The 72,089-nt window shown below is 36.2% G+C and overlaps 4 protein-coding genes, 1 long non-coding RNA gene and 2 pseudogenes across 6 annotated transcripts in view; 5 read left to right on the forward strand and 2 right to left on the reverse strand.

Annotated features, from left to right (window-relative positions):
• The first annotated feature begins 369 nt into the window (after nucleotides 1–369).
• LOC137709331 (transcription factor MYB4-like) lies at nucleotides 370–2,216 on the forward strand. Its single transcript, XM_068448415.1, has 3 exons — nucleotides 370–574; nucleotides 712–841; nucleotides 1,242–2,216. The coding sequence occupies exons 1-3, from the start codon at nucleotides 442–444 to the stop codon at nucleotides 1,753–1,755; spliced, it is 777 nt and encodes a 258-aa protein (XP_068304516.1). The 5' UTR covers nucleotides 370–441; the 3' UTR covers nucleotides 1,756–2,216.
• A 13,732-nt stretch (nucleotides 2,217–15,948) lies between these two features.
• Nucleotides 15,949–17,278, forward strand: LOC137749455 (transcription factor MYB4-like; annotated as a pseudogene).
• A 10,317-nt stretch (nucleotides 17,279–27,595) lies between these two features.
• On the forward strand, nucleotides 27,596–31,286 carry LOC137709317 (uncharacterized). 2 transcript variants are annotated; one of them, XR_011064849.1, is made up of 5 exons: nucleotides 27,596–27,771; nucleotides 28,203–28,282; nucleotides 28,580–28,707; nucleotides 28,903–29,755; nucleotides 30,351–31,286. It is a non-coding gene; the product is annotated as an uncharacterized lncRNA (long non-coding RNA). The 2 variants fall into 2 exon arrangements; XR_011064848.1 differs by lacking the exon at nucleotides 30,351–31,286 and adding an exon at nucleotides 29,839–30,008.
• A 16,116-nt stretch (nucleotides 31,287–47,402) lies between these two features.
• LOC137709534 (putative cyclin-D6-1) lies at nucleotides 47,403–49,735 on the reverse strand (annotated as a pseudogene).
• Nucleotides 49,736–60,917: 11,182 nt separating this feature from the next.
• LOC137708790 (cytochrome b6-f complex iron-sulfur subunit, chloroplastic-like) lies at nucleotides 60,918–63,465 on the forward strand. Its single transcript, XM_068447941.1, has 5 exons — nucleotides 60,918–61,067; nucleotides 61,232–61,473; nucleotides 62,269–62,386; nucleotides 62,618–62,800; nucleotides 63,098–63,465. The coding sequence occupies exons 1-5, from the start codon at nucleotides 61,029–61,031 to the stop codon at nucleotides 63,197–63,199; spliced, it is 684 nt and encodes a 227-aa protein (XP_068304042.1). The 5' UTR covers nucleotides 60,918–61,028; the 3' UTR covers nucleotides 63,200–63,465.
• Nucleotides 63,466–66,266: 2,801 nt separating this feature from the next.
• LOC137708626 (equilibrative nucleotide transporter 3-like) lies at nucleotides 66,267–70,241 on the forward strand. Its single transcript, XM_068447743.1, has 11 exons — nucleotides 66,267–66,393; nucleotides 66,483–66,686; nucleotides 67,737–67,803; nucleotides 67,924–68,028; nucleotides 68,201–68,356; nucleotides 68,463–68,606; nucleotides 68,716–68,821; nucleotides 68,924–69,099; nucleotides 69,191–69,351; nucleotides 69,699–69,957; nucleotides 70,040–70,241. The coding sequence occupies exons 3-11, from the start codon at nucleotides 67,762–67,764 to the stop codon at nucleotides 70,145–70,147; spliced, it is 1,257 nt and encodes a 418-aa protein (XP_068303844.1). The 5' UTR covers nucleotides 66,267–66,393; nucleotides 66,483–66,686; nucleotides 67,737–67,761; the 3' UTR covers nucleotides 70,148–70,241.
• Nucleotides 70,242–71,325: 1,084 nt separating this feature from the next.
• LOC137708743 (uncharacterized GPI-anchored protein At4g28100-like) overlaps nucleotides 71,326–72,089 on the reverse strand; it is a 1,513-nt gene continuing 749 nt past the window's right edge. Inside the window, exons 1-2 of the mRNA XM_068447892.1 lie at nucleotides 72,063–72,089; nucleotides 71,326–71,977 (exon numbers count right to left, since the gene is read on the reverse strand). The exon at nucleotides 72,063–72,089 is cut by the window's right edge and continues 749 nt beyond it. Of these exons, the coding sequence (XP_068303993.1) occupies nucleotides 71,642–71,977; nucleotides 72,063–72,089 (363 nt within the window). The 3' untranslated portion in view covers nucleotides 71,326–71,641. The remainder of the gene's footprint in view (nucleotides 71,978–72,062) is intronic.

Genomic DNA, 72,089 nt, shown 5'->3' on the forward strand with positions numbered 1-72,089 from the left:
GGTGCAACACATGGTGTGATGAAAGTAGGAACCATCATGGATCAAGGTGGCCTGTTTCCTTGAAGCTGGCTATTTTGCACTCGTGTTCAATAGGTTACTTGATATAATTCCACCTGATAACATACAGTCAAAGTCACTCTATATACATAAAAAACGAGCATGTAGCTCCGCTGAATCTTCTTCTTGAGGCCCACTTGTAGGGAAGTTGCCAAAAGCTCCTTTTTTATTATTTAGGGTGTGGGACCGAAAACAAGAAAAATACATTCAGGGCAACGTCATGTCAATACTATATTGTGTGGCACACGTTTTTGGGACTGCTATAAATAAGAGTTTCAACTTCCGGAAAAGCCTGAAAAACAAGCAGTGGAGATCTCACTCAAACTTCAGAGAAAGCAAGTGATAAACCAGAGAGAAAGAGTAGAGAGAACTTGATTAGGAAAAATGGTTAGAACTCCTTGCCGCGATGAAAATGGAATGAAGAAAGGTACGTGGACACCTGATGAAGACAGGAAGCTAATTGCTTATGTCACCAGGTATGGCTACTGGAATTGGCGCCAACTTCCCAAATTTGCAGGTGAGACACTAAGTGATTGATTAAGTTGATGAACTTGTAATTAGAGATGATAATTGAATTGGGTTTTAGTTGTTAAAGTATTTAGCTGAAGAGTTAATCACGTCTTAGTGCTAATTAATTTGGTTTTACTTGATTAGGTTTGTCGAGGTGTGGGAAGAGTTGTAGACTGCGGTGGATGAATTATTTGAGGCCAAACATCAAGAGAGGAAACTACAGCAAAGAAGAAGAGGAAACTATTGTCAAATTACACGAAAAATTGGGGAATAGGTATAACACCCCTCTTAATTTATGCAACAAAGGCCCTAATTGTTTGATAACTTGGATCACGTAAAATCGTATGTTTTAAGCCACTAGGGTTAGCCCAATAGTGAGGATGGCCGTAGAGTGAGAAGAGGAGTATGCTATGTTCATCGTCTGAAACCCTCCAATGTAACAAAAAAAAAAAAAAAAAAAAAAAAAGCCTTTTGTAATCCAGAATTCAGTAATTGCCGGATTGCTCTAGTAGATTGAAAATTTCCTCCTCAATTTGTGTCCAGTATTCAAATCCCCCTCCTCTTAATTTAGCTTAGAACATTGCTTTGTAATAAACAAAATCTAGAATTCAGTAATTAGTTAAGTGTAAATATATCTCATGACATATATTAATCTTGTTTTCCTTTATTTGCAGATGGTCTGCTATAGCAGCTCAGCTACCAGGAAGAACGGACAATGAGATCAAAAATCACTGGCATACAAACCTCAAGAAGCGCACGAATAATAAACAGTGCAACTCATCATTTTCATCATCAGCCACAAATACTGAAGAAACTCCCAGTTACTCAAGCCTTGAAGCAGCAGTGGATCAACCAATTAGGAAAGCTATTTTTCCAAATACAGAAAGTACCGTTACCTCTCAAGTAACCCAAAAAACTGATGATCGTGTTGATAATAGCTCCCAACTTTCGCCGTCTCCACAACCGTCATCGAGTGAAGTCTCATCCATGAGTGCAGATAATAATTGGGTTAATTATGTGGAAGACATCAATGCTACTTCCATGGAAGCATTTGCAGATAGTCAGTTCATCGATGATTTCTGGACCGAGCCTTTTTTGGCTGATAATTCCTACATTCCAAGTGGGTTTTACACGCCCTTGATGGATTCCGAGTTTGTGTATCCACTATTTGGTGGAGATTTCTTGTAAAGTGAGGTCGTCTTATCTAATCAAAATATCATTTTATGCTTGGAGATACAATGTAATGCCAGCATTTTGTGTTTTTGTGATGAACAAGAACTTTCCTATAAAAAATTACAGCATGATGAAATTACAATTCTTTATCTTATTTATCGAATTAGTACTAAACATGCTAGCTACTTCTTCACTGGAAGAATGGAACAATAACTGATTTGTAGCTAAGCTTGGTTATCAAAATTAAATTAAATTAACATGGACATATGTAAACGTATTTGTACTTCGTATATTTCTGTATATAGACTATAAATCCACGATAAAATTAGGCGACACAAGTATAGAAAACAATTGTGTATTGCGCCCAGCTTAACACGATGTACAAATGAACTTGCATTGGATCAAGTGGCGGTTGCTTTAAGTTATGATGGGCGTCCTTTACTTCATCGGGGGTGTCGTGTACCCTTTAGAAAGCTTTATCTTGTACTTATGAAATTTATGCAAAGATATCCTTCCTACTCGTTTAATTTTTGTCTCAAAAAGTACGGTGATGGTCATTAACTGTTTATCTTGCAGTTCCCCTCTGAAGTCGGCACTGCATGTGTTAAAGGAGTGCTTATTTGCCAGGGTTGTCTTATTCTCATCTTCACTTCAGATTCGATCCTATGACTTCATTGCTTGTTCTATTACAAACTGGTTGTGTTATATTGCCTCTTAACTGGTCACAAGGTCGCTTTGATAGTTTATCGGCTGATGGTGTTGCACTCAATCCGGTATGCTCGTAACACGTTACTTTGGGAAAGTACGTGATGAGACCCAATAGTTGTTTCTCACCTTGCTGGTACTAGGTTGCTTGAATTCTTAAAATCTCAGCCTTCATCATCCTAAACCGCTCACCACCACAAGAAAATAGAGCGACAGCCATAGAGCAAGCGTTGCTGCTGATGGCAAAGCTATTGCTAAAAAAGGTTACAAGAAAACAAAGTAACAAAAAGTCAAAAAAGTTGTCATAATAACTTAAGCCATCACCAGCCACAGAGCAAGCGACTAATTAACCTCCATGATATGATAATGATTAAGGCTAATAGGATCGCCCAGGCCCATTATCTTGCAGGTTATTCAACATGGACACGTACCAATTGTCGTATATAAGATTTACTCTATCAAATGTGATTTGTAACAAGTACCACCAGTACCATCCATCGGAATCGTACGTCATTATCTTAGAAACTATTAATTTGAATAGTACTTTAACTTATGTGGCGCCACCATAATTGATTATCAACGTGATTAATTACACAATTTGTATCTATTATGTACATGCATGTGAATCACACAATCATAATTCGTGGTTAACCTTATTCATTAGAAAAAATGTAACTAGAAGCTTCAAAATTAATCCCATGGTTTCTTGGAAATTCTAGTGAAAACGTGTTATATACCATGGATATGCCAAATTGTTCTTATTTTGGACTTCATAATTTCCTAAAACTGGTTTGCTAGGATTAATATATATTTTTGTGTCAGTATTTAGTCATTAAAATTCTTAATATAAAAATATTGATGTATTAAAAAAAAAAAAAAACAGCATCACATAATTAGTTAATATTTTGACCTCTAAATCATGAAACTCTCATCACTCATTAATAAGAGTATATATATTCATATGTGCTGCTTTGATCTCAACTGGCCAAAGGGTAAGTTATACAAAATTTCCTCAACTATAGATCAAACCACAATTTCATACCTCATGTTTTAAACATAATAATGTCATACCTCAACTTTACGAATTCGTTGTAATATCAGACATCCGTCAAATTTTCTATTAATTTGGCTATTAAATGATGGCGTAGCAAGAACAGGGCCCACTCCTTCCCCAACTAAAATAAAAAAAATTATTAATTATTAATTTTTTGTTTAACAATTAAAGTTAATTAAAAAACAAAAAAAAAAAACTCTCTTCAACACCCACTTACTCTTTTGCCTCTCACTTGTCTCCCTCACTCATTCTTTCTCTCTCACCCCCACCTCCGTCCACCTTCTTCCTCCACTCACTCCCCCCTTCGCCCCTCTTCTTCCTCCCCTCACACCCTCCTTTATCCCCCTTCTTCCTCGTCCGCCTTAGACACACCAAAATTCCTACGCAAATCCCCAATGACATCTCCCTCGACCTCAACGCTCGCTCCTTCAATCACTAGGCCTCCCACTTCGGCCGCCTCTTCGAGTTCCTCCACACCAGCTGATAAACCATTGTTGATAGTGAAGAGGGAACCTCAGCAAACTCCAGTTAGTGTTACGGGAAATGCCTCAAATTCGGGCCGGGTTAGGTTTATTTGATGTACCTTCTGGAGGCTTAGGGTTGGTTTGGTATTATGTGCTTTGAAAAAAAAACTGCTTTTGCTGTGCTGTGAGAATAAGTAGCTGTGAAATAAAGCAACAGAGTGTTTGGTAAATTTTTTTGTAAAAGTGCTTATGAAAATAAAAAAAGCAGTATTATAGTGTTTGGTAAACTTTTATGTAAAACAGATGTGAAAAAAAAAGCCGGTTTTTCAAAGCTGGGTCTTGCAGCTTCTTGTTTTTGGCTTTTTTTCACCCAAATCTGTGAAAAAAAACTGAAGATGAATGTTTACCAAACACAAAAACAGCTCCCAGCTTCTTTTAGAATCACCTCAGTACCAAACCAGGCCTTAGATTAGCAAACTCTAGTTGGTGTTGTAGATTCAGCACAACTTAGGATGACTAGAGCAAGGCGGAAAAGACGAAGCAGAGGAAGGCAAAACGACCTCAAGGTTGATCTCTCTGCTACACCGCTTTGCTGTTAGCATGACGTTGTCCTCGTTGTCGTCGCTGAAGGAGTTAGTGGCATCGGTGTCGTTGTGTATGATCCACATAAGCTTTGGTTGGATTCACAGTTAAGTTAGCGCGGTAAGTGGCTTGAACAAGTTACGGAGGTTGAGGTTCTCAATAATGAGTTGGAAGACTCGGTTGCTTATGTATAAGGTACCAATCGACAAGTATCAGCAAGATGATTATGTTTCCCACACAATTGACATCCTTGAGAAACAGGAGCATTTCGAAATCGACAAGTATCTGCAAGATGATTATGTTTGCCACATATTTGACAAGGCACCAACAAAGGAGACCCAAACTGTTGTGGCGAACCAGACTGGTATGGAGAGTTTCCCAAGAGTCCAGATCCAGAATTGGAAAAGAATGGCTTGTTATGACCAAATCTGTTGGTAGAATTAAACCTTTCCCGGCCTTTATTCTTGTTACCAAAACCTCGAGAACCATTAGACTGAAAATTAGAATGAGTAGGCTGAGATGAAAAACCATCAGAGGTCTTTGAAGATTGTTGAGCAGTCAAAGCAGTAAGTATAGGGGCAGAATGCATACTTTCAATCATTACTTCTTCAGCAAGTAATTGAGAACGGAGATCTTTTAAAGAAATAACAGTATCACGACCCCGAATGACCGATCGAATGGTATTGAACTCAGAAGAAAGGCCATTTAAAGTGAGAATGACAATATCATCATCATCAAAGTATACCCCAGCAGCGGACAAATAATCCCGAGCTTCCTTAATTCGTTGAAGATACAAAGTAACAGAATCATTACCTTTCTTGATAGTTTGAAGCTCAGACTTCATTTGGAAAATACTAGTCCGAGTAACCGTGGAGAATTGTTCCTTCAATCTAACCCATAATTCCAAAGAACTGGTACTTCCAATCGCACAAGAAATTGCAGGAGGTGAAAGAGTTGCAGAGATGAGTTGCATCAACGCTTTGTCATGCATTTTCCAAATCTTATAGGCATCAGTCTCAACTCGAATAGCAGTAGAATCAGAAACCACTTCAGAATCCCCAGATAACACATCAGAAAACCGAGAAGGACAAGGATGAGACCCATCGACAAACCCCATAATTCCATAACCTTCCAACAAAAGTTGCATCTGAAAATGCCAGGTCAAGTAATTAGTATCATCCAACTTCATCGTTACAGACGCAGAGACAGAAGAGATGAGAGAGGTAATGGGCGATTGCAAGATTTGCAACTGAGAGATGGTCACCATTGTTGAAAAGTTGACAGAGAACAAACGTCGAACACTTGGTGTGCAAAAAGACAACCACAAATGAAGAACCCTAATTTTAGCAGAAAAAGCCCCAAACCAAAAATCAAGAAACAAAGAATACAGAATACCCAAATTTGAGCAGAAGCGGAAGCAAATACAGAATACCCAGATCGATGAATCAAAAAAAAACTTTATGCTTTTTCTGGCGAAGATACCATGTAAGCCATATAATCCATACTTCACATATATCAGAGAAGAAGAAGACTTAAGAAAGAGAGAGAGAGATAGAAAGAAATAGATGAATCAGAGGGAAAGTTATATTTCAATTGTATGTTTGTTTCTTACAACACAGCTACTTTTATTACTAGATATTTATACTATCTAATGTAGCTTTCTTACTAAGCTTTCTTCTAACAACCTTATAACTGCAGCTCTAATCTGTTGACATTTGGCAACACCTTAGCCATTCACTTAATACTCCTAACATCCAGATGCATAGGTCAACAGAGGTGGAGTTCGAAGTGGTGATCTTGTTAGATGCATCAGACGTGAATTTGAATGATAGGAAAGGTTCGGTATTCGAATTTGAAGAGACACAGAGAACAGCAAAGAAGAATCTTATTAGAAGAATAGTGGCCACGGCGAGCATGGCTGCCATTGTTTCTCTGCATGTGAAAGCTGAGAAAGTGAGTGAGGGAGACAAGTGAGAGGAGAAAGTGAGTGAGTGGATGAGGGAGAGAGTTTTTCTTAATTGATTTTAATTGTTAAATAAAAAAATTATAATGTATAATAACTAATTAATTTTTTTATTTTAGTGGGGGAATGAGTGGGCCCTGCTTCTGTCACGTCATCATTTAACAACCAAATTGACAAAAAATTAACGGAGGTCTGACATTGCAACGAATTCATAAGTTGAGGTATGACATTACAACGTTTAAAACATGAGGTATGAGATTATGGCTCGACAAATAGTTAATGTAGTTTTGTGTAATTTACCCTAATTTTAAAGTTTAAGGATTAGGTTACCTCAATGCTCAAGTTTGTGTTTGGTTCCATCGTTTTCTACTTCAAGTTTTCTATTTATAAAAGGAGAGTATAGAGAATTGTCATGTAACGTCATTTCATGTATCAAAATTTTGATCAAAATGCACAATGAGGATCTTGCATCCACACAATATTTTACTTCCACGCAGTGCGCCATCATTTTTGAGAATTTAGGATTTCTTAAGTTCCTGATGTTTTCGGGATCCCTATTGCAATATAAAGCCTATAACATATAAATAAGACCTTATGGATTATTTACTTGAGCATAATTAATTACAAGGGAAACATTTTGAGTCTTGCGAGCAAGTGTGTGAGAGATTAAGCTAGTGTTTGAAAAAAGAAGATTTTTCATGTACTCGAAAACTCGATCACCAAAATAGACCTAAGTACATAAAAACAAAACAATTGCTTTTCAGTTTTTCCCAAGTTGAGAGCTTTTCTCTCCAAGCTGAGAGTTTTTCTCACTGTTTGTGTGAGGCTTTCAAACTTAAGATTTTCCAGGGCAGTGTCCTCTTGTCTTTCTTTTCCTTATGTTTTCTTTGCCTCTCTTTTTTTTCTCCCAAATTTTAACTTCGATCTATCTAATTCCTCAATCCCCGAGAATATACCTCTTCCTAGCTCTTCCTTGGTTCGATCTTCAACCATGTATCATGTTGAGATTACGTGTAGAGTTCTGGTGTTTACACCGGCTCATGTGTTTCCAACACCACCACTTTCTTCTTGTTGTCTCCCGGTTCTGACAGTGTCGCTTGTGGGTTTCCACGAGCTTCATACTGGTAGTTGGCTTCTCGCTCTTAGTTGCCAACTATCCCTTATTTATGGATGTGCTCAGGTAGCAAATTGCGAGGTTGAAGGTGGCGTCTGATGAGGCGATACTTGGTGGTGGACTGGGAATCATATGGATTGACTGGTAATCTGTCGGTGGAGAATGCAGTGGAAGCTTTTGGTCGGCTACTGTGTTTTTTTGGGCCTTACTATTTTTGGGCTCTCTTTGTGTATTTTCTTTTGTCTTAGGCCCTTTTTTGTTTGTTTATAGGTGTAAGTTAGGCATTTGGTTTGCTTGTAAGTTTGTGTTTAATAAATTATTCTTTTTATCAAAAAAAAAAAAAGAAAACCTAAGTAGTATTATAAATCATGTGTTCTTTTTGTGTGTTTTGGTTTGTGGATTGTATTGGTGTTTTCTTTAATTAGGGGGAATTTGATTTAACCATTTATCATATATCGTGTGATAAAAAACTATTTGATTTTTTTATTTAAAATTAAATATATATAGTATCTGACGAAAACAAATCGCACGATATATGATAATCGATTAGAACGTATGATCTCTAGGATATTCCCAAAGTAAATTCAGAAAGCAGCCTCTTCCTAATTAGGGGTGGCTTTTGTCCACTGGTAACAAGACAAATGTAGACATCTGTACAAGATTAATAGAGTGTGAAACCGAATTTTTCATCGTGTGAAAGCGTCTACTAAACTATTGTTTTATTCAAAGCTTTACTTTCCGGGGAAAAATATGTCTGTATCATCAACCGAAACAGTGTTCCTTTTTTCTCTTAATTTGCTTCTTCTTAGTCAACCATTGATGACATCGCAACTTCTACGTCATTTGCTGTGATGTCATCAACTTAATAATTGATTAGGGTATTGATAGTCGATTCTTTAAGTGTGGATCCTATCCAAACATTTGCATGTGACATTAAGCGCGTCAACCGTTGGATCAAGATGCGGTTATCTAAGTTTGTTTTATTGGTCTAAGTCTATTCTACATGCGTGATCTCCTCTACTTGACTGTTTCTTTGTTGAGGGTACGATGTCATTAGTTACATGATGTCACCTTGCCAAATTACCATAAATGGTCATCTGCCAATGCCATGACCTTCTTTAAATATACGCAAAAACATAAAATATAACTGTTACGCATCCAAAAGTAAAAAGTTTGGTTACCTAATTTTTTTTTTTTTAAATTTACTATTATTAAGACCATCTACAATGGTGATCTAAAACCTAAAAATATTTAGCCCAGAAAATTTAGGTTGTAGCCCAGAAACAGTTTTTCTACTCCAACCATTCTGGCCTAAAATTTTAGCCCCAGATTATCAAAAAATGAATTAAGGCTATTTTTTTTTTAAATTAACTTTTTTTTTAAAAAAAAAAAATTATGTAGACTATCTTAAATTAATTTTATGAACATTTTAACCTAAAAATATTTAAATTCCGATAAATTTTGAAAAATCACTAAATCAATACATGAAAATCATGATAAACCACATAAACTTGAAAAAAAAAACAAAAAAAAAGACAATTAATAAACCACATAAACTTAATACAATCGAAAACTCTTTTGCCATCTCAAAAATTTTGGAAATGAGAAGAAATGGTAGAAAGAAAAATTGGAAGAATTGTAGGAGAAAAGTGAGTTTTGTGTGGATGTTTGAACAAATACATAGGTATTTATAGATTTTTTTGGTTGAATTTTAAGTTAAATAAATTTTTTTAATTATTTTAGCCGTTGGATTTAAATTTGGACCGTTAGATCTTTTTTTTTTTACCGTTAGATTTGATTATATTCGATCTAAGCCGTTTGATTCAATAAATATATAAATATAAAACTTAAAAAAAATAATTTGAACCTAGACCGTTGGATTAACCAACGGCCCATTTAAATGCAGCCGTTGGATGAAGAAAAGTAGCCGTTGGGCTACAGTGAAACTGACAGCAGATGGGACATTGGGTGGGCTTCAGCTGCACTGTTCATCTGTGTGTGGCAGATTGGGTTTTGGGTTGTGGGTCCCACTTCAATTTGTGGGCTAAATTTGCGACTGGTATTTGGGTTCATTTTAAGTTTTAGGTTTTAGGTTTGGTTTAGGTTTTGGGTTGGAGTGAATTTTTTTTTTGGGGGGGGGGTGGTGTGGGGAAGGGAAAATTTAGGTTATAAGCCACCATTGGAGATGGTCTAAGGGGGATAGAGTTCGAAAATATTACAATAATTTAAGAGAGAGGAGAATCCTCACCTAATTTTTCCCATAACTGTAAGATTACATCAAAGCTCATCTTTAAGTCCTTACCTTTATGCATTAATAAGGGATGATCATTGATAATGGATGAGTTAACGGGATGATATTGTAAGACTTAAGAATACACAAGAGTTCACTTCAATTGCTTGCCTTTTCAATGAGAGGCTGCATGTATTTATATTCCACATCAGATTACATTAGGGAATGAAATCCCTATTTACAAGGCTATTCAAAATTCAAAAATTACAACAGAATATACAAAGGAAACATATCACAGAAACAACAAACATTTAAGGGAGTTGTAACCTAAGCTAACTCTTCGGAGATAAGAGTTTAGGTTGATCAAAACCTATTGAAGTCACGAGAACAGGAATCAAACACTGACTTGGTCTAACATCCCCTAGCAAGCTGACATGCGAAGGAATAACTGGAAGCTTGAAAACAAGAAGCTTGAATCGCACCGATGACAAACTTTTTGTGAACAGATCAGCAACCTGATCTTGAGAACATATGATTGAAAACAAATAAATTGTAATCACAAGAGGAAGCTTGAAACCCCAATTGACGCAAAAACTCTCAAAAATGTTGGAACCACGCTCTTGGGGCTTGTTTCAAGCCATATACGCTTTGTTGCAATTTGCACACATGATTGGGATGCTGCTTATCAATAAATCCGACATGTTGTCGCATATATACGTGCTCCTTTAGAAATCTATGCACGAAAGCGTTTTGTACATCCAGTTGCCTTACGTTCCATTTTTTTGAAATTGTTAAATTGAGGACAAGTCTTATGGGCATGTGCTTGACCACAGGACTAAAGGTCTCTGTGTAATCAATTCCAGGCAGTTGATGAAGCCCATTGGAAACCAACCTAGCCTTGTGCCTCTCCACTGAGCCATCTACCCATTTTTTGATCTTAAACACCCATTTGTTTGGTAGCAAATTCATTTGAGGATGATAAAGAACAAGTTTCCAAGTACCATAATGTTGCAATGCATTAAACTCTTGAACCATGGCATCCCTTCACGCTTGATGCTTAACTACCTGACTAAAACATGTTGGTTCAATGGAAAAAAGGTTAATAGAAACGTGCAAAGCATATTTAGGATTAGGCTTGTGTTTCCAGACTGCGAACGAGTTGTCATTCGCCGCAGTGGCACAGAGGGCTTACTCAACTGTGTATTGTCATGATCTGAAGATGGCATAGGCTGATTTATGTTTGGTTCATTAACTACTGCTCGCTCATTTAAATTGGGATTGGTGGAGACAGGGTTAGGTATATATACAGTGACTGGCGAATTGGTAGGATGAGATAATATGGGATTTTGTGGAAGGTTATTCGAATCAAGAGTGGTGGTATTTGGTTAAGACACTACGATTTAAGTAGGAGTCAGCGAGTTGGTGGATAAAGTGGACATTTATATAGGAAAGGTAAACAAAAGATCATGATTTGTAACACTACCTATGTGATCAACGTTCTCCAATGAAGATGTGAGTTCCTTAAATGGAAATGAGTCCTCATCGAATAGGACATGGTGAGAAAAATAAATTCGTCTCGTGGACAAGTCCAGACATTTGTACCCTTGATGGTTCAATGAGTAACCTAAAAACATACACGGTTTTGAGTTAGGTTAGAGTTTATTTTGTGCATAAGGCACTAGCCAAGGAAAACACTTATAACCAAATACCTTCAACGTCTCATAACTTGGAGATTTCGCAAACAATTTCTCATATGGTGACTTATGTGACAAAACCCGTGTTGGCAGTTTAATGATTAAATAAGTTGTCGTTGAACAAGTATCAAACCAGTATTTTTTTGGAATGTGGGAATGAGAAAGCATGACAATACCAGTTTCGACAATATGTCAATGTTTTCTTTTCACAATACCATTTTGCTCAGGGTGTTTTGGACACAAAAGCCTTTGTGAAATTCCATGTGTTGTAAGAAACTTTTGAAAAACATGACTCTTGTACTTTCCTCCTTCATCACACTAAAGTATTGAACATATTTTTCACTTTAGTTGACAAATATTTCAAAGACTTCAGAGTTAATTTTCATGGGAAAAGAATATCTAGAATAATCATCCACAAAACAAGACATAATAGCTTCCAGGTCTTGAGGTCCTTAACAAGAAAAAAAAAAAAAGGAAAGATAAGTAAATAACAGTTGTTGTCTAGGATAAACCTATGGGCAAAAATAATATTTGTTGAGGCAGTGGGACACCTTAGAATATTTTTCAATTCAAATGAGCAAGACTGAGTTTTGGATTTTATTTGAACCAAGATGAGATATAGAAAGGCCAATATCATTACCTACACCACCAACATTCTCATTACCGTTATACTCTTTTGGATTGACCAAATTCTAAATGTCTGGAGTCACATGAGCATTAGCACCCGTGTCCAGCAGCTACTGTCCATGATGTTGGTTGTTGATGGTGATCGAAGATGTGGCCATAGCAATAAGCCACTTTGTTGGAATTCACCCTTCATATGCTACATTAATTCTTTGGTAACAATTTAGGGCATGAAGCCTTTGTTTTCCACATATTTGGCAAGTCATCATTCTCCTGCAGAAGTAAATTTCTCACTGTTACAGGCAGAGTTTGGCCTTTGATTGTTGTTGCAAGGAAGGAACCCTTGCTAGTTGACAGCATCATCACCACGTGTAGATGGAGACACATTGCGTCCATTACCACAAAGTCGTCCACCATGACCTCTTGCAGTCATAAATGCATTCACAAGAGCAGTCTCCACAATAGGAGCAGTTTGCTCAGCCATTCTCCTCTCCGTTGTCAGCAATAAAGCCTCAAATGTAGGGTACGTGATTAGAGTGTCACATGTCTGTGCAACATTCACATTCATTTCATAAGCAAGGCCTAGATTGTTCAAGATGATCTAGACAAGCTTATCATCATTCACCGGTTGGCCAACTAGGGTAAGTTTGTTAAAAATTGAGTTCATTCGATCAAGATAATCAGTAATAGACATATCTCCTTTCTTAGTTGGCATCAGTTCATTTCAAAGAAACAAAATGCGATTTTGGGATGAAGAAGCATACATATGCTCGAGAGCCTCCTAGGTATCACGAGAGGATCTCTTGCTTGCCACGACAGATAACACAGATGATGTGAGAGAGCCATTTATCCAACTTAGTATCATTTGATCATGTTGCACGTAGGTTGTGTATATGGGGTTGATGACAGCGGCACCAGGGAGCTATTTGTGAAGGTATACGATGGACCCATCGACATAACCTATTAGGTCACAACTCTTGAGGATTGGTAGAGTCTGAGCCAACCACAGAGGATAATTGGTTCGATCCAGTTTTGTGTTGACAACTATAGTCATGGACGAGAAAGGGTTCATGGCAAGGATTGCTCGGTTGGGAATGGAATTGGTTGGGGTTGCAGCATCGTTCGAGTTATCAGCCATTGGAAAAAAAAAAAATTTAGGATCTGTGTCGGTGGATTGCTAGGGCTTATATATCATGTAAGACTTAAGAATACACAAGAGTTCACTTCAACTGCATGCTTTTTCAATGAGAGGCTACATGTATTTATATTCCACTTCAAATTACATCAGGGAATGAAATCCTTATTTACAAGGCTATTCAAAATTAAAAAAATTACAATAGAATATACAAAGGAAACATATCACAGAAACAACAAACATTTAAAGAAGTTGTAACCTAAGCTAACTCTTCGTAGATAAGAGTTTGGGTTGATCACAACCTTCTGAAGTTGCGGGAACAGGAATCAAACACTGATTTGGTCTAACAGATATTCCTTGGTGTATGATTTTGTAGACGATATAAGTTGATAGATGAAACCTAGGAGGGAGTAAATGTGAAGCTTAACCTTTGGCAGGAAGTGTTGAAATCTAAAGATCTTCGCCTCAGTAGGTTAAAGATATATTATATGGAGTGCAAGTTCAGTTGGAATGGAGGCTCAAATGAGTTAGAGGTGATGATTAAAGATCATAAAGTACAAAGAGTGAGCGCTATTGCTATCTTGGATCTATCTTGCAAAATAACAGAGAATTGGATAGAGACCTCTGTATAATTATCAGAGAAACGAGTTAAAGGTCCACTTCCAACAACACCAATATTATCCCCAATTTCTTAATTACCACCTGTACAGTCCTGACAAGTGTGATGTTTTATCACAAAAAGACATCGGTATTAATTAGAGTGGGGTTATAATATTAAACTCTTTTTTTTCACAGAGATACGGCTGATATAAGATAAATTTGTGGGTCACACGTGGGAGATCAACATATTGACAACCACGTGTAGCCAATGCGACTCACCCAACACGCGAGGCCAAGAGACTGACCATCCTTGTGCGGGGCCAAGAAGACTCACCCATCATGTGGCAATACGAGCTCTCTTTTCTTGGCTCTGATACCATGTAGAATTATCAGAGAAATGGGCTAAGGGTCCACTTCTAACAACACTGATGTTGTCCCCAACTTGTTAAATACCACCAACACAGTCCTAACAGGTGTGGGGTTTTATGACAAAAGGCATCGATATTAGTTGAAGTGGGGATATAATATTTAAACTCTTCCTTTCACAAAGATACGGCCGATGTGAGATATTTCCACAACCTCAACCATAGAATACAAGCTGGATGAATGAAGTGGAAAAATGTATCAAGTGTGTTGTGCGACCGTCGCATGCCACTAGAACTCAAGGGAAAATTTCATAAGATGCCAATAAGGCCAGCAATACTTTATGGCACGAAATGTTGGGCGATCAAGCATCAACACGTAACAAAAATGAATGTAGCAGAGATAAGAATGCTTCTTTGGATATATAGGTACACGACAAAGGATAGGATTAGGAATGAGGATATCTAAGGTAAAGTAGGAGTACCCGAAAATGAAGATAAGATGAAAGAAAATCGATAGATGGTTTGGACATATGAAACGAAGACCTACAGATGCTTCGGTTAGAAGATGCGATGCGATTATGAGAAAGAGGCTCAGGGCTAAAGGGGTAGAGGAAGACCTAGAAAAATTTGGAAAAATACTCTAACAAAAGGCTTAGAGTACTTGGACATCACGGAAGACTTGGCACAAAACTAAGCGCAGTGGCATTCTATGATTCATATAGTCGACCCCACTTAGTGTGATAAGGCTTTGCTGTTGTTGTTCTTGAGAGTTTTGAACCTATAACGCATAGGTAGAAACCCAACACCTTATTCACTAAAATATTGGCTCACCTATTTAATTATATGTATAATATTTGTGGTCAAAGACAAAAATGATATAGTTGCTACATTTTAAACTTTTGAGGTTTGAGTTGATTTTCAAAATGGGTCATGAATTTTTAATTCTCTCATTTTACATTGTAAGTTATTAAATTGTATTAATTCATGCTTTTTGTGGGATTGATTGTTTGATTCTTCATTAAATTAATGACATGGTGAGCATAGGGGCCTTATATGGGCGCTAATGTGTAAGCCACATTGACAAATAAAAATCATCAATTTAATGGAGGATTAAATATTCAAAGAGTCAAAAAGTGTACATTTTACAATTTATACAATTTCAAAACTTATGTACGTAATGTTTGAAAATTATAATCTCGTGGCCAATCTTTTTAAAATCACTTCAAACTTCAAGAGTGTAAAGTATAGTTAGCACACCATAATAATTATAGGTGTGGGGACTTGTTTACGTGCAAATGAAGTATACCATTAGCCTCCAAAGTTCATTGTGAATTTAAGCTTAATTGTTAAAATACCATCATGTTGCCAAGGAATCACCTTGTGGCGGCCGGTATGCATAATAATAATAAAGTTCTTAAAGAAATCACTAAGAAAAGCACTTATAATCTTCGGTCAAATTAGCACACGTTTCATAAATGATAAAAAGATTAATGCTCTTTTCCTATAGCTGTTGAATTTACCTCTTGTTCCCGTTTCACGTGATATTTTACAGTCACCGCATGTTCACTCTAATCATATAAAGATGTGTGTCTGTGTGGGTGGGAAAATACTGCTCGAGTGTTATTTTGATAAAATAAAAAAATAAAAAAACAGAGAGGGAAAGCGAGGAGTCGACGAGATGGTGAGAGCGCCCTTCTATGACAAAAATGGGCTAAAGAAAGGAGCATGGAGTCCTGAAGAAGACAGTATGTTAAAAGCTTATGTTGATAAGCACGGTCACAAGAACTGGCGTGCACTTCCCAAACTTGCTGGTAAGTACATAAAATAACATCTTTATTGTGTCTTCAAAGAATTTTCTTAAGCTTAATCTCATATAACATAGGTTATCTACAAGACTACAACGTTCTGGGCTAATTTGTGAACTTTTTTTTTCATCCCATTCAACTATGAGAGTATGTGTGACTAATTTGACCATAATTTCCAAAACTCATCATCATTTAGCTTTTGGTTTCGATCACATATGTAGTTAAGGAACCTTCAAGCAATAACCATGCATGATTTATCGGACAATTCAAGGAGTGAGGTAGTGATCAAATATACTGGTTTGTTTTGCATATAATCTCACTGCAGGTTTAGCAAGGTGTGGTAAAAGTTGCAGACTAAGATGGATGAACTATCTTCAACCGGGTTTAAAACAGGGAAACTACTCTCAAGAAGAAAACAATTTGATCATCAAATTACATGAAGAATTCGGGAACAAGTATGATTTCTTCTTTAGTTCATGAATTAATTATATATTCAAAGTAACTAATTATATATAAGTTTACAAAGAAAATGTCCATAACACTTCTATAACGATAATGATCTATTAGGAACGCCATAAAATGTTGGTCGTTTTATAATGAAAATTTATTTCCTCAATATGTAGATGGTCAACGATTGCTGCTAAATTACCAGGAAGAACAGACAATGATATTAAAAATCATTGGCATACCTATTTTAAGAAGCTCACGAAGCAAAATTCAACAGCACTATCTCAAACGACAGAGCAGTCAAGTGATGCCCCATCAGTAACTAGCCAAAATACATAATTAGAAGCTCAAAGTGCTCCTAAACATGATAATATTGGTCCCCAAATTTTGGAGAGCTCTCCGTTGTCCCCTGAAACATTTTCCAGTGGCCACTCCTCCTTGAGCTCCAACATAAATCATGGACATGATCAACCTATCGTTAGTTATTTCTCTGCTGAAGATGGTACTCTAGCTTCATCAGAAACAATATTAGACAAATCGAGTGGAGATTTTTGGACCGAACCATTTCAGCCGGACAATATGATGAATGACGTCCAAAGTGAGTACTATCCAATTACATACCTGAGGGAGGAGGGAATTTTATCATCACCATTTGTAACGTTCTACGATACTCATGATGGTATGGACTGGTTCCACCAGGTGATGCCAACATTGCAAAACAATTATTTAATTAATGATGCAGACTACTTAAGATAAACTTAGCTCTTGTTTACTTAAGGCTTGTTATTGCTTAACGAGCGAGGCTGTGCCACATAATAAAGAATGTCTTAAATTTCATACAGATCGAGCAATGGGGATGCTATCTCTAAGCAAGAACTAATTAACAGTCGGCAATTATAGATATCTGGAACTTGAATTTGAGACTTTGAGAGATCACATGATAGTGGCGATCTGATCTCTTATATAATTGTCAATTGGGATTTATTTTCTCCAACAAGTTGAGGAGTCCTAGCTGGACCATGTACCCTATCTTCTCACACAAGCATGCAAAGACAGACAAGGAGAGAGTTAAATAATGTATGAAAGGTATATCTAGTACTCCTAAGCAATTAAGGTTCGAAACTAAAAGAAATCAATTTGTTTTGAGTCTGAAATATCGGATTTAGGCTGAGGAAAGGTAATTCAAGTTAGAAGGTCATGATTCTCGGCCTAATGGTGATCCTTCAAGTCATTTGGCTTTCTTCACTCAGAAAAGCACGATTCAACCGAGTTCTAGTGGAAGTAGGATTACTAAAGGTTAGACTTAGACGTGGCCCGGTCGAGTCCTGGTTGAATTAAAATTGCTAAGGATCAGGATGGGTTTAGATAAGATTCGAATTATTTAGGAATCAAAATCTATGGTTATAAATAATGAATTAAGTGCATAATGAGTTTCGGTTAAAGAGGGGATTGAAGAGATAACGTCACGAACACCCAGGTGGGTGCTGAAAAGGCATAGTTCTATTATGACTTTACCTTAGCAAGCTTGGTTATCACGTAATCTCCCTATAAATAGAAGTGGTTCTACAACGTGAGAATCCCCTTCAACTCAACAAATAACTCATAATGCTCTACATGAAACCTTTTCATAACTATGAGAAAAATACTAATTATCTGAACCCATCCGTTAGCACATATTCAGTTTGGTTAAACATCACCGGGTTGGCAAAGTAGCAACATATTCAATTTGGGTGAACATCACTAGAGTCGTAAAACTAGTCGGCCTAAGAGTGTCTTCAGTTTGGTAAAACACCATTACTTCTAGTTCTGTTGGTTACCTATCTAAGTCTCAGTTGGCGAAAAGTCTTTGATTCTTTCGCTGAAAGAGGTCACTTCATTAGTTTCCCCATTGAAGTGAAGTGTTATATGATTAGTTACTTGCAAGTATATTTCAGAGTTCAGCATCATACGGCCGAATCATATTCACCATAAGGACACTCATCTCATGTGAGTATCTTTACCCATTCAGCCTGAAACTGACCAGGTGTACGTATATTCTCACAAATATAGTTGAAGCTGCCGAACCTAATGCAAAAGATCCTGAACTTCACAATGAATTAAGTAATCTTGTCTTTAGGTTTTAGAACCCTGGGCTGAGAGGCGTCATTCCTCGATAGTCATTGAGTATTCTGTCAACAACACGTTTGACACTACCACCACACCTACTTTACGACCAACCTCGGTCACTAGTTAGCATGCCTGCATTCACAAGAAGGAGATAGTTAGCTCAATCGTGACTCGACTTGTGTGCCACGTAGACTTTGTAATTTTGAAGGTCAACACAATTATATTGACAATTGATGTCTCGAGCCATAGGTTTGTAATAAGATTTTTACTACCTACAGAAGTAGGAATAAAAACACTTAAAAATACTTGCAAGAGAACAAGGTAATTGTTGTACAGTCGGCTCTAGCAAGGTCATTCTCCACAAGGATTGAATGAACAATTTGCATTAAGCCAATTCTTAATTAACTACTTAAAACAAAGGTTGGAAAATGTTGATTTTGTAACTTAAAATATTAAAAACAAATTTAAATAAAAACAATTAATTAAATTGGCTAAGTAAAAAAAAACAAAAGAAAATAGTTTGAAAATCAATTTAAGCACTCAGGTTCCGTCGTCACCTTAATAATTGAATGTTGTTTAACCAATTACTTATGAATTACACATGCAACTTTGAAGGTTAGGTTTTTCTAATGCATATTCTCCTCATGATATTCAAGTAAGAACGCATATCTAACATGCAATATGTCTATAATATTTAGATCTAATATGAACATGCAAGACTCATTATGTTTTGTGAAAACCCTTTGAAAAACCATGCAATCCCCAAGAGCGTGATATTTATCTTAAGTGAAATTACAATTATTAACCACAAGAAGCATTACTTAATTCTCCGGTGATATTCCTACCGAATTGCATCCGATTACTTATCTAAACATCCTAATGGTGGGCAATCATCAAGACATAAAGACAGTTTAACATAGTAGATTAATAATTCAAAGTATGCATGCATAATATCATAAGTAATGAAATAAATACTACATATTCATGCTAAGACTCATGGCCTCGCCCTAGCAAAACAAATTAGTTACACACAATCATAAAGCAAAATATTATTAAAAACATGGATAGAAAACACTGTGTAAATAAACTTGAATTGACAAAAGCTCTCTAACCGAGTTCTCTAAAGTAGTGTGCCCTCAACCTAATGGCCAAATAGCCTTATTTATGCTACTGCAAGATAAAATCCCACCTAAAAAAGTCTTAGGAAACATAATAAAATAATAAATTAGCTAATAAAAGGTTTCTTATTTAAAGTCAAATTCAGACTTCAAAAAAAAAAAAAAAAAAAAAATTTTGATTGACCAAATCAACTTCAATGTGGTTCTAAAATGTCTCTTTTGAAAGCTGAAGACGTCCCCAACAAATCCTTAGAAGGAACCTTCCTTAAAATATGTCATCTTGACCTCCAAAATACCCAAAATGTCCAAAAATGTCAATATAGGAAAGGTGCGCGCTAGGCTTTCTTTTCTTTGCCACGGTCAAACGGCTTGGTAGAAAATTTTGGATTTTTGATACAATTATCTTGAAAGACTCATGAACAAGATACGCTTAAAATAAAAGAAGATATTTGAAACGTCAACGAAGCATGAAAACATTCCTCATGATGCATGAACCCTTTTTATGTTAATATTTTCCTTAAGATGTGTGTGTGTCTATATATATATATATTGTATATGTTTATATATTTGTTTCATGCATTACGCAATTATATTTGCTATGCAGAATATGTGAGTCAAAGTATATTCATAAATTAAAAGCAATTAGGGTTTTTCAACCCTAGATTCGAAAAAACAAAAAACAAAAAAATAAATCGGGTGATTTATTGCGGCACTACTGTGGGATGGCGTCGCCCCGACGCCCTGACCACCTGCGCAACCTCCTAGGCTTGCTGCTCCCTTTCGGACATAACCAAGCCTCGGCTTGGGTTCCGTATCACACGAGCCTGAAAGGCCTGGTCCACCCAAGCCCAAACCCACATGCCAGAAGCATCCTGGGTTTGTTCCCAGACACGTGCTTGCAGCCACAGTTCTTGGTCTCGGCCTACGCTAGCAAGCTCTCATGCTTGCTGGGCTTTGTCTTAGCCCTGGCCCGCATAACAAGCAGCCAACCCATGTAGCTGGGCTCACCCTTACGACCTAAACCGAACTTAGGTTAGATGGGGTTTCCCGCGCCACACTTAGGCCAGCCCCGTGCTGGGCCCAAGTCTCCCGCCTATTTTTGAGGCCCAAAACCAGCATCCCTGCTGCTGGGTTTTTTGTTTCCAACCCGACCCATGGCCTACATCCCACCTTCGAGCCCTTTTGCTCAAGGTACCCAGCCCTATTTTTTGGGCTATGGTATTTTCGACCCAATACTATTATTTTAGTATTATTTTGCTTCTACAATCGACCCCGTATGGCCCCATTTATTGAATTAATTAAAAGTGACCTGCAGCCCATTAATCTGATAATGAATCCAAAATTATCAACCTGAATATCACTTTTAGACATTAACGATTCAATAATTTATTTTTATACTTTGAACCGTTGACGTACTTTCGTAGTAACGAAGCTTTCACACTTGAGTTCCAGAAGAAACTCAAACCCACTATATTTAAATTAGTATATTGCATTCTGTGTTTCTTTTTAGGAACCTCTCATTATGAACTAATTGTTCATAAAACTAAATTGAACATGTAGTTTCAAATTTAATGCCTTTGAAACCTGAAGTTTTCATTCAAAACATACCACATGAAACCTATAGTTTTCATGCACAAATTAAACCAATACATGTCTATAGAACATGTATGTTCTACGATATATGTCTATGGCTTACCATATGACTAATCACGTTTTTTCCTCCGTTTTAGGGACATGTCGAACTTGAACAAGCTCGATTTCTTTGCTCTAAAAGTCTCCAAAAGAAACTATCTGAAGTGGGTTCAAGATGTGAAGCTTCATCTCACTACAAAGGGTATTAGAGCCATCATCGAGGCATCCGTCGCCAACAAACCTATTGACGAAGCTCAGAAGGCTAATGCAATGATCTTCATTCGAAGACACATCCATAATGCACTGCAGACCGAGTACTTCAGTGAGGAGGACCCACACACCCTTTGGCTTGCTCTGGCCTACCGTTTCGATCACCAGAAAGACATATACTTGCCTGAAGCAAGACACATTGGCATCATCTTCGATTCTAGGACTTTAAGTCCGTGAATGAATATAACTCTAAAGTTTGTAGAATCCTTTCATTGTTGAAATTTAACAAAGTGGAACTACCTGAATTATATCTCCTGGAGAAGACCTATTTCACCTTCCATGCCACCAATATTGTTCTGCAACAACAATTCAGGCACAGAAATTCACCAAGTTTTTAGATTTAATCTCTGTTTTACTTGTTGCTGAAATGCAGAACCAGCTTTTGATAAAGAATCATCAAGCTCAACCGACTGGCTCGAACGCCACGCCTGAAGCGCATGCGACCAATTTTAGCAGCCATAAACGACGAAAGATTCGTCGTGGCCGTGGCAATGGGCGGTAATCCCCACCACGAGCCCAAGGTTAATAAAGTGTCGCACTTAAGGGAGGAAATGTGACCCAGCAGCGTCCATCACTTGCCCTTAAAACCCCAAACTTGAATAAAAGTGGATTTTTTTGTAACCAGCTATGGAAATTTGTAGATGGATTTTGAAGAGTAAAACGTAATCGAATGAATCGATGCCGCCTATGCCAATGATAGAGTATGACATATGAGCTCAAACAAGAACAAGGGCAAAGCTCCCGTTCAGCCTGCTTCTATTGAAGTAGACATGTGCTACTGCTGTGAATCAAGGGATAATTGGTCACGCGTATGCCAAGCTTCTCCTGAGGCTATTGCGAAGTATCATTCCCGTCGTGAGTCTAACTTTGCATATGTGGATCATCCGCAAGATTCAACTATATCAATGGAGATATCAGATTTTCAAGAGGCGTCAGCTCCTATGGATGAATAAATTATACATGTTTTTAGGGTGTTTACCCCTAGTGGCCAAACCCACTATGAGTGGCCGGCCCTACCCCCTATTTTTCTAGGTTTATTGTTTAATTTTGAACAATTTTTCTAAGTATTTGGAATAATTTGTTTGGTTTTGGCTTGTTTTGAATTATGGATTGTTATTTGAATGAATATTATTTTCTCAAATTGCTTAATTGAATGAATGGACTTATATTTATGCATGTGACCAATTCAATTAATTTATTTCTAGGTATGTCTAGTAGGGAAGTTAGTTGTCTGGAAGATAGTGTAACCACGCACATCATCTTGCGTAAACGACACTATTTTACTAACTTAATACCCAACAAAGCTCATTTGACAACCCTCTCAGGCCCGTCCAACCTGATTGAAGGATACGGAAAGGCTCTTATCATGTTGTCCAATGGTACTATCTTAACCATTAATGAGGCACTTTATTCTCCATGTTTCAGAAGAAAGTTGCTGAGTTTTAGAGATATTTGAGAGAATCAATATCATATCGAAACCACTGAAGTAATGGTTCTAAATTTCTTTGTATCACATTGTACGAATATGGCCAGAAGCGTGTTCATGAAAAGTTGGAACGTTTGCTGAGTGGGTTGTACATCACAACCATTCGTGACATAGAAGCCCACAGTGTAGCCAACCATATGCTTGAGTTCCAAGACACTTTGTTGCTTTGGCATGACCATTTGGGACATCCTGGACGTGACATGATGCGCCATATCCTTAAATCTTCACATGGGCATCGGTTACATCCCTATGTTAAACTCCCGTCATGCAAAGCGTGTTCTTTAGGGAAGTTAAATACTCAACTCTCACATACAAAGATTATTCATGACCCATCTAAGTTTCTTCAGAGGATTCAAAGCGACATTTTTGGTATGACCCATCTAAGTTTCTTCAGAGGATTCAAAGGGATATTTTTGGACCTATCCAACCAACATGCGGACCATTTAAATACTTTATGGTGTTGGTTGATGCATCGACACGATGCTCACATATTTGCCTGTTGTCCACACGCAACGCTGCGTTTGCTAAACTCCTAGCTCAAATTATTAAGCTAAGGGTTCACCACCCTGATTATCTAATTAAGTCGATTCGACTGGATAACGCTGGAGAGTTTACATGACAAACTTTTGACGATTATTGCATGTCAATAGGGATTGATGTGGAACATTCTGTACCCCATGGTCACACCCAAAACGGCCTGGCAGAAGCTTTCATAAAGCGCATTCAATTGATAGCTTGGACTTTGGTTATGAGAACCAAACTGCCAGTATCTGCCTGGGGCTATGCAATATTGCACGCAGCTATGTTGGTCCGCCTAAAGCCCACCGTTACCCAACCACATTCACCGTTACAGTTAGTAACTAGATACGAGCCTGACGTCTTACATTTACGGGTGTTTGGGAGCACCATTTATGTGCCAATATCGCCGCCACTCCGTACCAAAATGAGTCCTCAGAGAAAAATAGGAATCTATGTCGTTTATGATTCACCATCAATAGTTCGCTGCTTAGAACCCTTGACACGAGATCTCTTTACCACACGTTTTGCAGATTGTCACTTTAATAAGGTAGTTTTCCCGTTGTTAGAGGGAGATAGGCATGCTAACGTTCAGACTCTAGATGTTAAACGAGATCCCTTCCATCCAAAGGAGGATGAGGAAGAGATTTTGGAACCCGAAGTTCTATACATAAGTGCAATTGGGGCTTCATTGTACTTGACTTAGTGTACTAGACCCGACATCTCTTTCGTTGTTAATCTTTTGGCAAGATATAGCAATGCGCCCACACACAGGCACTGGAATGGTGTTAAAGACATTTTCCACTACCTCAAGGGTCCTACGGATTTGGGCTTGTTCTATACCCACGAATCTTCGAGTGTTAACGCCCCTTATGGTTCTCAAATTGATTCTTGCCTTGTTGGTTACGTAGAGGATGGATATCTGTCTGTTCCACATAGGGCACGTTCTTAAATGGGTTATGTCTTTACCATTTGAGACATCATTATATCTTGGAGGTCTACCAAGGAAACGCTAGTTACGACTTCATCGAACCATGATAAGATTCTTACCCTACATGAAGCATCACGTGAATGCTTTTGGCTGAGAGAAGTTATGGAACATATTCGAATCACTAGTGATCTTACATCAGTCGTTGACCTTCCTACGATGATCTTTGAAGACAATGCAACATCTATCGAACAGTTAAAGAAAAGATACATCAAGGGAGACAACACCAAGCACATAACACTGAAGTTCTTTTCCTCACACCAACAACAGCAGCATCAGAACATTGAAGTCAAGCAAATCCATTCCCAGGACAACCTGGCCGATCTCTTCACCAAGTCGTTGCCAAAGTTTAATTTTCAAAAGCTCGTCCAAGGAATCGGTATGCGTAAATTATTTGAGTTGAATCACTTGTAGTTCTCTTATTTTAAAGTTATGTCTAACTCATGGGGAGTATCTAGATGCATACTTACATGATCTTAATGTGCTATTTTTCCTACGATTAGGGGCATTTTTCCCACTACATAACGAGGTTTTAACGAGGCACCCATCCTGGGATGATCATACTCCGTTGAGTTCACTACTTTCGTCCTATTTGACGTTTGTTTTAGACATTCTGCATACTTCTCACTTTTTTCCTTAGTTTATGGGTTTTCCTCATGCCTTGGTTTTTACCATAGCGAAGTTTTATGAGTTTAACTACAAATGCATACTTTCTTAAATTTGAGACTTGCATTCACCCGTTGTGCCGATGACTTCATCAACTATTCTACCTTATCTGCTGAAGATCTGATGCGATGGTTTGTTGAGTATTTACACACTCAAGGGGGAGTCCATATTTGTAATAGGAATCTGATTGTGTAAATCCTAGAAGATACGATAATGTATTTTATATTCTTATTAAGAGTTGATTACCTATTAAATTTTGTAATCCTAAAGGGAAAGGTTTTTGCCTATCCTATTACTATAAATAAAGACACAATGGAGTGATACAAACACACCTCACAATTAAATCACTCTCTCCTCTCTCTAATTGTCATCGACCCTCTCTCTCTAAACCCTAAGATCGTTCAATCAAATGGGTTTACAACACACACACACACACACACACACACACACACACACACACACACATATATATATATATATAATCAATTATTAATATCACGCAGCACAAAAAATAATTAGGGTAAAGTACAAAAAAGTACCTCAACTATTGGAGTCACGGCAATTTCATAACTCATCTTTTAAAATTGACAATGTCATACCCCATCTTACGAATTTGTGACAATGTCATACCTCTGTTAATTTTTCTGTTAAGTGCTGACATGGATTGATTCGGAACCTACTTTCTATTAAAAAATTATTAAAAACTAAAAAACAATTATTTAATATTTTTTAAATATTAAAATAATAATAAAAAGTTTAATAAAAATAAAATTAAAAAAAAACCTCATTTCGTCGTCCCCTCCCCCTCCTCCCTCCTCTCTCCTTTCCCCATCTTCATCTTCTTCCCCCACCTGCAAATCCCAACAAAAAAAAAAAAAAAAAAAAAATCCAATTTGTCTTCCCCCACACCCATACTCAGTTTCCCCCACACCCACACCCACACTCTTCTCTCTCCTGCAACACAGAAAAATAAAATAAAATAAAAAACCCAGATCCCGTCAGCGGGATCTTGGGTGCGCAGAGAAGATGGAGGATGGGTACGGAAGAGAATGTGGAAAATGGATGAGAGTGGTGGATTTGGGGTTTGATGGGTTTTCAAATTTTTTTTTTTCCCTCGTCTTCTTCTTCCTCCTTATTCTTCTTCCTCCGTAGGGGAGTCCCAGAAAAAAAAAAAAAAAAAAAAAAAAAAAAAAACCCAGATCCCGTTGGCGGGATCTTGGGTGCGCAAAGAAGATGGAGGATGGGTACGGAAGAGAATGTGGAGAATGGATGAGAGTGGTGGATTTGAGGTTTGATGGGTTTTCAAATTTTTTTTTCCCCTCTTCTTCTTCTTCCTCCTCCTTCTTCTTCTTGCGCAAGGGAGTTGATGGTTTTCAAATGTTTTTTTTTTTTTCCTTCCTCCTTTTTTTCCTCTTCTTCTTCTTCTTCCTCCTTCTCTTTCTCCTTCTCCTTCTTCTTCTTCTTCTTCTTCCGCAGGGGAGTTGATGGTTTTCAAATTTATTTATTTATTTTTTTCTCCTCCTTTTTTTCCTCTTCTTCTTCTTCTTCTTCTTCTTCCTCCTTTTTTTCCTCTTCTTCTTCTTCTTCCTCCTTCTCTTTCTCCTTCTTCTTCTTTTACAGGGAGGGGTGTTGATGGGTTTTCAAATTTTTTTTTTTTTTTTCTTCCTCTTTTTCTTCTTCCTCCTTCTCCTTCTCCCTTCTTCTTCTTCCGCGCCGACAAAGGGGGGGAATTTTTTATTTTTTATTTCCCTTCCTCCTTTTTTTACTCTTCTTCTTCTTCCTCCTCCTCCTCCTCCTCCTCCTTCTCCTTCTCCTTCTTGTTCTTTCAGGGGGGTTGTTGGGTTTTCAATTTTTTTTTTCTTTTTTTTTTGGGTTTTCAGGTGGGGGGAAGAAAATGAAGATGGGGAGAAGAGAGAGGAGGGGGGAGGGGGGGGAAAAGGATGAACTGATGGTGTTTTTTTTTTTTTTTTTTTACTTTTTATTATTATTTTAATATTTAAATAATATTAAATATATTTTTTATAGTTTTTAATAATATTTTAATGATTTTTTAATAGAAAGTGGAGCCGAATCAAGCCACGTCAGCACTTAACAGAAAAATTGACGGAGGTATGACATTGTCACAAATTCGTAAGATGGGGTATGACATTGTCAATTTTAAAAGATGAGGTATGAAACTATCGTGACCCCAATAATTAAGGTAGTTTTTTGTACTTTCTTTACCCAAATAATTATTGTGCCCAATAATAAAGTGAAGTCATGAAACTAACCGACTCCCCTCTCCACTTCTTTCCCTTTCTATTTGAGACAGACCTCCCAACTCTCTCCCTTCCCTTCTTTCTCTCCTCCCCTTCTTTCCCTCACCTCGTTCGCGCAACAGCGCCGCCGTACACCGGTCATCAACGATCGTAAAATTGTACCTCCAGAATCCTCTTTCCGATCCTCTCCTCCTGGGCTGTCCTCCGACGTAAGTGATATTTCAAAATAAAAACTTTCAGTTTTGGGATCTAATGATTTCAAAAATATTTGAATTTATAGTAGCCATCTGTATGTGTATTTATTTATTTATTGTGTCTTGAACCTAGAAACCTGATTTTGTTCTAGAATTTTGGAATTTGAATTTGGTTATTGGGCAGTTGAAGCCAATTTTGTTTTTTTGTTCTATTCGGCGAAACTTTGGTTTTGAGATTAGTATCTGGCAAATGTAGTAATTTGGTTTTTGTTTCTGGAAATGTTGGCGCATCCACAGGAACCTCCATTCCAAAACTCATATTTATAATAGGAGAATCTTATCGTGTAGATCTTGCTAATGGTTCGAAGAAAGCTTCTTTTTAGGTTCATTCATCATATATCTATTTATTTTTCAACTTCATTCTTCAGACTCTGTTTGTTTTTCAGGTTCAGTTGGAGAAATGGCTCCTGCTATTTCTGGTGTGCTGATAGGTCCACAGCACGTAGTCTATTTAAGGCTCTTGCGGGTGAGAAGGCATACTCTGAGGACTTATGTTGATGAACTTCTGTTATTTTACTAACTTTAGATGTTTGAATTAAGGCTTCTGATAACCATGACAAGTAGAGCGATTAATTGATATACTTATGATCATCAGCTTCAACTAGATTATAAAATTTCGTTTGCATGCTTTTAATGTCCATGTGTAGGGTTGTTTCAGGTATTACATTTTCATTATAGGTTTATGTGCATGCCTGTTAAATTCTCAAAGTAATTCTCCTTATTGTTCTAGGAAGCTCAAGTTGAACTAGTCTTGTTTATGTAGGATTCACGAAGGAAGAAAATCATACCAGACATGTCAAAGTCCAAACCTTTATGAGGAGAGAATTTTTTGCAATAGTTCCAGCAGGAAGCACCAAAGTTGCATTAACTGATAAATCTATTTATTTTGAGGTAACTAATCTATTTGTAGAGGTGTACTTTTACCTTCGTGTTATTCCTCATACTTGTAAGCGGTTAATCTACCATTAATACTTTTGGTTTTTGATTTCTAGGAAGTATATACAACATTACTAGAGGTCTTATTAATGTTGGAAGAATATTTTTTTCCGGAAATGATATTTACTAAATTTTTTTCTTCTTTTCCAGGAAGAGGATGAAAATCCTTATACGGTTATGGTTCCTCGTGTCGATTCGGATTTGCTTCCTTTTGTTATTAAGGTACATTGGACGTTTAGTTGTTCCAATAGAAAAATGCTCACTCTTTTTGTCAGAGCAAATGAAACTCTTATTGTTATCAGATATGTGTAAAGCTATTCAATTTTCTGTTTATTGGATATGTTGATAGGAAAATCTCATTTTTTGTTGTCTTTTCTTGAACACTTGGAAGCATGTTTTTTATGAATATTTGTGCGGCTTCATTATTGACATTCCATTTCTATTGTTTGATTGCTTCTTAAAGCTGAGACAAGTCCCGTGACCAGGTACTCCTAATTTATTCTGCCTTTTCCTATTTGCTATTCCTATTCAATTGGAGTAGTTATAACGATGAATTGAATTGAATTGGGTAGAAACAAACCCATTAGATTAAAGAAGTTCAACACTACTCATTGTTTATAGGGTTGTAAATAGATTTCCACATGTATATTAGTATGGCTTATCATATATATATTTAACACTTTCTACGTGTTTTATGCAGTTTCAAAACCCACAGCACTGCGTGGGCACTCTTGCTAGTATAAACTTATTAGTCTAATACTCTAATGAAAGATTTTCAGTCTCATTTTGGAGTTTGGTGTTGTGAACCCTTTTGTACATACAAGGTTTAAATATATATATATATATATATATATATATATATATGTGTGTGTGTGTGTGTGTGTGTGTGTGTGTGTGTGTGTGTGTGTGTTTATATGCAGGTGGCATGAAGGTGAAAGTTGCCAGAGACTAGTGTTCCCCATATGCTGCCATGCTTGCAGCAGATGTTTCACAGAGATGAAAGGTCTTGCTCTGTTTTCAATATATTGTTCTTAGCTCTTCGTGTTTTCTTTTGACTGTTCTGTAAAAGATCTGTTTTTCAATCAGAAACAAGTTCTGGGACTCTTTAAAAGTTATATGCAATAAGGGATTGTGGTTAAGTGAGCTTCATTGCATGAAGAACTTGGGTTCAACGCCTGTAGTGGGAGGATGGGATCCTGAAGGACTTGGTTGTTAATTACGTAGGATTTGTCGTAAATTATGTAAATTATGTGTGATTTTATGAAAATTTTAAATTTTTTGTTTTATTTCAACTTTTTACATTTTTTTTTTTAAACATAACCTATTTGGCACGATTTGAAAATTGTGCTCTATATGGTTGGTTCTGTCATCTGACATGGCTGTCAGAATTATGACACAAATAGGCAGCCTATTGTGCCAACCTTTTGAGCACCAATTGCCAAATTGTGCCCAATAACCAATGGCCACGCTCATAGAGGGCACATATAAGTTTTTGGTTACTGCATTTTTGCTATTGCTCTATGAGCGTATATGTTGGTGCCCTTTGGCATCATAGGGTGCAAATAACTTATTGTGCACAATGCCCATATTTTTTGTAGTGCTTCCCCTACACATGTTGTTCAGGGTTTAAATGATAACAATGAAGCGGCTTCCACACACGTTTTGGATACTCCCAGTTCCTTCTCACGATCATGTGGCTAGTCACTTGGCTAAGGCAAGTTTGGTTAGTAATGATACCATCTCGGGTGCGAGAGGTTTGAATGAGGCTTCTCCCTCACATTCTGTGGAGGGTTTAGTTGATGACAATGATACAACCTCCGAACAGGTTTCAGATTCTCAGAATGATTCTCCCATTAGAGGTGTTCAGGTAAACTCTTCTCTTGTGTTCTCTGGGAGAAATAGTGCTAATAATTCAATTTAAGCTGGTTTTCCAGTTCAAGTGGCGCGTCATCCTTTATCACCTCAAGTTCATTCTGAAATAAAAAATGCTATTTTTACCATCTATTTGTACCATCTCTTTAATAGAGATGGGAACCACATGAGTTGGTGGGCCCTACTTCTATTAGAGAGATGGTATAAGTGATGGTACAACTAAATGGTAAGTATAGCACTACTTTCCTGAAATACAAAAAGTCAATGATTGGTACACTATGGTGGAGGAAGATGCTTTTTAAGTAATGTTGATGAGCATGGAAACAATGATTTAGATCGAGCAAATAATATTTCTAACCAAGTTGAGGATGATATGACTTTGGTGATTTCAAAATCTCAAAAGAGAAAATTACGGGATAATAATGAGATTCTGGTTGATTCTCTTAATTTTGGTTTTATGAAGAATTTAGTGGAAGAGCTTTACATTCTTCATTCTGTTGGCTTTCATGAACGTCCTACGAAGGCTCCAAAAGTTATTGAGGTGTCATCATTCATGGACGTCCTGCAAAGGCTCCAAAATTATTGAGGTGTTCACTTTCTCTTTTCATCTTCGTCTTCTTTGACGACGGTGCCTTGGTGGCTTTTAGTTCGTTAGCATAATTGTGGAGTTTTATTATCTTCTATGCAAGTTCATCTTTCTCTTAATTTTAAAGAGGGTAATCAAGTTGCTGACTGTCTAGCCTTTTATGGTATTGATCACCCTGGTGTTCATTTGTCGGATTCATGCCCTTCTTTTTGCATCTACTTACTCTCATAATTTTTCAGCTTCTTTGTTATAGGTTATGTTAGAAGTGGTTTTGGGTGGTTGTTCATGGCTTTTTTAAGGTTAGGGTTAGGCTTCATATCCCTCTTGACATTTGTATTTTTGTTGTTGTTTTTAATCAATTTACCTTATAGTCTCTTTTCATAATAGCAATGTTGGAGTATGATTGACCTTGCAATTTTTTAGTCAAAAAAAATAAAATAATAATAATAATAATTCTTGAGCCATATATGACACCAGCATATACCTACATATTTTGTGTGTGTTAATATTTTTTATTTTGATTTTTGTTTTTAAAATGGGAATGAGAGAAGGAGAGAGGGAACGTGGGAGTGGGAGTGGGAGTGGTTGTGAGAGTGAGAGCAGGAGTGGAAAGAGAGGTTTTTATTTTTATTTTAATATTACATATATGTTAAAATCACCTATGAGGCTTCAATAATAAAACAACAAAATTTGGTTTGTAAAATTACATTATTGCCCATCATTTTTTATTTTTTTTATTTTTTTGTAATAGAAGACTAAATAGTCTTTATACCCTCTTTTGGTTGATAAAGAAGGTTTTATTAATAGGTAGTTTAGATATATAAGGTTATAGAGCCCCTTCAATTGAGGATCCCTTGATGATGTAATGCAAGACTCAGGAGTGGAGTCTATGTAAGTGTGGTAGTTGAGCATCTTGTTCGATTCTTGTCTTCCGTAATTGAAAGAAGTTGAGGTTTCACTTCATAGTTATTAGTGGTAATAGGGGAAATAGTCCAACTCTTTATAAGCGCATGCAAGTTCCATTAACTTTCCGATGTAGGAAGAGAGTTCACATCCTCACATGTCCCCTTAAGTGTAGCAACACTCAAGCTAAACGTGTAAGTTCTAAAACTTTTTTGGCAAATAGGCACTCTAATAATATGAAGGAAGTTGTCGGGGCAACCCTAAAATTTCTGGCCAATTATACATAGGGAGTAACTTAGCTCCTTGTAAGCACATGCAAGGTTTTTTAACTTTCCAATGTGAGAACTCTTCACATCTCATAACAATTTTTTTAATATCTCTAGAAAAATGAATATTATATAAATTGAAATGTACGTAACTCGTGTGTATAAACTATTTTAACAGGCACATGCTCCTGCCGATTAGTAGTTTTCACCATCTTTTTGAAAAGCTTATCTAACCTTGGATGCGAATTTCTTTCTAACTTTTTCAGTAGATTGATCGTGTTTTAGTGCAGTCGCGAATTAAGCATTTGCATGCTGATACCTTAATAAATATCCAAAAGTGTGGAAAACTTAAAAGTTGGTAATTTAGAAGGAAGCCAACAGAGCGTGCATGGCATTATGCTGATACCTTAATCTCTCTCACACACACAGAAGCATGCATGTCATGAGCCCATTACCAAGGGCAAGCATGTTAAATTCAAAACCTACTTGATCACACTGCCATGTCCAATTGTCCATGATGAATTGCTTGTGGTTTACGAAGAAATTCAAGAGACGTAGGACTTGGAGTCTAAGACTTGAATGCCTATATAAAGGTCAAAGATATATGAAAAGAGGTCTAAAATTATTATAGATTCTTTTGAATTCATTTCAGCCGCTCACTAACTTAAGTGTCTGAGTGTCTTTTGCGAGTAACCATGAAAGTCACTGGCATTTCCTTTCGTATAAAGCCATCATATGAACAAAATGACCAAGCCCATCACAACTAACAGGCTTTGCTTCTACTGTTCAAAGACCAGAGCCATACTTTAGATTGGATGTTTGTTTGTTGGTTTTTTTTTTGTTAAAGAGAAATTATTTCCACAAAATTTGTTTGCACATTCATATTCATTTTTGACCATCAAATTAAAAATAAATAAATAATTAAGAGGCATAAATAAATAGAGGTGTGTGAAAACTATCTCTCTTGTCAAATACAAAAATATTGTTTATGGATTAGGATGTTTAGGCCCACTTGATTAGGGCTTTTTATTTTATTTTGATCCAACAATAATAAAATGAATGACCTGGCAAACAGCAACAACTAAAAAAATACATTGTTATGAAATTTTCAATGTTAATATATATATATATATATATATATATATATATATGCACATACCCACCTAATTAACCTTGCAATACTACTAATATTAATTTAAATAAAAGAGAAACTTACATCCAACGGGTTATATATAACTCTCGTAAAAACAAAAGTCATAGAGACAGAAAAAATGTTGTATGCAGTTTATTGCAGGAAAGTTATTGGCTCAAATCATATTCAATGCAATGTAATTATCCAAATCCAAATCCAAATCTAGTATTGTTTGTATATCTATATACCATATAAATGTGGCTAGTAACTGGTCACAAGCAACCATAAAAAAAAAAATTGAACTTTAACTAAAAACTTTTGGTACTGTTCACTTTAACGACAAATCATATTTTTACACTAAAAAGTCAATCCTGGTGCTATTCACTTTACCCTTTATTTTGTCATTATCATTAAAAACCCAAAATTTTCAAATCGTTTTCATTAATTTTCCCTAAAAAAAAAAAAACAAAGGTGGAAGGCAGTTGAGGTCTTCCCTCCATTAGCAAATGCCTAGGACTATTATAGGAGAGACAAAGCGCCACCTTCGCTGGCATGGCAAGAAATTGTAAGTACGTGGCATTGAATGTTCAAAGCTATCTACCTCTGGTACTTTCTGTTATTACCCCAAGGGGAGACAATGAGCCATAAAGTTTTGGATGCTTATAATTGTCACCTTCATAAGAAACCTCTCGGAATCCATGTTACTTTCTGCAGGGGATCCACAATTTAACTGCCACTCTTTACTTCTGTATTGTCACTGAAAAAACCCAGAAAATAAGACAACTACTGAACCATGATAAGCTTCTCTCAACCCTACTTAATTACACTTGTGCAATTTTCTTCTGATATTTATTTCTCTGTGTGGTTGGCTACCCAGACACATATAATGTTCGGTCCTACGTGAATAGTTCAACATAAAAGTTAACCGGTTTGCGGTTGTAAAACTGTTCATAAAATTTATAACTCCAAATCTCGTCTAACAAAATTAAGACTGAGCACCGCATGACAAACCAATTGAGGCAAAACTAATTAAGCAATTTAGAATCATGCAAGTTCTTTATGGCCATATACTATCCTGATAGTTCATCAGTTGGCATTCCATGCGTATTTATATTATATCATTATTTCCAGCTCAATGAATTTGGCACAATCGAAGTGGAAAATAATTCCAAAACAGGAAAGGAAAATTGGCATGCAGCAGTGACCACCAAAGAATGATGGCATTATTCTGCTATGGTCCACGCAGGGATCCGGAGGATGTGAAAGAGGCCCAGTACTCTCTCTCTCTCTCTGTTCTAAAACACTACTGCAGTTAACCACTTCCACCCACTTCTCTTCCAAGTCAAAACCGAATTTGAAGAAGTACTTCTATTCCATCATTTCGTATTAATTTGTTTTAGTTTATTTATCAATGGTATTGAATCGGTCAAGCTTAATGTTGGATATATGTCAACAATATGTGATATAATTATGTATGCTAATAAATAATAAATGCAAATAGAAAAATAAACAGAGTATGAACAAAACAAAAATATAAGACAGACAACTTGAAAATCGAGGCTTGTGTACCGCAATATCTTTGAAACAGAAAATTTGTCCATACTCAGTGCTTGTAGTTCTACATACGTTTGCTTCATCAGGATTGAACTATCAAGTTAGAATTCCAGCACCGGAAAACTTAACTTCTGGCAAATTTCTGTGTGGTTCTCTCAGTAAGAAGGTTTAGGAATGTAGAAGAAGAATTTGATATTTTCTGTGTTCTGAATGTCATGCAAATGGATGTATATATAGTGGGATTATGCATGTTCGCAACAGGTATGAGGATGAGATGTGACTGTTGGGAGACATCTCTTCAGAGGGGTGCTATGCTCTCTACGTTTCTTGTTTTCAGATGAAACTTCATCTAAAAAGATGAGTCTGTTCAAATAAAAAATTATTTAATTAAATTCGAAATTAATTAAAAATTTTAATTTCTGACTTCATCTGCCCAAGGCCCATCTTTTGATAATTAATTATATATAAGGAACAAAGCCTTACAAAGTGAGAAAACCTTTTAGGAATTGCCAATATAGGATAATGAAATTTCTACTCAAAATTTCCAACACTTCAAACATGGTCCTTTGATATACGGAGTATAGGTCAGATGACCAACCACTTCAATGTCAGAATTCACCACACAACTTAATGGATCATGGGTTTAATACTCAAACAAAGAAAGCAAGAGTATCTAAATGAGCTCTTAAAAATTTAGGGAGAAGTAAAGAAAATCAACTCCTTATTTAACTAGAGATGTAAATAAGCCTCGACAAGCCGAGTATCAAAGTGCTCTTGTTCGAGTTCAAGATCTGCTCGAGCGCAAATAAAGCTAGTTGTGCTCAAGCTTCGCTCAATGGATTTTTTTTTTTGCAAACTTGAACTCAGCTTTGCTTGACTTGTACGTGGATTAGGTTGGAGCTTATGGTTGGCTGAGCTCATATTGTTTTTGAAACGAGCACGAACATAAGTTTGATCCGACTTAAATGAAAATTTAAAATTACTAAAAATACAAAAAAAAAAAAAAAACAAAAGAACATATATAATAGGATATGTTCTAATGATATATGTATATTAATTGAGAGATTTATCATCAATACGAAGAAGGATAATTAATGAAATGAACATGAATAATACTTTGGATTTAAGTAAGATAATATAATAGTTGAACTTTATTTTTTATGACATATTTTATTTTAATTATAAGATTAAAATGTCATACCCTTAGAGCATCTTCAAAAGATATGTCAAATATAGTATGTCAAAAAAATTTTTGATGGCTGATGTGGCAAATTGAATACAAGTGCTAAATCTTCTTCTTTTTCAATGGATGTGTCAAATATTTATTTTATTATATGATTGGACCTAGAGTTACATTAACTATTAAAAAATAATCAAAAATTAGTTTTAGTTTGTATTTTATTGGTTGTTAATGGGACCCATGCATTAAAAAATTAAATTAAATATTTTTGACTCCTTCTTTGTTTGCCGTAAAAAAACAACTAGAAAGCAAGAAGTTAAATAACTCACATGCCACATCATATATGACATATCCATTGAAGAACACTTGAATGTCTTTTAATCTTATTTAGCATATTTGACATATCATTTAAAGATCGTCTTATGAGTCAAGCTTTAACAAAGAAATCGAACTTGAGCTAAACTAAAGTTATTTCATAAAAATATACCACTGCTCAAGCTCCACTCATTTTTCTAACGAATCTAATATTTTATTCTAGCTCATCTTGTACCATTTAGGAACTAAGCCCGAGCTCGAAAAAGCCAAATACAAACCGAATATGAATCAAACTCAAATGTATCTAGTCATGTATAGCCCTAACTTTATCCAACTTGTATTTCACCTTTAAACCCGAGGTACCATGTTTGAATTTTCTTCTCCCTAGTTTAATGTAGATATTCTATCGTTTGTCCAAAAAGAAAATCTAAGAAGAGAGAAGGGATTTTATTGATCTAATATTCTAGTGAATGGGATCTTGGATTATGACAAGCGTTTTGGGTTTGAAACTCTCTATTTCTTAAATAATTGTAATAATTTGCACCCTCTCCTCCCCATAATAATTATTATTTAAAGAAAACATGTTTCTAAATTTCGTATCACTTTTACTTAATGCCATGCAGTAAAAAAGTTGTAGCGTGATAGTACTAGGATTTTTTTATCATTGCAAATTTTAAAGGATTGAACCCAAAACTATAAGATTATACTTATTAATTTAAGGGATCGATGTGGCCGTACATATTAATGTTTTTTGAACAAAAAAATTTGTTGGTTTATTTTTTTATCGAAATTCCTGATAGTAATGTAATAATGTATTTCTACGTATGTTATTGTATTTTTAAATTAAAAATTAAAATCTTTAGTTATTTATATTAATGAGATTTTAAATAAAATCTATAATATATGGGATTAAAAATAGATTAAATCTCCATTATTGTGTACACACACACATATACATATATATAAACATAGGTACATTCATCAAAATTAACCAAAACATTATTGTGCCAAAACATGGGTAAATTATTCAAAACCACCAAAAAAAAAATATTAAGCTTAATAACATGGGATCATTGGACATATAGAGAAGCAGTGTGCACAGTTCACAAGTATGAATGACGATGATCGGTCCAAACCATATGGGCGGTGGTTCCAGAACGATGTGCTGGGAGATAACTATAGGAGACCACAAGGAAGAAGGTTTGGATTCGAAGGATCGCAAGGATGGTCCATGAAAGATCCGATAAACGTGGAGGATGGGGAGAGTATGAACAATGCGGCAATAGAGCATCAGGGCACACGGGAGGCGATTCCAATGGTGGCAGCGATGGTACAAGTTTGCAACGAAAATCATAGGGCGGTGATGAATGAGGCAATCATTAATGATGGGGGTAATTTCCCAGATTCAAATGTGGAAGTTGATCTGGAGGGAATAAGGGAAGAATCAGTTACATTTAGGCCAAATCAGCAAATCCCATTAGTTGGGGAATGAGTGGGGTTGACTTTGATTGATTTTGATTTGAACTTATCTCTTGTAGTAAACAAGGAGGAAAGTCAATCTCCCATTGATTGTAGCTGATGGGGAGTTTGGAAATGTCAACATTGGGTTTGAGGTCAATTCTATTGGGCCTAGGGATGGAGATGTGATAGAGGTAAATCAGCAAATGGGCTTTGTGAGGCAACTGGGATATGTAGGCCAACGATAAAAGGACCAAGCCCTCTCAGCAGGGGTCAGTTCTGGTGAGGCCAAATATGGTGGTGAGTATGTAGTGAGTCAGTAGATGGGTTTGATGGGGCCGATGAAGCTGGATGGGCAACACCGGGGGAGGGGGGGACCACGCTGTATCAATGGGTGGGCCTGCAGATATGTCCAATTATGGGAGTGACATTGTCTTGAGACGACATGTGGGTTTTGTGGGGCAGGGTGGGCTAACTGGAGAACAAGAAGGGGCTCATGCTGCAGCAGTGGGTGTGGATTCGGGGCTCAGCTCAGATCCATTTGAACTTATGTTGATTATTGAACATTATCAGATAATTAGAAAAAGGAGAATAAGGAAAAGATGAAGAGGTTGACGCATATTGTTGACCACTGTGTAGCTTAATGCTCGGGAACGGAAAAGCCCATTGTTACCTGCACTTAGGAAGCGAGTGGTGCGAGAAGATGAAGAAGTGGAGGCTCTCAATGCAGGTCGAAGAAGGTTGTTGAATAAATCGGTGGTAGCTAGTTCATCGGCGGAGGTTGACAAAGGTCAACCCCGCCGTCAGCAATAAGTTATTTAAGCTGGAACTGCCAAGGGCTTAGGAACCTCCAAGCAATTCATGCGCTCCAACGTCTAATAGCTAGTCAAGATCCCATTATAGTGTTCTTGTGCGAGACAAAGAACAATTTTAGCTATATGGACCGTTTACGTATTGACAAAGAACAATTATCCAGCCATTTGTGATAAACATAAGTCATAGAGGCTGTTGGAGACTCTTGTAGTTAATGAGTCTAAACCTTGGTTATGTATTGGTGATTTTAATGAAACCCTCTAAGCTAATGAGCAAGAATGGGGCAATGTGGGACAAGAGAGGCAGATGGAGGAGTTTAGGGATGCGGTGGCGCGGTGGCGCAGTGTCGGCTACTGGACTTGGGTTTCTCAGGGAATAAATTTATGTGGTTTATGACGAAAGGGGGAGGAATCAAGGTTCGGTTGGATAGTGCTTTAGGTAATCTGGAATGAATGGAGTTGTTCACTTGTGCTAAAGTACACCATTTAAACAAGACATCATCTGACCATGTGTCAATTTTACTTAATTGGTCAGGATGCAATCCACTTCGAGGTAAGAAACAGTTTCGTTATGAGGAAAGTTGGCATATGTAGGAAGGTTGTGTTGAAGTGGTACGAGAGGGGTGGAACCACGAAGTGGAGGGCTCACCAATGTTCCAAGTTACCGAGAAAATTAAGATGACTCGAATGAAGATCAACAACTAGGTCCGTAATAATGCAAGGTCAAGTCTAAACGAAATCAGGGAGGTGAAGGATAAACTTACGTGTTTGTTGGGTCAACCATTCATTGATGAGTCTATTGAGCAGAAAAGAGAGGTTGTTGGGAAATTAAACAGATTGCTTGAACATGAGGAGCAGTTTTGGAGACAAAGGTCGAAAGAAAATTAGATTAAAGTTGGTGATCGAAATACCAAATATTTTCATCATAAGGCGAATAAGAGGCAAAAGCGTAATTGTTTGTATGGGTTGATGGATGATAATGAGCACTAGCACGAGGACCGAAGGGGGATGGAAGACATTGTGGTGTCATACTTCACGAAACTTTTTGGTTCAATTGGTGTAGATAATTTTGATGATATTTTGTGCCACATCATGCCCAAGGTGACTGAGGAGATGAATAATGTGCTAGAGTGCCCGTTCACGGACGAGGAGATAAAGTGTGCTGTATTTCAAATGCATCCTACGAAAGCTCCGGGACTTGACGGCATGTCTCCGAGTTTCTACCAAAAGCATTGAGAAGTGGTAGGTGTCGATGTTTGTAATGGGGTTCGGTCTATGCTTCTTTCTGGTCAAATTCTCCGGAAAATCAACTACTCCCATGTTACGTTAATTCCTAAAGTAAAGGATGCTACATTGATGACACAACTTCGCCCTATTAGTTTGTGTAATGTGTTGCACAAAATAGTGGCGAAGGTATTGATGAACAAGTTGAAGTCTATTCTTCCACATGTTATTTCTCTTACACAAAGTGCTTTTGTCCCAAGAAGGTTAATTTCTGATAATTACTTGGTAGCTGCTGAAGTTGCTCACTGCACAAACGGGCTCGTATGGTCATATTGTGTGTTACAACAGTATCTTACTCTTTTAAGTTGAATGGCGATCCTATGGGTTATGTGCACCCGGAAAGAGGAATACGACAAGGTGATCCTTTATCCCCCTATTTGTTTGTTATGCGTGCAAAGGGACTCTCGGCACTTTTGACGAAAACTAAGCTCAATGGAGATTTGCCGGGGATCAAGGTGTGTCGTGCTGCGCCTAGCATTCACCATTTATTTTTCATTGATGATAGCTTTCTATTTGCCCGTGGCACACTTAGTGAGTGCCAGAATATTAAGCAGGTGTTAAGTGTGTATGAATTGGCATCTAGACAAACGGTTAATTTTGAGAAGAGTTGTGTTTCTTTCAGTTCCAATCTCACTGATTATGATAAACAATTATTAGCGGATTGTCTCAGCATGCGGATAGTGGATTTTCATGATAAATATTTGGGGCTCCCGATGTTAGTTCGAAAGTCGAAGAAAGAAACGTTTGCGTATGTGAAAGATAGGGTGTGGAAAAAGCTGCAAAGTTGGCAAGGGGGCTTTTAAATAGTGCAGGTCGTGAGTTATTGTGAAGACAGTCACTCAGGCGCTACCAATGTACTCCATGCAGTGCTTTCTACTCCTTAAAACGTTTTGTGAAGAGTTGAATATGATGATAGCTAAGTTTTGGTGGAGTGGAGATCTGGGTAAGAGGAAAATACACTGGCAGTTTCTAAGCTCTGCTGGCTAAACAAGCTTGGCAGTTTCTACATGATCCTGAGACTCTTGTGTACCGGGTATTCAAGGCCCGTTACTTCCCTACGACATATTTTCTGGATGCTCGGGCGACTTCTAATAGTTCATATGTTTGGAAAAGTATTGCAGCCTCATGCTCGGTACTTCAAAAGGGCATTCGCTAGCAGGTGAGTAACGGGAGAAAAGTCAGAATTTGGAAGGATAATTGGGTGTTGAAGGACTCTTGTCTCCGGATTTTGAATTTAACACCGGTCTATTGGGATGAGGACGCCACGGTAGAAAGTTTATTTGGCGAGAGTCGAAACAGTGGAACATTCAATTGATGAATGAGTTATTTTCCCAGGAGGATGTGGATCTAATTTGTGGAATTCCCCTAAGTTTACGGGATAATGAGGACCATAGGGTTTAGCATTATGAACGACATGGGAATTTCACTGTTCGGAGTGCATATCATGTTGCATGGGGGATTATTATAGCTAATGGTGAAGGGGCAACTGGCTCATCATATTCTCTTAGTACTGTTGGTGGAAAGCTTTGGAAGAAACTATGAAATGCTTGTGTTCCTGGGAAGGTTAAGATTTGTGTGTGGCGTGCATGTATTGATGCTCTGCCCACGAGGTTGAATCTTTGTAAATGAAGAGTGATGACCGAGGAGGTGTGTGCAGTTTGTGGAGGTCAGGTGGAATCAATGGAACATGTTTTCAGAGATTATGATGTGGCTAGAGCAGTGTGGTTTTGAGGCTTGGGCTTACAGGTGGATGGTGGGCAGGGCGAGTGCTTTATGAATTGGTTAGCCAATTTACAACTTAAGGGTCATACTTCAGGGTTTGACCTATGTTTAATGTTGATTTGGGCTCTGTGGAAGCATAGGAATGAGATTTTATGGTCTGGCAAAGCGCTACAGCCGCTTGAAATTGGGCTTCGTACTAAGGGCTAAATGTAAGAGTTCCATAAGTGGCATAAGCTAGAGGCGAAAAAGGCAAGCAAAGAGCTTCAGAAATGGGGAAGACCTGTGGATGGGTGGGTTAAGTGCAACTTTGATGGAGCTTGGACTAAGAGAAGTAACTGGGGTGGTGATTCGTAATCATTTAGGAGAGTGTCTTACTGTTGCTGTTGGTCCTGTTGAAAGGGTATCGTCTGCGGTGCATGCTGAGTTATGTGGCTTAGAGAGCTACAATATTGGTTGGCTGTATTTGTACGGTGGAGAGGAAGGTTCAGTTTGAAGGAGACTTGACGTTGGTGTTGGTTGCCATACGAGGGAGTGGGGATGACCGCTCTACCCTTGGTCCTATAATTAATGATCTCCGGTGTCTTCGCATGGAATAGGATGAGTTAGTGATTAGTCATATTCAGAGGGAAGGGAACTCGGCAGCTCATCGACTTGCTCATATGGGAATTAATAATGCTCAGGAGGTAGTGTGGTTCAAGGAACCCCCAAATTTTATTCAATATGTACTTCTGGATGAGAGTTTGTAGTTATTTTCCATTGTTCAGTTGAGGATAGTTCTCTTTTTGTGCGGGACGCTCTTTTCCTTCGACCGGGTTGAAATCCCTGGCAAGGTTTTTACCGAGACCCATTGTGCACACTATCCTCAATTTGTATGAATTCGGTCTTAATTAATGAATATCGTACCTTTGATAAAAATAAAAATAAACATCAGTAAATTTTTTCAATTAAACTTGACATGGATACATTCTCAAATCAACAAAAAATGATCTATCCAACGGATTAGAAAAAATTGAATGGATTATATATATATATATATATATATATATATATATAAGGGTACATTTTATACCAAAATAAGGTATATTTTACATGTAACAAATTGGTATATTTAAAAACAGGTACATTTAAGATTGAAAAATTAAAAAATTATATGAATGCGTACATTTAAGATTAAAAATTTGAAAACTTTTATAAAACATTAATGTGTACAAACTTATTTAATTTTTTTTTTCTTTCTGAAAATCAATTAGAAGTTTAATAAAGGTGTGAGTATTAAAACCCTATATCAGTTACTAATATTTATTTTAAAAAATTTAGTAACTAACATGTAAATCCATTAATGCATTAATGGTAGAAACTTTGATTAAAATCTAAAAACCAATCAAGTCTCAGTTAATAAATATTAATAGTTAGGGACCGGATACTAACTTTTTTTTCTTATTTAAATCACTCAATTCGAATTTGCAGGTGATAACAAAAACTTTTCTTATAAAATTTAAAATGTTAAATGACAAGGTAATAATATCATTTTCTTTTCTTGTCACCAAAACCAAGAAACCAAGTTCAAATATTTTGGCTCTTTTTTTTTTTTTTTTGCTTCTTCCTTTGGGGTACGACACGCTCAAGCATAAACAATGATTATGATTCATTTGTGTCATAATCTAGTATCTTAGTCTTTAAAAATCCTTATACAAATCTCATACAAAAGATGTCATGAGTGTAATTTATCTAGGATTTGGATCTCATTCTGATCTAAATTGTGAGAATTCTAAGGATCCTCACATTCTAACCGTTTATCGTACATTGTGCAGTAAGAAATTATTTTGAATTTTTTTATTTAAGATTAAACACAAGTAATGAAAACTCAACATACGATTTACAATGAACGGTTATGATGTGAGGATTTCTAGAATCTCCACAAAAAGTATCTGGAGAGGATCCTTGTCCATTTATCTAATAACATAAATAATTTAAGTCTGTATCATAAATAGTAAGTAATTTGATTAAATGCGGTGTCGAGTCTAATAATTTCCGGGATATTCGATTCACAAATATTTTTATTTTGAGATTTGGTAAGTTATTTTTATTCCACGGTACATATTGGATGCAACCCTCCCTCCCAGTGGTCCAATTTTCTTCTGTGCAGTTTCACCCTCCCAGTGGTCCAATTTTCTTCTGTGCACTTTCCATTATCTTCCAGGTACAGAAACAGAGATCTCCAAAAGTTGGTCCAGATATCTTTGATGAAGAAATCTCATTAGAGGGGGACCTTCAAACGGCTCTCATCCATCCATGAGATCACATGACTAAGTTTTTCCACTGCCACTAATTATGCTTCAATAACTACACAATCTCAAAACAAAACTGTTTAAACTTAACAAACCACCATCAATTTATACTTTTTATTTTCCAAAAGCCGGGCTAGGGGCAAATGATGCATGGTTAATATGAAATTACTAAGATTCAAGTTTGTTTGTCAGTTAGTATTACGGTTTAGTGATACTTCTTTCCATTTCTAAGTAAGTTGTAGAGCAAAAAATAATCAAGAAAATTATGGAGGCGACATGTGGACTCTTAGGTGAAAAAGATAAAATTACCCTTAAAGCACATAAGGATTCTCACGTGCATGCAACGGATAATAACGGCTCAACCGAGGCCAAAGTTGATCAAAATGGTATTTATTCAAAATCCTCTCATCAATCCTCATCAAATCCTTACCCACAAGATAACTCCGAATTATCTTTTCAAATTGGCATTAATTACCAAATTAATTGATTAATTACCAAATTAATTGCAAGATATTATTTGACATAATATCTTGCAATTAGAGCAAGAATTCCACCATAAGTGGCTGGTCCCTATTTCTCCAAATAGGGCCGGCCACACCCCTATATATAGCCCTATCTTCACACCAAAAGGCAAGTTTTTCTCTTCCAAAAATTGTCTAAACACTTTCTATCTTAAATTCTAACTTTGGCATCAAAGATTTTTCAGCCAAGCCCCCCCTCAATTCATCGTGGACGTGTGAGGCTCTTGGCCTTGATCTTAGATGTTATTGTTTTGCATGTGCATTTTCATCAAATAAGAAGAAGGCGGAAATTTACATCCACATAAGTGGTTTTAAGTTCAAAACTAATTCATTCCTCCATCCCTCTGGGTTTATTTATTCCTAAATTTAAACCTAAGACTTTTATTTCTGACTACCAAACTCTTCCCCTTCCTCGGATTAAGGGCACCGCACATCCGCAAGTATTGGTTGAGAAAATGGAATAATGTGTTTTTTTTATATTCCCTTTTATAAATGTTAATATGTTGTTTATATTATTAATATTGTTGATACTTCAACCTTAGATAATCTCTAATGAGAGATGTTAAATGCCTTAGAATGAATGTGTTAAATTTTTTTAATTGGTCAGAAAACTCTCTAATGGCCAAATTTTAAGAATAATACTTGGCTACTCAAAGATGAGTATAAACTTCTACTTAAAACTTTTAGTGTTTTAATCACATAGTTTTGTGCTTATGATAAGAACTGATCATACTATGAATCACACTGTAAAGATCATCTCTGCAAAAAATAAACTAAAACTAAGGTCGTTTAGTTAATCTATTGTAGCAAATACATAGCGGTTCGTAATGCTTTTACCAATTCCGTTCATTTGTTTTAAATAGTTTGACGACTGAACGACCTTATTAATTTAAAAACTCATCTTGCCACTTAGTACTATGATTTAGTGGTATTCCTCTTCACTTGTAAGTGAGAGGTTTTAAGTTCGATTCTCCCCAAAGACAAATTTGAACCATATTATTGCTAGCTAATAGTGAGGCTAAGCCCACCCCCTCCCCATTAGTGTAGATAATATCGTTTGTTAAAAAAAAAAAAAAAAAAAAACAACTCATCTTGGCCAAAAGAGAAATATATATATATATATATATATATATATATATTTTATATATGCGTCTATAGAAAAGTGGACCCCGCTAGTTAAGGAGAGAAAAATAAATGAGAACTCTTATTTACTTGTTCTGAAGATGTAAATGAGATGTAAATGTAGGTTTTTTTACATTTCAAATTTGTATCTCTTCATTAAAGTTGTTTTTAAGATATATCGTTATGTTCTTACATTTTTCGATTTGCGAATAACATAACTGTGGAGCTATCGTTATGTTCTTATAGTTGTCGGTATGCAAATAACATAATTGTGAATATGTCGTTCATAAACTTAAATGCATGTATAATGGATGAACTTCACTGGATACACTTTAAAATACCAAAAACTAACAAAGCTAAAACCAACTTAAGATTCACTATCAATAACAAATCATCTTAAACCCTAGCCGTCTAGGGAAAAATCAAAGGAAAAATTTTCTGCTGCCAGCTCCTGCCTTTGGCTTTGGAGTTGGCCACAATCTTTTTGAAAATCATTCTTTATCTCGTCTCTCTCATTTTTTGTTTACTTTATTTGGTGTTGAATTGTTGCAGTAAAACATTGTAGACACCATGATAATCGTCGTTTTTTGACCCACTCACATAGTTAACACAAGGTATTGGATCAAGTTATCACTTTTGATATAGGGTTGAAACGGGAAGCCATGGAAGACGTCGAATTACATTGGATTAAGTTTAGTCAGTATGACACCTTGGGTTTAGCCGATGCAGTGGTATCGCTTTTGGATGTCCGGAGGATGTGGAGGGCGACATGATTTTATCTTTTTATTTTGTTTTTGTTTAATAATTTTCAGGAATTGTTTTGGAGTTTGGTTTGATTTCTCTCTGTAAGAGAGTTTGCTAGTTTGATTGCTCTCTATAGGAGAGTGCTTGATTTTAATTTTCGTTTTCATGTGCTACCTCTTTTGGATCTATGTATAAAGGGTGGAGCTGTTTGATTTGCTAGATTTACTTTATTTGGTGTTCTGGGATCATAGCGGTGATGAGGTGATGCGATAGACCTATGGGCATCGTACTCCCTATCCCAATTTATGGTTTGAGATTTTGTTCTCACATTGTCTCCATGTAACATGAAGGTTAACAATTTATTGATCTCTGTAATGGTACGGTTCTCGATGAGCTCAAATGAGAGTTTGCAGTTTACTCATTGCTTTGTGATTAATGATGCTTTATTGTAATATTTTAAGATCTAATTTGCAAGGACCCTTTTGAGGACGAATCTTCATGATATGTATTTATAATGCCCTTTTATCAATGCATGAAATATCGTACTCTTAGAAAGAAAAAAAAAAAAAAAAAAAAGAGGCTACAACCAAAACATAGAGAACTGAACAACAAATTCAATTCAAAGTTAATATTATATATGTCGTGTCTTCGTTTGATTCCAAAAGAAAACAAAAAGAGAAATAACATCAAAAATACAAGAGAACAAAAAGAATAAGGACCCCTCCAGCGAGGACCATTTTGAGATTGCGAGGACCTTTTTGAGGATGAATCTTCATGATATGTATTGATAATGTCCTTTTATCAATGCATGAAATATTGTATTCAAAGTTATTATTATATATGTCGTGTCTTCGTTTGATTCCAAAAGAGAAAACAAAAGGAGAAATAACATCAAAAAAATACAAGAGAACAAAAAGAATAAAGACCCCTCCATTCTTTTTCAATTTCTTCTCCAACCCAACATAATGTAATTGACAGCGGTGTTTCTGTTTGGCTTGGTTCATAAGATAAGAACTTCATCTCTCTCTCTCTCTCTCTCTCTCTCTCTCTCTCTCTCACATCGGTTTATTCTCATCTTTTTTTCTATTTGTTTTCTTGCCCATTTTCTCTTTTTGTTTATTGGCGCAGCTAAAAGCTAGTGTCCCTCTCGAAAAAGAGAAGGTCTCAGCAGTGCTTGTGACTTTGGAAATGCTTGTGAGAAATTTGGAGTCTGTGATCTTTACAGTACACTAATTTTTCTCCTCTTCAAGTCCCTCTCCATTCTCAACGTGGTAATGCTTGTGACTCCGGTTTTTCCACTTTCTGCCGAGCTTGAAAAAGTATGGTCTAGCACATTGGCTGGTGTGACGACCGAGCTACACACCCTCTCTAGCATTGAATCGAACCCATCAACCACAATGCCTTGCATTGCACTATAGCATTGCAACATGTTTTCCTACACAAAATTTGAAGAAAAAAACATGATTTTTTGCATGTGAAGATGAATACTTTCATATAAAAGTGATTCCTATTTGGCTTGTTACATGAATGTGTCATTCTTTGTTGCAAGCAAATCGTTATATGATATTGTAAAGATAACTAACTAAAATAAAAGAACTGAAATGTTTCGACACACATGACAAACTCTGGTTTTTCTGCAGAGAGAGGTTACTCTTTACATACAGGAAGCAAAAGTATTTTCCTATGAAAATTACCTCATAATGGTAAGTATAAAGAATGTTTTTTTTATTTTTACCTTATTTACATATGAACAGTGGGATAGTGCTTTTTTAAAGCAGGAGAATTGCATAGGAAATAACTCGTGAGAAGCAGAGAGGAGAGCAGCGGCCGCGATTATTGATGGCTTGAACACTAAAAGCTCAACATCTGCAAACAACATAATGATTAGATAAAAACTGTTAAGTCCTTAGCAGAAACTGAATTTATTTCCATGTCAAAATTTTATCTTGTGGAAGTGAAGTACCCTTTTGAGATTTGAAGATGATTTGGGTGGCTCTGGCTTTGAGAGCCTGCAGCAATGGCGGGTCTTCTAGTTTGAACAAAGAAATGAAAAATGACATGAATGAGAAGGGTGTTATGGAACGCATTCTCCATTTTAGAGCTCCCAATATGAGTACTTCCATCCTTTGAATTGTTTGTGTGTCGAAAATGATGCCTCCATCACCCTATAAAATACCAAAAACACACATTTAAATTAGCAAACGTGAATGTAGCCACATTAAATACACCTCCACCACCCGAGTTTGAATCTCTCTCCCTTCAGTTTAGGTTTAGCTTAAAGCAGGATAAGAGTATAAAAAGACATCATTTAAGTGAATAATTAGTGATTAATTATGGGTTAATAACCACAATAATCAAAATGTTTAGTTTAATTTACCTGAACATCATGTAGAGAGAATTCTGATTTCTTCATCTTGGAAGCTAAAGAAATGCAGGAGATTGCAAGAAGCTTTATGAGCCATGGCTTTGGTTTCTGTTATACCAAGCATGATTTAGATCTTGTAGAAAAGATTTGAGCCCAGAAAACAATTTCTACGCATTGGCATTGGGAAGAACCCTTCTTGCTTTTAAAAACCATTTGTTAATTATACAATTTTTGGTTATCAAAAGCAAGAAAAGTGTTTCCAAGAATCCAAATTGTTAATCTTTTAAGAAGCAAAACACCATGGTGTGCGTTTTTTACCAGCATTCCTTGGCAGGACAAGAACCGATCCAGATAATTTACAGCAAGGTACAGTAAAAGTTCATCAGAGTTGCAACACAGCTGCAACGCCATAAAAAAATAAAGTAAGGAAAAGAAATTTGTGGGTTATATTTTATATTACAAGACGATATTCTAAACTATGTACAATTTAAACCTCTGCGATGGAAGAGATGGCTTCCCTTCGAATCGAGATGTCGAAGTCTCGAGCTTTCAGGCTTTGAAAGTAAGTCTCTGATGTCATGTGATCAGATTCAGTGGAAAACAAAGAAGTGAGTGTTTCAGAGTGGAAGTCATGGGAAATTGTAAGTGGGTTTTCGAGGTCGAAATCCATGGATGAGTCTGGTTAAGTTTTCAGTGAGTTTGAGGGCAGAGCACGCAAGACATTGTAGAAAGGGAAGAAGAAGAGAAGTGGTAAGATAACGAAAAGGCAGAGAATTTGAGTGTTTTATTTTTGGGTTGTTGAAACGAAAGGAAGTGGAGTGAGTGAATGAATGTGTGGGTGAAGACTCGGATTTCATTCATTTACATCTCTCTATGACTCTCACTCCATCGTATAGCTAGTGTGTTGCAATTTAAAAGGATCCTCGCCGGATCTTTTTTCTAAAGATCTCGCGTTTGTGATCATTTATCATACATCGTGCGGTTAGTTTTTTTTAAGTATTTTACATTTAATTTTAAATTTTAAATTTTAAAATAATTTCTGACTACACGATGTACGATAAACGGTTACAATTGCGAGATCCTTAGGATTTCTATGAAAAGGATCTGGTTCCATTTGCATTGACATGTTGGGACAGAGGAATTGAGATGTGAGAGGGTTATGATCAGATGGGTTGCAGCTCACTGTAGTTTGCAAGGAACCTCAACCACGTGATTGGTAAAAAAAGGAAGTTTTCTTTTTGGACATTACTTGTTTATCGTATGAGTGCACTTCACTGTCTACACAGATGTGATTAACGTATTTTAATTATACAAATGTCATCATTGGAATTGTTTATTTTTTAATCATTTAATGATCATCACTGCTAACAAATCAATCAAATTGACAACCGTTTTTGTTGTTTGTAGGTATCAGCGAATCGACAATTTATCATGAGAAAACAACATGTTACAAAATTATTGATTTGTTCTTTATATGTGGATTTCTAACTCCAATTTGATTGGGTTTTGTAAAGATAATCTCTTAAATGATTTAAGAAATTGAATGCTTGATATTATAAAAAGTGTATGATTAAAATACACCAATCACAATTGGATGGACAAGTAGGTGTACTCATAGGTAAATGCAAGTGTTGAGAGTATGAATTCCATACCGGAAGAAGGGACTTTACATGTGTCTATAAGTAATTGAATTATTCTTCATATTGCCAATTTATTTTATGGTGAAACGTCGACTTTTTTTATGATATCAGAATAGGTTGTCCTATATATGAAATTCAACAACTACAAGTACTCCGCATCACTCTATTTGTGTTTTTTATGTAGAATCTTAATTTTTTTCGATAATTATTTTTGTTTATGTGTTTCTAAATTAATTGTCTTTGACCTTTTTGTTATTCGAGCCAATCCAACCTTCCACCTGAGTTCATGCATTTTTAAAATTTGAGTAATTTCTTTTGTGTATCAATCTGATAATACTGTTATACTAAAACAATAAATAAACATGTAGACGGAGATTCAGAATGATAGAGATGTTTGATATCTGTTTAATTTTTATTGGATATTCTCAAAAGAACTAATTGTGCATATCTTCATCTAGAAGTTGATAAATATACTTCCATATAGAGAATTTTATAAGAACTTATAGTAAAATTTATTTTATCTAATTTCTTCGTCATTGTGTACGGAAGTAATTTTTTTTTTTTTTTTTTTTTTATAAAATTAATGGAATCCATTTCCTGTTAGTGTCTTATGATAATCTCATGAACAACAATCGTCAAATTCTCGTTTAAGTTTATATGAATAGCATGGAAGACTCTAAATTTATCCAAGAACCAAGTAAGGTATACATATAATCATGTGAAGGAATCAAGGGAGAGAATGAGGAGAGTCAAACCATCAAAAAATCAAGAGAGGTAATCTAAGTATGCTTAACACATTCATAACTGGCTTTTAAGCATCAACAGCCCTGAAATTATTGGGAGGCAATTTTTACTTTTTCAGCTCCTCGCACATTTCTGCCCATCGTATTTAATAAATTAAGCAAAATCAATGAACTAGATTAAAAATGAATGTGTGAAAATTTAAAAATTGCGTGTGTTTATCATTTCTCAAAATTATTATCCTTGTTTTAACGTAAGCCTAACAATGAAATATTCAACTTCTTCATCTGCAAGTGGCTCTTTACCACAGTGATGGAAATGAGTTGAGTCTTTGCATGAGGACGTAGGTTCGAACTCTGTCAGTGACTAATTTAACATCTAATCTAACAAAATCTATCGTTTGACAAAAAAAAAAAAAAAAACTTCTTCGTCTACCACTCTCTCCCCTCACCGTCTTTCATATATTCAAACATAAATTGTACAGAAGATTTCCTTATAAACATAAAATTAAATTAAAATTAGAAGAGGATTTAGTTCAAATTTACCCTATTGATATTGATGGACAGAGAGGCAACTTGGAAGAAGGAAGAATAATGTTTATAAAATTTTGTATCACCTCGGCTAGCTCGTTGAATCCTAGAAATGAAACAAGTGGGCCTCAAGTTCACCACCCACACCACAGTACTTGGGAATTGGGATAAATTATTCAACAAAAGAAACAAGAAGGTGAGGAACGTTGCCGCTTTACACCAAATTATGCAACCACTCCCAGTGAAAAAAGTCTTTCACATCGCTCCAATTCTTGACCAAACGCTGCCGCTTTACCCCAAACACAAACAATACATTTCAGTCTTTTCATGTCCATGGCAGAGTGACAGCTCGAGCATATTCCTGAACCGAATGAGTCTCCATTCTTCCTTACAAGCAGAAGAGAGTCTACTGATATGTAGTTATTCTGATGCTCTTAAGTTTTAACACAGCAGTATCTAATTAACATGCATGATGATCACGAATGAAATATAATAACATATTAGTTACATAATATAACCATTGCGGGGTTTGATTAAATTCAAGTCAATGAAGAATATGTCATAATTAAGTTGATTAAACTAATTAAAGTTCTATGCAATTAGATATGTATTTGTGAATACATATATGTATATGTAGGTATGAATGTATGTTGTGTAGTGGATGCCTAGTGGCGATTTGTTTGTGGGAACCATATATGAGGGTTGCAAGTGCTGCTTACTTAATTTCCATACGGTTTGGTGATCAACTTTTGCTGACCGAAAAATACTCAAACATGGAACCATAGTTGAAGGATAATGTTAGGCAGTCTAAAATTTTAGATTAAACCTGCACATTAAATTATGTGTTGCAAATAGAAAATAAATATGTTAATCAACACTTAATTAATAATTTAACCATCAATAAGCACATATTTTGTTTACAAAATTTGATTTAAAATTTTAATCTCTCTAACATTACCCAATATATAATAAGAAAAACTAATGAAAAGAGCTTGAAAATTTTGAGTTTTAACGAAAATGACAAAATAAATGGTAAGGTGAATAGTACTAGGATTGACTTTTTAGTGTAAAAATATGATTTTTTTGTTAAAGCGAACAGTATGAGGAGTTTTTTGTTAAAATTCCCATAATAATATACACAATCATTCAAGAGGCACCGTGCATGGTACTTTAAATACTAAACATACACATGCACCGATGGTTCATGCATTAATTCATACAGCCATACCATGAGTCCATGGTCTAAGAGCATCCTCAGTGAGAGGCTTTATATGGGGCTGAAAAAGTGGTGGATATATCCCATTTTAGAGCTTCGAGGAATTTTTTAGGCTTTATAAAAGAATATTTTCTAATGAGGGGCTATTTCTTTTGGGCTATATATATTTATTTATTTATGTAGTAATTTGAGTATGCGATAAAATTTTTTTTTATTAATTTTTCTTAAGTTGATTTTTGGACGTGCTATCTCAAACTTTTGTTATGAACCTTTCAACCTAAAAAAGTTCAAATTGTGACAAAGTTAGATTTCATCATTTATGAGTTGTTCGTTAGATTAGATTCTCTTGTGTCAATCTCATCCGTTGAAAGATACAAACCCACTCTGAAATAATTTGATTTTCATGTACAACATAACAATTTACCTAACATCAATTGATATATTAGTACCATACAATTTTGAAAAAGTTTGTTTGAAAATTTCACCCACAATGCCATTAAGCGTTAAATCAATTTGAAAATTTTAATTCTTATGGAATTTAAAACAATTATTAATTAGCCAAATTGCAAGAAAATATGTAAAGAAAAAAGAATTAAAAAAATGAGAGTATAAGTATATTCGCAAGTAGATGGATAGTGATAGAATTTTTGTCACATGAGTTGCTACTTTTTTGTGGGACCCACATCTTTTTGGGGCTAGATGTAACTTAATTTTATGCTACCCAAGAAAGGAAGTTGCTAGCTCCAGTGGTGGATCTAATCCTATTTTCTGGCTTATTGGGGATGAAATTTCTCATTGAGGCTTGAAATATAGTAGCCTCATAGAGGGTAAAGTCCCCATTGGGGATGCTTTAACAAATCATTTTTCTAAAGGAGTTGTTAACCAGCACTCTAAAAAAGTTATCATGTACTCTAAACATGTAAAATATAAGAGAGAACAAGTAAATGGAGGGTTGTAATTAACGAGTGTTAAGGGCAGTTTCATTTTTATAATTATTTTTAAATTCAAATGATAATCTAGCAAAATTATGCGGTACGTATACATTAATGCACATATCTTACTCAAGTATGTACATATAATACAAGGAAAATTAATAAAAATGGCTTGAAAACTTTATGTTTTAATCAAAATGTCAAAAATGTGTTGTAAGTGAATAGTACCATAAGTGACTTTTAAGAGTAAAAATATCATTTTCGTTAAAAATGAATAATACCGGAAGTGTTTCGTTAAAACTACTTATAATATATTTACTTACACAATCACATAACCACATGCATGTCATTGGCTGAGCATGCTTGATGTTTCTTAATTATACAAATAATTAATTAGTATAATTAGAGACTAGGGTGAGAGTAGTACTAAAAATACTGATTTTATTCACTATATTTTATTTTAGTGTATCACAGACACAATGGACAATTGATCATTAAGAACTTTCTAAACAAAGGTCTTGTTTTGATATAGATGTTACGTCTCCTAACTGCTGCTATAGCAGAAAGCCGAATCGTGGTCCCTTTTTACTGCATGGGATGGTCTATAACCCAAAGCACTCGATCCCCCAATGGATCATCAACCAAAAACCCTAACCAGAACAGAGCAGTAATAAGTCTCTCTCAAAAGCCTAACATTAGTTATGTGAAAAAGGCCCCCACATTCTCAAACGCACCTACTTTTGAAATTATTCACCAATCCAAATTAATACTTTGACCTATCGCTTTTGATCTTGAAATCCACTTGGAGCCCTCTAGTTCCTTTCAATATATAATTAACCAAAAAGTCATCAATTATTGTAATAATTTTAATTAATTAACCTCAATTATATTGTATATAGAGAATAAGGACTTGATAGATTGAGATAGGTCTTGACATTGTTGAAGATCATCAAGACATCATACAGTCTTCGAATCGTATATTAATAAAATTTGAGATTAACCAAATCTAAATAAAGATCGTTTGGCATGTGTCATTGGCAACGTGCCATTCTAGTATAAATGAAAAGAAAAAAAAAATTAAAAATACAAAAAGAAACAATGTATTTTTCAAGAAGAGGTAATGTTATGTAAACTAAATTTGTAAATTAAACGATGTGTCACCAATAAGAAATGATTACGCTCATCAACATGTAAGTAATAATCCAATCATCAACTGTCGTTATTTAGTTTACAAAAAAATTTCTACAAATTTAATCTCCCTAAAATAACATTTCCAAGAAGATGCAATGCAACCCAGCTGCATCATAATTGCTATTTAATCCGTAATATTACATAATAATAGTCTGCCATCATGCCACTCAATTATTTTACCGGATCGTCCTTTGAAATTTTTTATTTTTTTTGGTTACAAATGTGTCCTTAGAAATTTAATTACTCTTTTTTCCTCTGATCATCTGTCTTGAATTTGGGTCATCAATCATTGGCGTTCATCAGTACTTGTATTAATTTCTTACAGGGGTGAAAATAAAGTTATGTGGCGTCATGTTTAGGCCGTGTGATTTTGTGTTCAAGTTAATAATTATGAATCTATAATCTATTTGTAATTTTGTTTTTGACAAACGATAGTATTAGCGGGTTAAATTGTTAGTTGTTAGGGAATATCGGTGAGAATTAAACTCGTACTAAAAGGTATAAGCATAATTATTTTCTGTCGCTGCAGTGAAGCATCATCTAATTATTTGTAAATTTGTTGAAGAATACAAGAATTTAACAACTAAAAAATAAAAAGACAAAATTATATAACTTATACTGTGCAGTTCCACTTTTAATTTTACCTAGACTTTTGGGGATAAACCCTCCACACGTGCCCCACAGGTGTAAAATGCAAGACAATATCAATATTTTTAGTTGTGTATCACTTATCTGTTTCTCTAAAACCTTGATATTGTATGGTTGGTTTAGATATACCTTTAAAATGATTAAAAATGTTTTTAGAGATAATTGTTTTAGATTTCAAAAATACTTAAAGTGTTTTATGCAAGAAGCACCAGTTATGTGTTTTTTTTAGAAAGCACTTTAAGTGCTTTTTCAGGATTCACTTACATTTTACTAAAGATTGGTTCTAAAAACATTTTCACCAAAAGCGTTTTCAGTCATTTTAAAAGTACATCCAAACGATCTCGTAATTAATAGTAGAATGTATGATCTGTGAACTCCTACTCACAACCTTCATGTTAAAGTTCCGAGAGTACAATTGTATCATGTTAAACGTTACCTCGAAGTAGCTCTTGTAAGTGTTTCATTATACCAAAATAAAAATGATTTGACGGTAATATTTAACATCAACGTCTCTGACCTTTTTGTAAAAAACGACCATAGTTGCACCAGTACAGTTGTGAGGCACGACCATGTTTATGCCAATTTTTGTTAAATATATAATATTTTAGACCCTTTTCTTTTTTTTTTTTTAACATGTTAGGTGGAAAATTTATTGATATAAAAAATAAAAGTTATATTTAGACAGGGGGAATACAAATCTTATCCTTCGTTATACAAGCAACGAGAAGGAGGCAAAAACTCAACCCTCCTGAATCTTGAAGAAAATGATTTAAGAGAGGAGGGGAGAGGGGGTTACAAAGGACCAAAACCCCTCTAAAACAAAACTTAGAAATACCTGCAACCAAGCCACAATCTATAAATCATATCTGAAAAAGATTACCTCAAATGGAAAAAGAAGTCCAACGCTGTCTCTTTTATATGATGCCTTTGCAAAATTAGGTATCAAGTCCCACCACGTAAAACTACTATTTATTACACCAAAATTAGCAAAAGAATCCGTCAAAATTTTCTTCCCTAAAAATGTGTTAAAAATAGAAGCGCAAGCGAGCAATATACTATCAACAATTTGCGCAAAAAACTTTGATAAACAATAGGACATCCACAGACCAAGCTAATAGAAGGTAATCAACATACATAGAAACTTTTTATGGTTACTTTCGTGCCAAAGCCACCAAATAAATTGCAAGTAACTAAGGACCAAAGCTTTCAAACGGACTTGGACAATGATGAGACCAAAAACCATAAAGAAATACATCTTCAATGGACTGTCAAGGAGCATAAGAGGCTTGTCAAAAGAATGAAAATCCTTTTTCATAAAGCAATAGTTTGAGGATAATTAAGAATATGGTCACAAGATTTCTCAATAATATGACAAAAAGCGCAATATGAAGCTAAAACCACTCACTAGCGTTATAATAAATTACCAGTTAATAATCACCCATGTTTTTAAGGTACTAAATTCTTATATATGTGGTTGAATAGATTGATGCCAAACCAATTGTAGCCTTTTCTACGCGGAGTATGAAAAGAGTAATAATAGAATTTAGAATGAAATATAGGAGTGTTATTCACAGGTTCTTTTACTTTCCACACAACCTTGTTAATTTTTGTTCATTGATATTCTTTAATTCATTTGATCAAACGGCTAGAAATTAAAAAAACTGTGTGAGAAGTAAAAATGGTATTTAGATAGCAACACCCTAAATATAATAATGCGATACCATCAACCACAGGTATTCCAAAACAATAGTCAAATTCAACTTCTGAGAATCCATGTTATCGTATACCACCGTTGATTGCATGAAAAAGGATCTCAATTTCACATGATTTACAAATACCATCCACATTTTAAACCATTTTTTGCCCTTTAATTATTCTACAAGGGTAACTGAGTAACGACCTTACCATAGGATTCTACTTGTGAGTCATTCCGCAAGGCATACATAAGGAATAGTAAACTAAAATCGATCTTAATTTCTTGTTAGTCGGGAGACAAAAATTTTGGGATACCAGAAGAAACCAAATAAATTTTAATTTAGTGTCTGTTTGTTTTATCACTTGAATCGAAATGCCTGGCTAATTGCTTTGAAGAACGTTCCATTGTTTTTTGGTTGCTTCAAGCTTGCTCCATCTCGAAACCCTACTTTTAATCATTGATGCGGGTACCTTATATATTTTTTCTTTTCTTCCTACTTTCTTTTACTTTGTTGGGTGTCTTCATCTTTGACAAAAACAATGGATTCTCTTTAGTTTCTCAACATTGGTGCAAGAGAAAGCAAAAGAAAATACAAAGAACTATTCTTTCTTACTCCTTGGAAGACCAATATATAGAATATATAATATAAGGTCTCTTTAATTACTTTTAGAGCTAGGTGTATGTTGAGGCATGTTTCACACTCAAAACTTAACTGAATTATTAATTGAATTGAATGGTTTTACACTAATTTTATCGAGATTTGTTGTATAAAAATTCACACTTACCGGATTGCACATATTAAAATGGAAATAATATCAACATTAATTAGCAGTAGCCCGTGAACTGTCGAACCTTTAACAATGTATACATATAAATAAGATTTAAAAGAAGATTGATTGATTATTAAGTAAGTTGTTAATGGAGTTTTGTTAAAAGGATGAGATTTGAGAGTGGTAGAGAGTGAACAGGTTAAGAATGAGATTGCACGCTTGGAGAGATATTGAGGGGGGGGTGGGGGGAGAGAGAGAGAGAGAGAGAGAGAGAGAAAGAGGTGGAACAGGTTGAGAATGAGATTGCACGCTTGGAGAGATATTGAGGGAGAGAGAGAGAAAGAGGTGGAACCACATGATGTGTGTGTTTCACGCCATTACCCTATTCAGATAACATCATCATTAATATATTATTTTTATGGGTTTGCAAATTCATGGTGGAGACAGGTGAAGTGGACCTTGTTCTCCTTTGGGACGAAAGTGAAAACCTAGTTATACTCAATTATTTATCTTTCTGTGGAGAATTCATTGGCAGTATACTGCATGCTAATCTACCACGAAAACAGCTTGGGAGAGATGAAAGACTCATTATCTCACACACATTAGTACTTAAATATTAAGATTAAAGGCTGTAGACTACCGTTGATCACAATCCAATGGTGACTTTTGAATGAAATGCCAACCATTAAATTTTGATCTAGTGACAACTAAGCTATGTACGTACGTATACACGTAGTTGTCTCACTAATTCAATTCATAATCCATACTCCATAGTGATCAAGAGAAAGACTCTTGTTTGTATAAGATATAACTCTTTCATTTATCCATTTTCTAAATGGCTAACGGCTATACTCCATATGTATAAGTCCATAGGAATTGGATCCGCTCCGGACCTTAGTGTTTGGAGTTTAGAGATCAATTCATCTGAGCCTCACAAATTCAATACAACGGTCCCCATTAACTCATTTTCCTGGCCCACCGTACAAAACCAACGGCTCTGATTTCCTTTACACACCAATTAGCGGCCCAGATGATTTCATCCCTAGGCTCTGGACACTAAGGTCCGTAGTAGATCCAATTACAAGTCCATATTCATTGCCTAAGGACTAGCTTAATTAGCTTCTGGAGACCAGTGTACCAAAAGTTTTTCCCCACGGTGCTTGGCTGTAGACTGGGGAAAAAAAATCATTATGAAGTAGCAGTACTAGGGATTTGAGATGTATAGCATATGGTAAAAATTTCCTTATAATCATATGGTAAAAGAAAATAATGCTAGAAGCAAAAGCTGAGACTGTTTTTGGGATTATGATTAGTTGTATTTGTGTTTTCACCTAAGATCAACTTGCAAGGGGGGTATATGAGTGAGTGTAAGAGGGACAGGGAGAGGAAAGAATGTCAAAACTTGTGTTCAATAAACTAGGATAAAGGAGGGCATGCAAACCCAGAATTTCAAGTGGAAGTTGAAGACAATCGAACATTGCTCTTACTTTATTGCCAAAGGATTCAAAGGGTTTGGTAGTGAGAAAAAAGGGGGATTAGCTGAATTGTCTATTTGGTATTTGACTTATGGTTTATGTGAAATCATGAAATGGTGGTAGTGATCTAACATTGTCGCTCACGCTACTACAACAAAAGTTGTCTTTAAGCAGAAAATTAATCCCTATTCAAAGTTTCTGTTGTTAAATAAATTACTCTATTCTTGGTACGATAATTAAGTCATGAAGGAGTAGAAATTTAGGGCACAACATATTATAATGACTTCAAATGTGCACAAATGTAGGAATCATTGTGTGCATGCCACGAAACACGATTAAAACTGTTCGACTAATATTATATTAACAAAATGGTAACTGTTTTTCAAATTTTAGATGATTAAAATTAGTTATTGTCAGTATTTTCACATCATTTGCATCAGTAGCGGAGGGAAGGGGTGGTCAATGGGTTGACATAACCCCAACAACTCCATATAATTTTTGCTACCAGTCCCATTATCCCAATAACAACTTCCAACAATTAGGTTCAGCTTCAGTTTTATGTCTTCATGCGTTTGATTTCTTATTTGATTTCCATTATTTCTCAAACACTATTAATCGATAGTCTTTCACACAAGTTGGTGCATTTGCTTTGGCGACCAAATTAACGATTGCGACTGCTTAAGTTGAAAAAATCTAACTAATTACACATTAAGGATATATGGTTATAACATGACTGCATCCATCGAGATACATAAGAATTAGTCATGAATTATATATAATAAAAAAAATATGCCTCCTTCTTCATCACAACCCCAGTGAGTTCAACTTCTGTCTCCGCCACTATTTTGTATGATGACCAATCAATGAATTAACAAGAAGGCAACACGAATATAAATGGTTAAACTCAAACGTGATCCCATTGCCACCATAATTCGAAACTTTTGGAAAGGAAAAACAAGTGAAAAGAAAAATTTACCATTCTCAGGGCCGAAAGCCCAAATCCAAACCACTAATGGCCCAATACTATAATTCACAATCCTTGTTGACAAATATATTTATAGCCCATCCCAATCTTGGGTAAGTCAGCCCATCATTGCTGTTTTTTAATTTTTCAAAAGAGTCGTCAATTTATTTTATTTGAAAGTTTATTATATAGAGAGGAGGGGAAAAATGAAAATTCTTGATCATGAACATGTGGTTATGTGGCGCCCTTTTGGCCATGCGCCTTATCCACCAATGGCTGTGGTCGTTACAAAACCATATTTCACACAAAAAAGAAGCTAACAGTTCTATCTCCAAGCAATCTCGTTCCAATGGCTTCCTCTACTCTTTCTCCTGCTACCACTTCCCAGGTAATAAAACCAAAAACCAACTCTCCTATTGCTTACTTGACCATTGATTAGTACTGATTGATCTCTTTTAATTGATTTCCCTGACGTGGGTTTGGAGGGTTAAGGCCAGAATTAATGAAAAATCAGCTTTTCTTGTGTTTGGTTTATTTATTTGTTTATTTCAGCTATGCTCCAGCAAGAGTGCAATGTTTTCATCAGCGCAGGGCTTTGCCGTGAAGGGCAAGAGGACACAGATGATGGGAAATGGGAAGGGAATGAGAGTCACGTGCCAGGCAGCCAGTATTTCTGCTGATAGAGTGCCAGACATGGAGAAGAGGAAGCTTATGAATCTGCTTCTTCTGGGTGCCATCTCACTTCCCAGTGGCTTCATGCTGGTTCCTTATGCCACTTTCTTTGCCCCACCTGGGTGAGTTTTCTTCCTTCCCACCTTACCCTTTTCCCAATTTTTAGTTTTTCTTAAACAAGATGATATATATTCTAAACTATTCTAATTTAAGAAGATGTGGTTGAACTGTAGCTAATTGACATAACTCATGTCTACTTTTTGCCCTTTTCTTTCATTTAAGTATTTGTGTTGATTGGTGGTGGTACTTGTTATTGGGGTTTTCATTGTATTTGGATTATATCTTGTGTATCATATTGAACCGTTGAACTCACTAAGACCAATCCAAATGCGGCTTAGGATTCACTTCAAAGGTTTCATTGATTTTTGCGTTAATTTATTTTCATAAGCTATTAGTCTCATTGGTCCACTGATATCGACTGAGCTTTGCTTAGCTGCAAGAAGTCTAATTTTTCTTCAAATGTTGTACAGCCAAGGTAGAAGTTATAGAACCTCTATATGGAACCACGTCTTGAATGTTAAAAGTTGAACTGATCCCCCATTGAGAAGTTGATACCAAATAGAAAACAATAATGTTATTTAGACACGCCAAACTAACAACATTTGTTGAGACACTCTCTAAATAGCATTCATTACCCAAGAGAGAAACTCCTTTCTCCTCACACTATATGAGTTTTTTCTTCACCACTGAACTGTTCAACAAGAACTCTTGATTTCCATTAGTGAGTGTTTGTTAGGATGTGAGTGAACAATCATGTTATATCCCAATGGCCATCATACTCAAAATAGTGTATTGGCATGAAATAATTTATCCATAGCTCTTTGATATGGCTACGATTGCTTGGAAAAACATTATAGCTCCGGTTCCGGCTCTGCTGGTCAAGTTGCTAAGGATGCTCTCGGAAATGACGTGATTGCAGCTGAATGGCTTAAGACTCATGGCCCTGGTGACAGGACCCTCACACAAGGATTGAAGGTACTGATACATGTCACTGATGAAGCTCAATATCTTAGATTATCATATCCTCATTTCAATTTGTATGAAAAGTACAAGTCTGACTTCCAATACAATCAGCAGCATTATGGGATTATGACCTAATGATACTTTTTGTTGTGGTCAACCATTCTGAAAATGGAATTGAGAAATTTGGGATGTATATTATTAGAAGGTATTAAATTATCTCGGATTGTTTGCTGTGCTTGTCAGGGTGATCCTACATACCTTGTTGTGGAGAAAGATAAAACTCTTGCCACGTACGGAATCAATGCCGTCTGCACTCACCTTGGCTGTGTCGTGCCATTTAACAAGGCGGAGAACAAGTTCTTATGCCCTTGCCATGGATCCCAGTACAATGACCAAGGAAGGGTTGTCAGAGGACCTGCTCCTTTGGTGAGTTCATTTAGACTTTTATTGACTCTTGCTAGTTTAAATTCTTTTTCTTGAAGATATGTCAACCAAGTATGTACTGAGCTTGGTAGCGTAGGGTTGTAACTATGTAAGGCGTTAAAGTGATTGGTTTTATGATGAAGGCTAACCGAGCATACAAAATTGCTATGTCCACAACGGTTTTCAAACTGCAATATGCATATATTTATGTCGAGTGCTGCATAATACATACGATAAAAGTCCGTTTCTTTACCTCCTTTCTGAAATAACCAATCTTTGAAATTTTACTTGTTGGAACAGTCTCTGGCGTTGGCTCATGCCGATATTGATGACGGGAAGGTGGTGTTTGTTCCATGGGTTGAAACCGACTTCAGAACCGGCGAAGATCCATGGTGGTCTTAAACATCACAAAGCAACTCTTATGAAAATATGTAATTTGAATTGTTTCGCTATATCTTTCTTCGTTCATAAACAACCTGTGTCATAAGGTTATTCTTTGTTGAATTTGAAGCATTTATTTGTGTCCAAGGAAGACCTAATTTTGTGCCAAGTTCTGATCTTCTCTTCTTTATGTATTAATACTGGCTTTTGCAAAACCTGTTGGATTGTATTGTCTTGTAGTTGATGGTTCCATTGAGTATGGGAATTAAGATCTCTAAGGGTTGTGAGGATGGGAACTCCTTTAATTATCGCACACTAATCGTGACAAAATTCTATCTCCGTCACTGACTGCAAATGTGTCGTATTAAGTTAAGTCGCATAAAAATTTATTTATAATTTGTTGAAATACCAGATTCAAATTGCTGTATTATTTGACAAGTCATATAAGTGACGGATTTTAATTTGAAAAGCTCAGTTTTTATCCAATGCAGAATTTAGACCAATTAAATGAAGAAACACAGACAATGTTGAACAACTATATAACTTTGTCCAACTTGAACACCACCACTAACCAAATTTATGTCTTCATACATGATGGCGACATAGCTTTGAACAACTATATAACCTTGTCCAACCTGCCCAACGATTTCAAATCAGGGGTCGGAATTTACGAAAGCCTTGAACATTTAGCCAGTCGGACGTCCGACCTAATGTGACTCTGAAGATTTGCGATACCATAACTACGTGACACCAGCCATGGTTTTAGATTATCTCCAAAAGAGATGTTAAATATGTCAAATATGATTAAAAAATATTTAGGTGTTCTTCAACAGATATGTCATATATGATGTGGCATGTGAGTCATTGGACTCTTTGCTTTCTAGCTGCCTTTTTTTACAGCAAACAAAGAATAAGTCAAATATATTTAATTGAATTTTTTAATACATGGATCCCATTAACAACCAATAAAATAAAAACTACAATTAATTTTGATTGTTTTTTAATAGTTAATGTAACTCTAGGCCCAATAAAATAATAAAATAAATATTTGACACATCCATTGAAAAAGAAGAGAATTTAGCATTTGTATTCAATTTGTCATATTAGTCATCAAATAAAATTTTGACATATTATATTTGACATCTCATTTGGAGATGCTCTTGACATGAACCTTCGGCCAGTAGTCATCCCGTGTTTAGATAAAGCCAACTCCTCTCCAATAAAGATAGGATTCACATGATAGTGAGTCATATTTCTATTATAGAGATAATACAAATGTGATATGTAGTATTATTCAGATAAAATAGGATCACGTCAACATATGATAAATGTAGCATTACTTAGATAAAGTGCGACCATGTCGACCTGATGCCACATCAGCCTCCACCACCTCATGAGGCAACTCGGGAGACAAAGCGAAACCCGGGTAATTACTCGTGGGAATAGACCTAATGTTCGACGGAAATATCCCGGCTAATCAAGGAGAAGTTATGAATGAATTTTGCTTTCCGGGTAATTACTCGTGGGAATAGACCTAATGAGGGTGTACTTGGCCTTCCGATTATGAAGGTGATGACGGTGGTGTCGACTAATGCAATAGTTGGTAAATGTTGAAATCCAAGTGCGTTGGAGCTTTTTTTACTACCCCGAAGGTCTGGTTTGGTACTGAGGTGATTCTGAAAAAAGCTGGTATAAAAAAAAGCTGGGAGCTGTTTTTATGTTTGGTAAACATTCAGCTTCAGCTTTTTTTCACAGTTTTGGGTGAAAAAAAAGCCAAAAACAAGAAGCTGCAAACCCCAGCTTTGAAAAACCGACTTTTTTTCACATCTGTTTTACATAAAAGTTTACCAAACACTATAATACTGTTTTTTTTTTCTTTTTCAAAAGCACTTTTACAAAAAAAGTTTACCAAACACTTTGCTGCTTTATTTCACAGCTGCTTATTCTCACAGCATAGCAGAATCGGTTTTTTTTCAAAGTACAGCAATACCAAACTAGCCCGAAGTCTTGTCCCAAGTGGTCTTCTTGAGATTTTTTTTTATTTATTTTATTTTATTTTTATTTTTTTTATCAAGGTCGATATCACTAGCGTATTTCTTTCGGTTTGCCATTTTCTATAGACAATATTTTATCATTTTTAGCGCTAGTATATGTACAACGTTTGATTTACGTCCAATAATGTTTAATCAGGCAGCGTGTCTTTAAAATAAGAAGCAATTTTAGTTTTTAATATTAAACAATGGTCTTTTAACTTTAATTAAATTAAAGCAATAGTCTCTCTACTAAAATCAATGACCATTGATCCCTTAACTCATCAAAACGTGCAGCTATAATCATTTTCGTTAACTTCGTCAGAATTCCATTAAAATAAGTTATGTTGGAAAGACTATTGCTAAAATTGAGGGACCATTGCTCTAATTGGATTAAAGTTGAGGGACAATTTCTCTAGTTGGGTTAAAGTTGAGGGATCATTGCTACAATTTTTCTTATTTTGGTTTTTCATATTTGCCCCTCAATTCAGCTTCATGTGCGTAGCACATGACTCATTTTAATGGAAATTCTAACGGAGTTGAAGAAAAAGACTATAGCTACACGTTTTGAGGAGTTAAGAGACTAATAGTCATGAATTTTCAGTTAAGGAACCATTACTTCAATTATGTTAAAATTGAGAGACCGCTGCTATAATTTTCTCTGTACTATTTTATGATGTCTAATAAAGCATCTAATCAATAATAAAGAAAATAGAATATTACCAAGGAAGAGGATCCTCTCCTGAGCATAGGATGGGGATCCTCCTGACGACGAAATCTAAACCATTCAATTTTAATCCAACGGTTGCAATTATTATAATTTTTTAAGAGACCCCCTGTTTAGAGCCGTTGGATTAAAATTGAACGGTCCGGTTTTCGTGATAAGGAGGATCTTCATCCTGAGCTCAGGAGAGGATCCTCTTCCTATTACCAATGTGCACGTGGAAGTGACGAGGGAGAAACAGACGCCGTGGCGGCAGAGTCAACACCCCCTAATTTGTTAACACTTGCGTCCCTTTTCAGGAGAGTTTCACTCCTTTCTGTCCTTTTATAGACCCAAACAACTGGCCATGAACGTCCAGTCCTATTCAAATTCAAAGTCTTACAGTTCTTTTTTCTTTTATTTCTTAATTTTCTGTGGCGACTATTGAGAATCTGAGATGTTTTCGGGGGAAACAAAAACGGGTTGAGATTTGATTTTGTTTATGGATTGAATTGGACTGGATTATTATTTCATTGTGATTCCTGAATCCTCACGACTTTGTTGAATGCAGTGCAACTCCGGATGCCACAAAGCCAGAAAAAAGTTGAACAAACATAGGATTTGAGTTTTACGCCAGCAACCAAACACCCGCGAGTTCTTATTTCTGGGTTTGCACAGTAGCTGACGGCTAAAGTTGGAGTCTTCATCGAAAAGGGTCCTCTCACACTCACAGTCCAATCCATACATATCCAATCCTACCCACCTTCTTCTAAGAGTAAGTTTCTATCTCTCTCTCCTTTTGTGGATAAATCTTTGGTTTTGCATGTTTATGAAAGATAATGATGAAGGAAATTCAAATGTGATCGCTTGGATTTTTTGTTTCTTCTTGCATCGTAGGATTCAAATTTTATACGTTGGGAATATCATATATTGTCTGTTCTTGCGAACAGATATTTATATCTAAATTAATCTAATTTACGGTTTGAACATGAACGTGTAACAGTGGTGACACATCGCCCTATTCAACGGAGGTGGATTGTCTGTCCTTTCATTTCCATACTTTTCTCATGTCCTCCTATGATGTGTGGTCACGGTTAAGCTACGTTAACATTTTATATTAATTTTTTATAGAAATAATAAAACAAAAAGTAATATGAATATAAAATGTTGACGTAACTTAACCGTGATCACAGGCATGAGGAGAGTGTGGAAATGGGAGGGTAGACAATCCACCTCCCTATTCAACTAACCCAACTCCTATCTTATAATGAATCTTCTGGCGAAAAGTCTACAACTTCATTTTTACCGTTCGAACTAATTTATAGATACAAGATGGACAAATTATGTACTTAAATGTCTAATGCCTTGTCTGGTTGAATCTAAGAAAATCTTAATCATTGAAGGGAGAAATTTTTTACTGTGCTGGGAACACGATCGGGTACACAAAGTGTTATAATACAAGTAGTTGGAAATTTTTCTTTTTAAATATCTAACCACTTGTATTATGATACTTGATGTACCATTCGTGTTCCCGGCTAACTGAAATCTCTTCGTTGAAGGGGGGTTGACTCCGATTAGTGTAGTGACAGATTCACAGTAGGACTTTATTTCTAAGTCTTATTTTATGTACTCCAGAAATTTAATGATTTGCTAATGACAAGATTGAGCAGAAAGTTCGTGGCCAGAGCAGAAAAATTTAAGAGGAATAGCCGAAGATCATCAATTTAAACTAGCCATTAATAAATAATTTCCAAAAAACGACTTCTAATCATGTGGGTTATTATATATTGGTGTGCTAATTTGCCATAAAGGCGTCGCTTTGTAGGGAAGCTGGTTGAAAGGAAGCAGTCATGGCAGGCATTGATGTGAATGCGCCCCCTCCAAAGCTTGAGGTTTGTTGCCCCTTCTTTTGTTTCCTTTACGCTAGCACGAATTTGCACCCAAATTCGAATCCCTCTCGCTTAAATTAGCGTGGAACCAATTTCTAATATGGATTTGTTCTCTAATTGTAGGGGAAGTATGCTGCAATGTTAGTGTGTTGGCTTCTTGGAAATGGATGCCTCTTTTCATGGAACAGCATGCTCACAATTCAAGATTACTATGTTAACTTGTTCCCGGTAACTGCCTGAAGAAATCATTTTTTGTTCTCACTGTTCCTGTTAGTTCATAATCTCCTGTATTTGCTTTTGAATTATGTGACAGTAGGCAGTGTGTTTGGACAGTTTGTTACCTTTGAAGTTGGATAAATGCCTCGGGTTTGTTTCTTTTTTTTCTTTTTTCCCGCTGCAGCGGTACCATCCCTCGAGGGTACTTACACTGGTATACCAGCCATTCGCACTTTTAACGATATTTGCACTATCATACCATGAGGCGAAGATCAATACTAGGAAGCGAAACCTATTTGGATACATTCTGTTTTTCCTAAGTTCTCTGTTGGTGCTCGTTGTAAGTTCCCATCAAATCTTCAAAGATTATAATTTTTAGTATACTTCTTAATTTCACAATGTTAGCATTGGTTTAAGTCTCTAAAATGTTCTTGATTCTGGCACAGTTGGATTTAGCTACATCAGGGAAAGGAGGTTTTGGAACTTTTATCGGAATTTGTGCAATTAGCGCTGCCTTTGGAATTGCAGATGCTCATGTGCAAGGTGGAATGGTTGGAGACCTCTCTTTCATGCCAGTTGAGCTCATCCAAGTCAGTATTGTCTTTCCACAATTTCATGTTCGATGCTTAATATTTGTTTTCCTTTGTGTTTTCGAAATTGTTATCAGTTTCTGAGTTTCTCTTGTTTCAAACTTTTCAGTCTTTCCTTGCTGGTTCGGCTGCATCAGGAGCTCTAACCTCTGCTTTGAGGCTGATTACAAAGGCGGCATTTGAGAATTCCCAAAATGGTCTTCGAAAGGGAGCCAGTAGGTTCAAAGTTCTCAGTTTTTCATATTTTGTTGAACATTTTACTGTTTTATTTTGGATCTCTTACTATAGGCTGTTTATTTTTTCACTGTCCATTGCAGTTTTGTTCTTCGCCATCTCTTCATTCTTCGAGCTTCTCTGCGTTCTCCTCTATGCTTTTTCCTTTCCAAAGCTGCCAATTGTTAAGTACTATCGCTCAAAGGCAGCTTCCGAAGGATCTAAAACTGTTTCAGCTGACCTTGCTGCCGGTGGCATCCAAAAATTGCCAGAAGCAACAGTATGTTATTCTGTCCAATACTTGCTTAAAAAGTTTCCCAAGCATTCATGTTCTAATGTTATACAAAAAAAAACGCTGGAATTTGATGCAGGATGTGGAAAATCGAAAAGAACCTGACCGACTTGGGAACAAACAGCTATTGCTTCAAAACATTGATTATGCACTTGGCATGTTTCTAATCTATACGCTCACTCTGTCAATTTTCCCCGGATTCTTATCAGAAGACACTGGATCTCACAGTTTGGGAACATGGTATGTACTGAACACAATCTATCACATGACATGTTTGCACCTTGGACCTTACCACTACTCCCTGAACTTATGTCTTCCTTTCGGTTTTCAATCTCAACTTTCGTTAGTTTTCCCACCTTGAATGGACGAAAGTACCTCTCAGTTTACAAAAAAAATTGACAGATTTGGAGCATACCGGAACCTATTAAATGATCAGGGAGCCTCAGAACAAACTGAAAGTTAAACAGGCAAATTGGAATAGGGAACTGAGTTTAGAGGCATTGTTAAAATTTTCCCTTTGCCTTAATGTTCCATTCACTTCCCGCTCAGAGTACGCTTACATGAGTGTGCATACTTTTGTTTGTCAGGTATGCACTCGTTTTGATTACAATGTACAATGTGTGTGATCTCATCGGAAGATACATTCCGCTAGTGAAATTCCTGAAGATGGAATCGCGCAGAGGGCTCATGATCGTGATTCTTTCACGCTTCTTACTTGTCCCGTGTTTCTATTTCACGGCCAAGTATGGTGACCAAGGCTGGATGATCATGCTCACATCCTTCTTAGGTTTAACCAACGGTTACCTCACTGTCTGCGTCCTCACTTCAGCACCTAAGGGCTACAAGGTTTGTGCACTTCAATTTACTTAAACCTAACAGTTTTTTCGAGTTGAAAGCAAAGACTTATCGGAGTTTTTTGGGTTTGCAGGGGCCGGAGCAAAATGCTTTGGGAAATCTTCTGGTGATGTTCTTGCTTGGAGGTATATTTGCAGGGGTGACACTTGATTGGTTGTGGCTTATAGGGAAGGGCTGGTAAGGGATGGATTTGATACTACTTAGGTGATTTGAAGATTGTGATTTTCTGTTGGTCAAGTTTTACAGGGCAAAATAATGTATTTATAATTCTTTTAGTTTGGTGATTCATTAAATAATGAGGAAGAAAAATATGTTTTGATATGGATCATGTCAACCCCTAGTTCAACCTTCCTGCAATTTTGGATTACCGTCAAACTCATTCACTTTTTTATTATGTGATAAGCGGAAGACTACTCTTATCATTCTACACGACTAAACCCATCAGAAATCAATTTTTCTTCATAATTACATGGAATTAACGATAACATGCTTGAAAAAGACCCTCGTGCTTGTCACATGACAATTATTCAATAGAAGAGCGAATGGATTTGCCATTTTCACACAATTTGCAGTTTGTTTGGTTAACTAAGAAATGTTTAATGCAAGTGGAGATTGCACAAAGATGAAATAACTTATAGCATTTGCGCAAAATTTACCAAACAAGCTAAATCAAACCCAACCAAACCAAAATTAACCCGAACACGATTCTCAATGCGAACACAAAAAGAATTATCCAATGGAGGAGCAAGACAATGATACATCCGCAATTCGCTCCCTGTAACATGTGAAACTGCCTTTTAATAGTCCCGATTCCAAAAACAATTTATTAATTAATCCATTTCTATTACTTCCTCAAGTTACAGTGTCCTGGGTTTTATAATCCGAAACTGTTAGGTCCAAAATTTTGCATTTACTCTTCGACCAACATCCTCAGTTTTGGGGAGTTTCTATGTTATAAATGAGCCTTGGGCACCCCCAAATGATTTACCATTAATGCAACTCCAGAAATTCCCACCACCCATGAATCTAATCAATCAAATAGAATATTTTCACCCTCGGATTGGATAGCCCGAGTCCCAAACCCATCTGTTTACTTTATTTTCTTACCATCGATGGACCCAAAAAAAAAAAACAAATATGCTAAGTAGGGGGCAGTGTCCTAAACCCGTTTATTTACCTTATTTTCCCTGCATTCACGTGAGTGACTAGACCCTCGCAATGCTAGCGGCCAAAAACAAGACCATGCTTGAAGAGACTTGTATAGAACAGAAATGTCAAAAGACGGTATCTTAAACCGACCACTACACATCACCACATATTTTAACTTTCCACTCAACTTCACGTGATTAGTTTAAAACACTGTCAGTTTAGCATTCTCGTTTCATGTAAGTTATTTTTGCGTAAATGACTTAAAACACCAACCCAGAACCACTGCAGATTGCCGTGGCATCCTGTGTCTACCGTATTGGAAGTGAATCTCTCCCCATGTGAGGAACGAATTATTACTCACTACAATTTTGACTACAATTTCGAAACCGAGCTGAAATCTACAGTGGGCAAAATGACAAAAACAACCCAACAGCCCCGTCTTGTCCACTTGCGTCACGTGACCCGACACGACAGGGTGTCAGGGACTACCCAAAAAATGGGCAAAACCTCACACACCCGGATTCCCCTAAACAAACAGAGACGCCCAAATGATCAGAGGGAGAATCGGTAACAAGAAGATGGACGGCGGCGATGCGGCGAAACCTTGCCCGTTCTCGATCTGCAGCGAATCCACGGCCAGCGGCATGTTCTCCTGGTCCGGGCTACACGTGTTCTCGTGCGGCGGGTGCGCGCTGTACATTATGGCGCGCAGCACGGCCGAAACGGTCGGAATGTACGCCGTTTTGTTCCAGGCGAGGAGCCACGTCAGGCCCATTAGCTGGCAGTCAAGGTTGAACATCTTGTTCGCTCTCTCGCTCGTGCTCCTGTCCCCCGCCGTTCCGTTCTTGCTCCCTCCCTTGAGCTGTAATTACACTCAAGTCACAGGGCATTCTTGTAATCTAAAAAGGGGGAAAATTCGTATTGAAATATGAAAAGACGAAACTGACCTTCTGGAGAGCGCCCAGGCACTTGGT

This window comes from Pyrus communis, chromosome 11 (genome assembly GCF_963583255.1).
Source record: "Pyrus communis chromosome 11, drPyrComm1.1, whole genome shotgun sequence".
NCBI classification, from domain to species: Eukaryota; Viridiplantae; Streptophyta; class Magnoliopsida; order Rosales; family Rosaceae; genus Pyrus; species Pyrus communis.

Excerpts from the sequence above, each read along its gene's own strand:
- LOC137709331 (XM_068448415.1), top strand. The coding sequence starts at position 442 with ATGGTTAGAACTCCTTGCCGCGATGAAAATGGAATGAAGAAAGGTACG. Across the intron at positions 575-711 it reads CCAACTTCCCAAATTTGCAG|GTTTGTCGAGGTGTGGGAAG; the intron begins GTGAGACACTAA and ends TTACTTGATTAG. Across the intron at positions 842-1,241 it reads CACGAAAAATTGGGGAATAG|ATGGTCTGCTATAGCAGCTC; the intron begins GTATAACACCCC and ends CTTTATTTGCAG.
- LOC137708790 (XM_068447941.1), top strand. The coding sequence starts at position 61,029 with ATGGCTTCCTCTACTCTTTCTCCTGCTACCACTTCCCAG. Across the intron at positions 61,068-61,231 it reads CTCCTGCTACCACTTCCCAG|CTATGCTCCAGCAAGAGTGC; the intron begins GTAATAAAACCA and ends TGTTTATTTCAG. Across the intron at positions 62,801-63,097 it reads TCAGAGGACCTGCTCCTTTG|TCTCTGGCGTTGGCTCATGC; the intron begins GTGAGTTCATTT and ends TTGTTGGAACAG.
- LOC137708626 (XM_068447743.1), top strand. The coding sequence starts at position 67,762 with ATGGCAGGCATTGATGTGAATGCGCCCCCTCCAAAGCTTGAG. Across the intron at positions 68,029-68,200 it reads ACTATGTTAACTTGTTCCCG|CGGTACCATCCCTCGAGGGT; the intron begins GTAACTGCCTGA and ends TTCCCGCTGCAG. Across the intron at positions 68,607-68,715 it reads TGCCAGTTGAGCTCATCCAA|TCTTTCCTTGCTGGTTCGGC; the intron begins GTCAGTATTGTC and ends CAAACTTTTCAG.